Genomic DNA, 72,089 nt, shown 5'->3' on the forward strand with positions numbered 1-72,089 from the left:
GCCCATTTCTATTTCTTACACACACACACACACACACACACACACATTATAAAGATGAAATAATATCAAGACTGCTGACCATGGGGTGACATCATATCATACTTAACAGTGTCAGCAAATAGCACCTTATTTAAACCTTACACTGACCCTACCAAGTAAATAACATCTTAAAGTGGTTAAGACTGTCACGTGCCCAAGACCACACAGCTCCTAGGTGGGCAGCTGGGATCAGATTTAGAAGGTCTGGGTTCAATTCCAGTATTCTTTCTTCTATAATGGTTGCCTTTACAGGATGGGAATTATTTTATTACTAAAAAATAATGCATGCATATTATGTTTTTAAAGACCCTGTTTCCCTTATCACCAAAACCACTTGTAATCTTACCTGAGGCCAAGTGCAGTGGCTCACACCTGTAATCCCAGCACTTTGGGAGGCCAAGGCGGACAGATCACTTGAGGTCAGGAGTTTGAGTCCGGCCTGGCCAACATGGTGAAACCCTGTCTCTATTAAAACAAAAAACACAAAAATTATCCACCCATGATGGTGCACACCTGTAATGCCAGCTACTCGGGAGGCTGAGGCGGGAGAATCACTTGAACCCAGGAGGCAGAGGTTGCAGTGAGCTAAGATCACACCTTTTCACTCCAGCCTGGGCAACAGAGTGAGACTTCGTCTCAAGAAAGAAAAAAAAAAAACTTACCTGAGTATTACTGCAGAATTTGTCTATGTGTATACCAGCATCAAGATTCTTTTTTTAAAAAATCTAGATAAATGGGCCTAAATGCAGTCTTTAGTCTGCCTTGTTCTTTCAAACCTTGTACCTTAGAGATCATGCTGCCTGTGCACACAGAGACCACCCTCGATTTCTAATGGCTACCTATTCTTGCATTACAGGTATGTGCCCTGATTTATTTATAATCATCTACTAACAGACATTTCCGTTGTTCCCAGTAGTTTTAGCATCTCTTTTCTTTTCTTTTCTTTTCTTTGCTTTCTTGAGATGGAGTCTCGCTCCATCGCCCAGGCTGGAGAACAGTGGCATGATCTCTGCTCACTGCAAGCTCCACCTCCCAGGTTCACGCCATTCTCCTGCCTCAGCCTCCAGAGTAGCTGGGACTACAGGTGCCCGCCACCACACCTGGCTAAGTTTTTTTTTTTTTTTTTTGGATTTTTAGTAGAGACGGGGTTTCACCATGTTAGCCAGGATGGTCTCAATCTCTCAATCTCCTGACCTCGTGATCCACCTGCCTCGGCCTCCCAAAGTGCTGGGATTACAGGCGTGAGCCACCGTGCCCAGCTAGCATCTCAATGTTCAATTCACTTCATATATTCATTCATTAAATTTTAAATGAAATATATTCATTTGAATATTTCAAATTAAATAACCATTGCAATATGCCTGTGCCTTTGGTACATTTGTAAGTTAATTAGCACCGTGGATTCCTAGAGGTGAAACTGCCAGATGAAGAGATGCATGAATTTTAAATTTTGAAACATGATCGACTTGTTCCCCTCAGCGCCTACCCAGTTCACACTTTACTCAAACACATCTGGAGGAAGTTTACACTGCATCAACATGGGAGATGGCATCATGGGCAATTGTTGATTCAGTATTGCTGGCTTCTACAGCCCGGGCACGGGATCCCTGCCATTTGCCCACGAAATGCCAAGATTGCAGCATTTGAACTTTTAGACAATAGCCAAAGGCATTTTCCCTCAATCAATAAAACACATGGACCCAAGTAAACAAGGTCCCCCCCTCCCATCAGGAAAGGGAGGGTTTGGTGCATCCCCCACCAGCTCCTCATGGCGGAGAGTTCTCAGCTGAACACACAGGAGCTTCAGAGAGCTTTGCTGGTTTGGATTACCAGAAAAATTATGTGAGACTGTAAATAGGCCGTGTGGCTATATGAGCTGGCCATGTGATGCTTTCACTGGCTTCACAAGCAATAAATGTCGACATCAATTTAATTATTTGCTGCTTCCCCACCTGCCACCTTCCCGCAGAGGAAGGGCTATCACAGAGCGTCCTCACCTGGGCTGCAGCCCTCCGAGGGCCCTAAGTGTTGCAAGAGATGCTATCCTCAGACAGAGGATCTGAATGCTGAACTTCCAGCCGGAGAAAGAGGTAGTAGGGGTAACTCGCTGTTCCCTTGGTTACCAACCCCCCCACCCACCACTATGAACCTGCCTCAGAATTCATTGCACATTACACTAAAGTGACTGGGTGGACCCAGCACATATAGCTGCTTTCTCGTTTTCATCTTAAAATGATTCTGGGCAATGGCCATCTTTGACTTCCCTGAGTCCCATATTTCCCATCTGTCAAAGGACCTGGCACCCAGGGGTCAGTAGGGGAGCCAGGAGCTAGAATGGGGTGCCCTGAGTGCAAGGGCAGCTGTCACATGACTCTCAGCAGGCTCAGACTCAAAGTCTTGAAAACAGGCTGCAAGTTCCTCAGCAAGCTGCCCTTTGATGGTCCTCTGATCTCATCTCCTGCTACAGCTGCGCCCCCCAGACACTCTCAGCCATACTGGCCTCCTTGCAGCCCATGGAATTTTCCAGGTCTGTTCCTACCCCAGGGTCTTTGCACTGTCTCCTCACCCAATGGGACTCTTACCCCACGTTTCCACATGGCTCCCTAACTTCTTTAAATATTTTTCTCAAATGCCACCTTCTCCGAGAGGCCTTTGGGCCAACCATCCTATTTAAAGTTGTAAGGCCACCCTCACCTCCCGCCCTCCACCGCAAACTCTCTCTGTCACTTCCATGCATTCTTTTCGGCTCCATGTCACCAGCAGACAAACATCACATTTACTTTTTAAAGATTATTACCTATCTACCTATCCCCTAGAATGTAACCTCCACGGAGGGAGGATTTGCTTCTATAGTTCTGTTTTATTTTCGTTTTCATCTTCTCTACTGTATCCCCAGAGCCTAGAGCAGTGTCTGGCTCTGAGTCGGTGCCAGGGAACTGTTGGAAGGTGAGTGAACCAAGACAACATGATGTGGCTGAGACACTGTGATGCATTCATTGACACTGGTCCCCTTCCTGGACACACAGGAAAATGGCATTTCTCAGCCTCTTTTGTAGCTAGGTGGGTGCCGTGAGACTGATTTCTGACCAATGGGGTGCTGGTGGAAGTGTTCGAGGCCCCTCCCAGGCCCAGTGTAGGAAACATCCTGCAGGACCCCCCAAGTCTCTCTTTCACTTTGTCAGTCACTATGGAGGCTGCATGGTGGGGGATGGGGGGCCATGGATGAAAACAGTCTGGATCCCTGAGTCTCAGCATGGAGGCAGCAACCTAGAGAGCCCACTCACCTGAACTGGGCTTTGCACAAGACAGAAGTGAACCTTTATGGCATGAAGCTGTTGAGATTTCAGGACGTATTTGTTACTGCAGCAAAAATTAACATAGATGGAAAAATACTGGACTACAACTCAGAAAGCCCCAGTGATAAATACAGTCACTGCAAAATAACATATTTGTTCCTTAAAATCACTGCACTATGTGCAAGACTGCACATCAAAGTCACAAGGCTTATGGAGAAAGTGGGATTAGGAGAACAGCAATCAGAAACTTTAACAGTTACACGTCACATTACAAATGATAGGAATCTAATTAAATTGGTACCAATAGTTACACAATACATAAAGACCACAACAGATACAATGTTTCACCTTGAAAAAGGCAAAGTTTGCTGGGGAAGGGGGTTCAGGAAGGGCTGCAGTTTTTGAGTTATTATGAGTGGCAGAAGGAGAGTTGTATGAAATAGAAAGCTGTAACTCCGATGAGGATAGGTGCGGCCCTAACACTTGAGGTGCACTGGATGGCCAGTAGGTGTGTGTATGCATGTGTATGTGCGTGTTCCTGCATGTGTGTGTGTGCAAGTGTGTATGCATGTGTGTGCATGTGTGCATGTTCATTCATATGTGTACGTGTGTGTTCATGTGTGTGCATGTGTGCGCATGCATTGTGTGCATGTGTGCATAAGTGTGCATGTTTGTGCATGTGTGTGCACTGTGCATGTGTGCATAAGTGTGCATGTTTGTGCATGTGTGTGCGTGCACTGTGTGCATATGTGCGTATGTGTGCATGTTTGTGCATGTGTGCATGTGTGTGTGTATGTCCATCTGTGTGCATGTGCATACGTTTGCATGTCTGTGTGGATGCGTATGTGCATGTGCGTGTTCATGCATGTGTGCATGCGTGTACGTGTGTGTGTGTCTGCGTGTCCTGCATGTCCCTATGTGGCCTGGCTCAGCTGAGTGCAGTCATCCGTGTCCACTCAGTGTTTCTCGCCAACAAAATCATGTATAAGCCAGCTGAAATCCACATGATGTTCAAATTGTTCCCTAAAATATCAATCGTATTGGAACAAATTCATGTTTTTAGACAAGCATCCTAGCAGAACTGACTGTGATAGGGAGATTGTGGAATTCCTAAACTCTCAAACTCAGGGAGGGCCCAGACTCACATCTGTAGCCAGCACCAGGAACTGCACAGCTGATGGTCTGCAAAGCCTCCCCAGGGAAGATGGCACTGGAGAACATGGGGACCACGTCTGTCCCCATCACCACCTTAGCTCTGCACCTGGCCAGTGAGAACACCCAACAAATAGCCATGGAATGGAGGAAAAGAAGGATGTGTTTACTTTGATTCAGACCATGTTTGTTGAATGAATGGAATGAGTGAATGCAATAACACGGCATTGTCTACCATCTGACACATGAGGACACTGAGGCTTAGGAATTTGGAATAGGTCTCAATCCTAGGCCTGTCTGGTTCCAAGAGCTGGGTTTTGAACACCTACAGGGCAGGGCCACTCTGAATTCTGAGCAAATTCTACATCAACCTGCAGGGTCTTTGAACCAGGGACTTCATCCTTCTACCCTCAGATTCCTCACAGAAAGTCATGCCAGCACTAGACCTGTGGTCAACACTGCACCCTCTGGCCAAATCTGGCCACTGCCTGTTGTGGTGAATTTCACTGGAACTCAGTCACACCCATTCATTTACATATCCACCATTCCTGCTTTCACATTCCCAAGGCAGTCAAGTAGTTATGCAGACACCAGGACAGACACCAAGCAAAGCCTGCAACATTCACTCCCTGGACCTTTACAGAAAGACTGTCCCAGGCCGGGCACAGTGGCTCACGCCTGTAATCCCAGCACTTTGGGAGGCCAAGGCAGGCGGATCACCTGAGGTCAGGAGTCGAGACCAGCCTGGCCAACATGGTGAAACCCCATCTCTACAAACACAAAAGTTAGCCGGGCATGATGGCGGGTGCCTGTAATCCCAGCTACCCGGGAGGCTGAGATGGGAGAATCACTTGAACCCAGGAGGTGGAGGTTGCAGTGAGCCGAGGTCACGCCAGTATACTCCAGCCTGAGCTGTAGAGCAAGACTCCGTCTCAAAAAAAAAAAAAAAGACTTTGCCAACCCCTGCACTACACGGCCTCTGGGATCTGCTGGGAGTTGCCATTTTCCACACCTTCAACTGTGGAGAAGAAACCCCTAGTTCTGACCTTCTCCTACGTGAGCAGGGAGGGAGGTGTGGGCACACACCCACATGCACACACACACACTCACACACACTGGGGTCAGACATTATCTGAGTGAATCACTGAGCATGCATTCAGCTCTCCCTGCCGCCCCAGGCACTGTGCCCATATCTGGGGGCAGCCACCCTCCCAGCCTACCCTCCAGGGCCCCCTTGTCGGCCCACACCCTCCATGGGCTGAGAAGTGCAGAAGCAAAACCCTCCCTTTCCCCTTCCTCTTGGGACGCCTCGACAGCCTGTCTGTCTGGGCCACCGTGGGCTGGAGGGAAGGCTACGGGTGTGACCTACTGAGTCAAGTGCAGGCTGCCCAGACTAAACATCCTAATTAAGCTCCACAAAGGTTAAATGGCAATTAGACTGCCTGAGGAGGGCTGCGTTCAACAGAGTGGCCCTTTTACCCACAGACCCATAGTGAATGCCCCTCAAGAAAGGAGCCCCTCTTCCCCAAGGGGGATTGCTGAGAACTGCCCACCCCTTCCCCCGCAGGTGGAAACTCGGGTTTGCCGTGGTGGGTCCCATCCATGGCTTCCTGGTAAACGGTCGAGTCCCCGGTACGTGAAGTGTCGCCAGCACTAATCCTCAGGGTAGCATTCACTACCCTTTCAGGCCACATGCCTTGAGGGTCTAAGGATTGAGTGTGACACCATGAACTCAGCCTTCTCTTCCTGGCACCCCCTCGAGATCCTTTCAGCTCCTCCTTCAGAATAGATGCTGAAGCCGGGCACTTCACATGGCCCCCAACACCGTGTCTCCCCTCCCAGGGCAGCAGCCTGGTCCCCAACACACAGGGAGGTCCCTTGTGCTATAGGGCAGCCCCCGCCCTCCATGCTCAGCACCCTGAAGCAACCCATCTCCCGGGGCCACAGCACAGTCGCAAGGTCCTTCACCCGGCCCCATCCCCTGCCTCCACCTGGAAGTGCCTGTCCCCATGGCCTCCTTACTGGCCCCGCCCCGCCCACCTCTTGGCCTTTGCAGTCCCGTTTCCTCTGCCTGGGCTGCTCTTCCCTGAGACAACAGCGCGGCTCCATCTCTCACTTGCTCTAGGTCACAAACCATCATCCCAGAGCTTTCCTAAACCCACTTCCCTAAACTGTGGCACTCACCCTACCGCCCTCTTCAGCCTGGCCCTTCTTGAACATCCTATTTTCTACTTAAGCTAACAAAAAAAATGAAATTCAAAGGTGGGGAAGATTATATATATTTTTTTGAGATGGAGTCTCCTTCTGTTGCCCAGGCTGGAGTACAGCGGCGCAATCTCTGCTGACTGCAACCTCTGCCTCCCAGATTCAACCAATTCTCCTGCCTCAGCCTCCTGAGTAGCTAGGATTACAGGTGCGTGTCACCATGCCCAGCTAATTGTTTTTGTATTTTTAGTAGAGACAGGGTTTCACCATGTTGGTCAGGCTGGTCTCGAACTCCTGACCTCGTGATCCGCCCGCCTCGGCCTCCCAAAGTGCTGGGATGACAGGTGTGAGCCACCTCGCCTGGCCGGGGAAGATTTTTAAGCATTGAAAGAGCATAAAATTCCAAATAAAGGCAAGTCCATTAAAAATAATAATAATAAGCTCTTAATCCTACTTTTGTGAGTATGATTTTTTGGAATCAGGCATATGCCAGAATGGGTGGACACCAGCGGGATTCTCCTGGTCCGTGTTCCTTCCAGGCAGAAGTGAAATGAGGCCTTGGGAGGAAGTGGCTGGGGAGGCTGGTGGCCCCAGCAAGCACGAGGGAGGAGCGAGGAGACTGAGGCAGAGAAAAGAGGCCAGCCTGTGGGGTGCATTAAAGGCAGGCCCAGGGGTACACCAGACATCAGACCCACTGGGGGCCTCTGAGGGGCGTGTGGAACATGCTCCCGAATCGCCCACTGCCTTCCCCGGAAAGCTACAGAGCTGCAGGGACCTGGACGGCCCAGGGATGCAGGACAGGCATGGGCAGCACCCAGCCCCGGTCAGGACATTTCTGTGGTGAATTCTTCCACTTCTTGATAATCATTCTCAAAGACACATTTTGTTTGCAGAAGCAGGTGATTTTATTTTATTTACTTATTTATTTATGTTTTCATTTTTTTGAGGCTGAGTGTCACCTGTTGCCCAGGCTGGAGTGTAGTGGCAGGATCTCGGCTCACTGCAACTTCCACCTCCGGGGTTCAAGTGATTCTCCTGCCTCAGCCTCCCGAGTAGCTGGGATTACAGGCACCCACCACCATGCCTGACTAATTTTTGTATTTTTAGTAGAGACAGGGTTTCACCATCTTCTCCAGGCTGGTCTCAAACTCCTGGGCTCAAGTGATCTGCCACCTCAGCCTCCCAAAGTGCTGGGATTACAGGTGTGAGCCACCCCACCAGGCCAGAAACAGGTGATTTTAAAGACTCTTAACCAACTTTGACAACTATTTTATTTTATTTATTTATACTTATTTTGAGACCTGGTCTCACTCTGTCGCCCAGGCTGGAGTGCAGTGGCACAATCATGGTGCACTGTAGCCTTGACGTCCCAGGCTCAAGCCATCCTCCCATCTCAGCCTCCAGAGTAGCTACACGCATGCACCACCATGCCTGGTTACTTTTTGTGTTTTTTGTAGAGGTAAGTTTTTAGCATGTTGCCCAGGCTTGTCTCGAACTCCTGGGCTTAAGCAATCTACCTGCCATGGCTTCCCAAAGCGCCTGTAGTCCCAGCTACTCGGGAGGCTGAGGCAGGAGAATCGCTTGAACCCGTGAGGCAGAGGTTTCAGTGAGCCGAGATCGCACCACTTCACTCCAGCCTGGGTGACAGAGTGAGACTCGGTCTCAAAAATAAATGAATAAATAATCACCTGCCTCTGCTGGGATTACAGGCGTAAACCACCATGCCCAGCCAACTTGCTTTAAATGTATAAAAACTGAGAGTTTTAAAGACACTCGCTGTGCTTCATCTTCCATCACAGACAAAAGTGATGTTAAAGGGACTGGGGCTGATACAAATTGACTTTGAATTCAATTGAATTTTTCTGGATCAGATATGTCAAAAGAAAGACAGGGTCTTTTCTAGAAATGTCACATAGATAGAAGCATCGCATACCTGCCCTTTCACACCTGGCTTCTTCCACTTAGCATGCTTCTGAGGCTTGGTTGTGTTGTTACACATATCGGTAATTCATTCTTTTTCATTATTGAGTTGAATACCATTGTACACTGTAAACAGGTGACTTTTAGGGTGTGTATATCACAACTCAATAAAGCTAGTTAGAAATCAATGAGAGATAAAGCTCTTCTTTGCAGGACACGTGAGCATCCCTGATCCAAGCAGCCTGCCGTGAGCTGAGCGCCCCCAAAGACCACCATGACCTCATGAGAACAGGAGAACCCAACGCCAGTGAAGACAGACATTCAGAGGACTCCCACCAGCCAGCTTGGGTGCGCTGTCAGACACCAGGCTGCCAGCAGCCGAGGCAGGCCTGGGCTTCAGGTTTCCCCACCACCTCCCCCAGTGGAGGGGGTGACACCTGGCACTTTCATGGCAAGACCGGGCACCACAGCACAAGGCACAGCCACCCCAGCCTGGAGAAGACCAGGCGCCTGGGGGCCTGCAAGTCCCGTAGGGTCTGCTCTGCCACCCACCCCGGCCTTCACCTTCCATGTTTCTCTGCTCACTCCGTCCTGCTCCAGGATCACACCAAGCTCTGCTCGCCACAGGGCCCTCGCCCGTGCCACCTCTCTGCCTGCCGCCCCCCGCTGACTTCTTTGGCCAGTCCTACCACCGTGTCCGCCTGCTCAGGAAAGTCCTGCCTCACCTGCGGGCCAGGTCAGCCGTGTTCACAGATCTGAGCTGGGTCACGGAAGGTCCCTGTGGGACGGTGTCCAACGTCTGCCCACTGGACGGAAAGCCCTCGAGGGTGAAGAACAGGCCTGCCCTGCTCACAGCAGTGCTGTCAGCTTAGGGGGCTAAGCAGCCTGGCCCAGATCTGACCGTTAAGAGCCACACTCTGAGCTACAATACTACGTTGCCAAGTGAGGAAATCGGGGATGAAACAGCCCATCTCCATCGGACCTTACTCTCCACGGTCCTCAGTGGTCCCCTCTGGGCAGAGAGAGGACAAGGCTCCACTTCATACTGGGCCCGCCTGCGTTTTCCCACAAGGAGCAGAGATGGCGTGTGCAGAGCAAGGACGGATCACGAATGAAGGAAGGAACTGCGCACAGTCCTCCCCCATGACTGCGGCGGCCCTCGAGGCCTTTTAGGGGTTCAAGGCCCCCATGTGGGGAACACCCAGTTAGGTGCCCTCAAAGACCCTGGCCCTCCAACAGCTGGCGACCTTTCACCCGGCTGACCAGAGGGAAGACCACCAGGGAAGTGGAGGGTTGCCAGCGAGGGTCAGGCCTCAGGGGGGCGATGGCATTTCCAGGAGGGGATTCTGGGGGGTCTCGGGCAGGAAGGGAGGGAGCGGCGAGCAGGAAGTGCTGGGAGGCTGGACAGAGGAGAGCGAGGGGACGAGGGGCACAGGGGGCGCAGCTGCGGGGGGTTGCAGGGAGAAGGCGGGGTCGGAAGTGGCCGTCCATGCAGCCCGAAGGTCCCCGAAGCTTCCTTCTGTCTCCCGTGTCCTTTATTTGAGGCAAGAAACAAGGGGAGGGAGAAGGCAAGAAAAGAAAAGAGAGAAACGAAGATGACAGAGATAGGGAAGGGAACAGAAAGATGCAGGCACAGGACAGGGACAGAGACAGAGAGGCAGAGGCAGAGGCGAAAACACAAAGAGGCTGAGAAGAGCCCCTCAGAGCTAGGAGAAGCCATAAGGCCACCTGCCCTTAGAGCCGCCGAGGCTGTCACAGAAACCTTCAGACGGGCCCTAAACCCAGAGACCCTGGAAACGTTCAGAATAAGCAACGGTCGGTCAGGGCCAGAGTTATCAGAAACAGCACAACCAAACCAGGCACAGAGAGCCCCTCCGCTCTCCCTCCCTCCCCATCCCTCTCCCACTTTCCTCTGTAGCTCTCTTCCTCTCCCTCCTTCTCTCTTCCTCTCTCTCCCCGCTCCCTCTCTCTCCCTCCTTCTCTCCCCCACTCCTTTTCTTCTCTCTCTCCCTTTGTCTCACTCTCCCTCTCCCTCTGTCTCTCTCTCCCTCCCTTTCTCCCTCCTCTTCCCCCTCCCTCTCTCTCCCCCTCCCTTTCTCCCTCCTTCTCTCCCCGCCTCTCTCTCCTTCTCTCTCCCTCTCTCTCTCTCTCTCCATCTCTCTCTCTCTCCTTACATCTCTCTCGCTCTCCCTTTCTCTCTCCCTCTCCCTCCTTCTTTCTTCTTCTCTCATGAATCTCTCCCTTTCTACCTCTCTCCGCTCTCCCTCTCTCTCTCCTCCTCTCTCTCCCTATCTCTCCCTTTGTCTCCCCTTCTCTCTCTCCCTCTTTCCCCATCTCTCCCCCCTCTCCCTCTCTCTCTCCCTCTGTCTCTCCCTCTGTCTCTGTGTCTCTCCCTTTCCCTCCCTCTCCCTCTTCCTCCCCACTCCCACCCCCCTTCCCCCCATTGGTCTCCTGGGTGAGGAGGGGGGCTGATGGAATGCTGTTTCAGGGGAGAGGGTTCCGAGGGTGGAAGGAGGGCACCCACAGCAGGTTCGATGGCAGAGGCCTCTACTTGTTAGGGCTCCCTGGGCCTCACAGCACAGCCCTAATTACGGTTTCGTGTGTCATGCTATTTTGATTCATGTTTCCTGTCTGGAAAACAGACTGGAGTGTTGGGCCCTGGGCCAGGACAGGGGCCGGGAGGGCAGGGGCAGGAACCTGCCCGGTCACTGACCAGAGCCCACTGCAGGAAACGGGAACTTTCCAGGGAGGCAGAGCTACAGCCCCTGCCCCACCCCCACAAACAGCCTGAATGCACACAGGGAGGGGGACACTGCTGACCTCTGGCTTGGAGCTGAGTTCAAATCCTGCCTTGCTCAGCCGCCCCTTCCAGCTGTGCAGCCTCAGCCCCTCATCCTCCCTACTGGCCTTGCTGGTCTCATCTGTAAATGGGAAGGCACAGCATTGCCGTGGGGTGCACGTGCAAAGTCCCTAAGGAAGCCTGGCACATGAGTGGCTTGTTTTGTTGTCACCTGTATTCCATTTGTCACTTCAGGGCAGGCATGAGGCTGGAAAGCAGGAGGAGGAGGCACGGCAGGTGCACAGAGTGTCGGCTCAGTGCCCACTGTTCTCGTCTATAAGTGGCTTTGCACCAACACCTCCTTCATGGAGTCCTCAGGTAGAGTCAATGGGTCCATCCATGTGCAGAGCTCAGAAGAGTGCCTGGCACAGAACAGGTGCCACCAATGTGAGCTCCTGCCATCATCACCACAGCCCTCACCTTCATCACCATCGGAGGCCTGTGAAGCTCTGTGTTGGCCCCCACGGAGTTTCCAGAGCCTCCAGGGCGGACATCACATGCATATGATGGGCACCTGCAGCAAGGGGCCACAGAGGTCTCCCCACCAACACGAGTCCTTTCTCAGAGAGTCCCCAAGATTGCGGCACAGCAGCGGGAAGACAGCACCACCCTTCTCTTCCCAAAGAAGCCAAGAGCATCCGAGCCAGGATAAGCCCTCGGAGAACATGTGTGGGGGCCACAGCCATCTTCCTCTGATCAGTAACAGACAAGCCCCGAGCTCCTTCAAATGCCAGACAGATTCAGGGGGCAAAGACAGGCAGCCCCTGCCTCCAAGGGCTCACCATCTACCTGAGGGTGCCGTGCCAACAGCACAAGGTCATACCAGGTGTATTACTCATGGCCAAGAAATGGGACAAAGGTTGCACCCCCGCAACACAGAGACCAGGAGGAAGGAAAATGCACCGGGGGCTGTGCCCACAGCTGGGAAGGACAGTAAATCAGCGCTGGCAATAATTTGAAGAAGAATCACATGTGTGTTGTTAAGTGAAGCAACCAAGGTGCAAGATCGTAGATATAGACACACATATATGGACATGCACACATGTGTACATGCGCATACATAAACATGCATGTACATGCACATATAGTACACACTTGTGTACATATTCATATACATGCACGCATATATATAAACATGCATGTAAATGTGCTTGTGTGTGCATGCACACATACCTGAGCACACACATATACATGCACACATATGCATATATACATACAGTATACCCATATATGCATACATACAGACATATACATATGCACACATACATGCACACACAGATGCAGGCACACACAGATGCAGTCACCCACATACACATAGACACATATATGTGTATTCATATATGTAATCATAGATACATAGATACATAGGGTATAAGAAAGGGAAGAAAAGAATCTGCTTTTATGAAACAGCCAAATGTCTATCAACAGATGAATGGATAAACAAAATATGGCAGATTCAGACCACATAATATTATTTACCATAACAAGGAAGGAAGGAGGCCGGGTGGTGTGGTGGCTCACACCTGTAATCCCAGCACTTTGCGAGGCTGAGGTGGGCGCATCACCTGAGGCCAGGAGTTCGAGACCAGCCTGGTCAACATGGTGAAATCCCTTCTCTACTAAAAACACAAAATTACCCGGGTATGGTGGCTACTTGGGAGGCTGAGGCAGGAGAATTGCTTAAACCGCGGAGGTGGAGGATGCAGTGAGCTGAGATCACGCCACTGCACTCCAGCTTGGGTGACAAGAGAGAAACTCAGAAAAAAAAAAAAAAGGAAGGAAGGGCTGACACACATTACAACCTGGAGGAGCCCTGAAAACACGACGCAGAGTGGAAGAGCCAGTCACAAAGGCCATGCAGTGCAGCTTCCATTCCTATGGAATATCCATCAAAGGCAAATCCATAGAGAGAGGAAGCAGCTTGGTGTTTGCAGGGGGCCAGGGATTCACTGTCAATGGGCGGGGGGATCATACTTGGTCGGGGGTTAAGGATGCTCTCAAGCTGATTTGGGGTGATGGTTGCACCACTTGGTAAAATTACTAAAAATCTTTGAGTTCCACACCTGAAATGAGTGAACTTTTTTTTTTTTTTTTTTTTTTTTTTTGAGACAGAGTCTCACTCTGTTGCCCAGGCTGGAGTGCAATGGTGCAATCTCAGCTCACCGCAACCTCCACCTCCTGGGTTCAAGCGATTCTCCTGCCTCAGCTTCCCGAGTAGCTGGGATTACAGGCGCCTGCCACCACACCTGGCTAATTTTTGTATTTTTATTAGAGACAGGGTTTCATCATGCTGGCCAGGCTGGTCTCAAACTCCTGACCTCAGGCGATCCGCCCACCTCGGCCTCCCAAAGTGCTGGGATTACAGGTGTGAGCCACCACGTCCGGCCTGAAATGAGTGAACTTTATGATGAGTAAAATATCCCGCAATCAAGTTGTTCTTAAAGAGACTCTGCTTCCTCCCCACATGTGCTGCGTGGGCTCAGGAAGGGCTCCAGAGAAGCGGATCCCATGGAGGCTGCTGCCTTGTGGAGGGGGCGGGGTCCGGGTGGACCTATGGGAACTGAAACGGAGCGTCTCAGCAGCCCATCCCGGCTTGACTTTCAAACTATGGGAACATTTGCCCATTCAGATTCACCAATTGTAGGTAAGAACGAAATAATGTCCATCTGAGGGGGGGGGGGGTCACATCCTACGCCTGTAGCCATCCCAGAACCCAGGACAGAGCGACGCTCCCCCAGTGCTAACCCAGGAGTGGACCCCAGTTCTCCTGAGCCCTTCCAGTGCATATCATGGTGAGACCGGGTGGTGAAGCAAGGGGAACTGGTTGGTGCTTTATCTTCCCTTGCTCTAGGAGGGTAAGGACCGCTGCCTTCAGTGGCTGCCCTCCGATTTGCTGACAGCCTCTAGGCACAGCAGTTGCAGCCACGAGCCTGGGTGGGAGGGCTTGAAACATCTTCACTCACTGAGCCCTCCTCGTCACCATCCCCATGTTAAAGAAGAAAAAGCTGAAGTGGTGGAGCAGAGATCCAAACCAAACACCAGCAACCTGCCCGATGATTTACAGTTCCAGGTGCCTCTGAAGGGAGCCCAGAGCTTTCTGGGCCTGAAGAGTTCGAAGGCACCAGGTAATTCCTGACTTAGGCCTCCTGCCGCACACTCTGCTCCGAGCACAGAAGTGGCCGCAGGCCCTTTACTCGTCTGCCCCTCTGGAGGAGCCAGAGAGAAACTGGGAGCCCCAGTGGGAAGCCCTTCTGCCCCAGTTCACCAGTGCCTCCCAGTCTAAACAAAACCACAGCCCTAGAAGTCCCCAGCCCCTTTAATTAGACTCCCACTGTTCTGCCCAGGAGGACCTCAGACTTAAGTGTACAATGTGTTAACCTCCTTGGCTAGTCTTGAGCCAACAGTTTGAGAATATTTCACTAGAAAAAAACAATAGCCTTACAGTCCAAGCGTGGGAGTCAGACACAAAGAAGAAACAGATTCTTTTTTTTATTATTGGGATAAAATTCAGATACTATAAAAGTCACTCTTTTAAAGTATGCAATTCAGTGGTTTCTACCATATTTACAAAATTGTGCAACCATCAGCACTATCAGATTCCAGGACATTTCTATCACCCCAAAAGAAACCCCATGCCCATTAGCAGTCTCTCCCTATTCCCTCTCCTCCCGGCTCCTGCTTTCTGCTGTCTTTGTGGATTTGCCTATTTTGGAAAATTCACAGACATGGACTCATGCAGTATATGGCTGATATTGTTTGGACATTTGTCCCCACCCATATCTCATGTTGAATTGTAATCCCCAGTATTGGAGATGGGGCCTGGTGGAAGGTAACTGGATCATGGAGGTGGACTTCTCATGAATGGTTTAGCACCATCCCCTCGGTGCAGGTCTTGAGATAGTGAGTGAGTTCTCGTGAGATCTGGCCATTTAAAAGTGTGGCACCTGGCTCTCTCTCTTGCTCCTGCTCCAGACATGTGACGTGTCTGCTCCCCCTTCACCTGCCACTGTAATTGTAAGTTCCCTGAGGCCTCCCCAGAAGCCAAGCAGATGCCAGCACCACACTTCCGGTACAGCCTGCAGAACTGTGAGCCAATTCAACCTCTTTTCTTTATAAATTACCCAGTCTCAGGTATTTCTTTATAGCAATCCAAGGATAGTCTAATACAGTGGTCTTTCGTGACTGGCTTCTTCCACTTAGCCTGATGTTTTCAAGGTTCATCGATGTTGTAGCACTTCATTCCTTTGCATGTCTGAGTATCAGTCCACTGTGTGGATAGGCCACATTTTCCTGACTCATCAGTTGCTGGAGTGGTGGGCTTCAGCTGAGCCTTGGGGTGGGGGTGGGAAGGTTCTAGGAAGGAGGCACCAGGCAAAACTCCAAGGTGGGTACAGGCGTGGCCCCCAGACCACGGGAGACTGTATGAGGGAGGGCTCTCAGGCCGCCAACACTGAGCGCCCTCTGCCAGCTGCACCACCTGGTGTCCATCCATGATGACAGCTGCTTGGCCATAACACCTGCCCAACAAAGCACTGAGACACAGGGCAGGTCCAGGTAAACTCGCCTCAGTGTGTCCACTTGTCGCCGAGGTGTCCACTTGAAGGGACACCAGAGCGCTCATGAGCTTTTTCTCTCGAATATCTACAAGAATATTCTGGGTAGTAAAAATCCAACCCAAAGATTAGCCCAATGCAGAAAGGTAACCCCTGGAAACGACCTTTCATGCCCTCATTCACTCAAATCTTTATGGTCATGTGCTACATGTTGAAGATGCAGCAGTGGGCAAGAGACAGCAGCCTCTACTGTTGCAGGGCTCACAGTTTGATGGGGGAGCCAGATGTTAGACAAATAAAAACTCATGCTGCAAACCACAATGGGAGCTGTTAAAGAATGACAAGAGGTAAAGACAGAAAGCACTGAGGAAGGGGAAGACCTGCCTTGGATTGGATGGTCGGGAAAGGCGAATTTGGGCCAAAACATGGGGGATGAAAATGAGCCAACGACGGAAAGGGCCAGGAGTGTTCCAGGCAGAAGGAATGTGTGTGTGTGGAGGTGTTGGGAGGGGGTCTCAGATGGGAAAGAGTTGCACTGAGACACTGATGGGCAAGGCAGGGGAGGCACAAATGAAGTGAAAGCCAGAAGCGCCATCGTGGGGCATTTTCCCTTGGAGATCTGAAGGGGGAGGGGCCATGGGTGCAGGAAAGGTGGGGAGAGGGGTCCAGGGTCCCTAGAGTTGGATAATTCCCTTTCTAACATGTTAAACTCTTTATTTGGATTACTATTCATAAAATGAAACGACATACCTTTCAAAAATATAACTTGAGCCAGGCGGGTGTAGTGGATCCCGTCTGTAATCCCAGCATTTTGGGGGGCTGGGGTGGATAGATTGATTGAGCCCAGGAGTTTGAGCCTGGGAAATATGGTAAAACCCTGTCTCTACAAAAAGAAAATACAAATATTAGCTAAGTATGGTGGTGTGTGCCTGTAGTCCCAGCTATTCGGGAGGCTGAGGTGGGAGGATTGTTTGAGCCTGGGAGGCTGAGGCTGCAGTGAGCCATAATTGCACCACTGCACTCCAGCGTGAGAGACAGAGTGAGACCCTGTCTCAAATATATGTGTGTGTGTGTGTGTGTGTGTGTGTGTGTGTAAAAAATTTGAGCCAATGCTGGGAATAAAACCTTATATGATAAAGGCTGGAGAGCAATGCAACTTGGATAATAATGTTAATATTAAATAATGATGTAAAGCATTATATTTGTTAGTAACATACAAAATCAACTGCCCAAGTCCAAAAGGACTTCCAGGGTGCACTATTTATCCCCATGGCTCCCTGCATGGGGCTAGCTTGGAAATGCCATTCGTGCACTGTTGACTACATTCGTCCATCCATCGCTTCATTCATTCAACAAGCCCATGAAACCACAGGGACAAATTCATGGGTAAATATAGCAATGATATAACTAAGTGCTGGACTGGCCTGAACAAGCCGTTGGATTTAAGGAATCTGCAGAGCACAATGACTGGATGAATTTTGGAATCAGGCAGACCTGGATTCAAACTTCATCAAATGCTCCCTGTGCAATGAACCAGCTGCCTGGTATCCCCGGGCTCCCGTTAATGGGTCCATAAAAACCTACCCCACAAGGGTGTCCCATTGTTAAAGCAGCCAGTTCCAGAAAGCAGCTGGCACAGTCCCTGGCACGCTGTAAGAACAGACTGTGGCCACTATTGTTGCTGTAAAATAACGATATTTTTGCTTAAAAAAGAACGAGAGCAAACAGACCAAAATGTTAACAAAATTTACCTCTAAGTGTTAGAATCACATGATTTTTACCTTCTTAAAGATAATGTTCTGAATTGCCCACATTTTCTACTATCAACATGTAATTTTTACGGAATGCGAAGGAGCGAGTTGAGAGTTTTTTAGATGGAATCCATTGCATCTGACAGTCCTGACCTCCGCTGCTTGGCCGGAAAGCGCGCAGCAAAGGACCGCAGGAGTCAACCTCGGCTCCTCCCAGGCCCCAGGGAAAGCAGTTCACAATGCTGCCAACACCCAAAGTGAGGCCTCTTTCTTTCCACGACTCCTCAAATCCCGCCCTAGTGAGCCGCGGGGGGTCTGCTGGGGCAGCTTGAAGGTCAAGACCAAAATCCCACCTAGAGAGAAAGTCCGGCTGTGGTTGGCACCTGGCGGCCCACCTAGGAGGGACGGTGGACCTGGAGGCCACAGAGCCGAGGCCCACCGTCCTGACCAGCCAGGAGGCGTGGGCACCCGCCTCTCACCACGGGGCTCCCTCCGTGTTGAAAATGTCCCCAGCACACTGGGACGCCCAGGACGACCTCCCAGGAGGGCCAGGGTCGAGGACGCTGTGCGATGATCCAAGGGCAGAGCGCTGTTTCCTTGTGTTTTATGAGCCTCGCAATCCCTCCTCCCCTCTAAGCCGGTGCAAAGATCCTTATTTAAACTATAAATTGAATTAAAACTCACATTTAATATGCAGTTATGGTGCGGTTAATGGTTTTATGGGCCACGCTGTTGCCTTCCTATTGCTTACAATGTTGTCCTTTACGTTTGCCAAAACCAGGCTGCTCGAATGACCAAGCGGACGCCAAGTTATTAACAATTATTACCTTTTACAGTCATTTTTGGCCCTGGCATGCTTTTTTGGTGGTCTCATAATTTCAAAACAGAGACCTTTGAAATCTTACCCCGAGACCAAACCGGCCTGCGGACGGCACTTCCTCTCTCCCAGCCGAGTCCGGCCCATTTCCCATTGTGAGCTGTTTTTCCGCCCACACACCCCCAGCAGGAGTTCCAGCCTATGCCACAGGCTGGCTTCCCGGAGGATGGAGCCCTCCCAGAGACAGAGGCCCCTTCTCAGGGGCACACAGGACAGCATGAGCCATACTGTTAGTGGGGGTGGACGACCTCAGGGGACTGACCTTCCCAAGGTCACCCAGGCCGAGAGCCAAGGGCACACCATGGCCCTGTCACAAAACCACAGCCCTGCCGCCCTACACCAGCCACGACCCTCACGGAGCTTTCCTCAACCTTGCACATCTGGTCATGACTGTTAGCCACATTATTATACCTTATGCATGTGTGATCTGGACACAGGGTAGAGTTCACACGTGTGTGCATGTATGTGTGTGTAAATGTGTGCGTGTATGTGTGTACATGTGTGCATGTGTGTGGAGGGGTGTATGTGTATGTACATGTGTGCGTGTGTGGGGGTGTGTGTGTACATGTGTGGGGGTGTGTGTACATATGTGCATGTGTGGGTGTGGTGTATTGTGTGTACATGTGTGCGTGTGTGGGGGTGTATTGTGTGTGGGGGTGTATGTGTGTGTACATGTGTGCATGTGTGGATGTGGGTGTATTGTGTGTACATGTGTGTGGGTGTATGTGTGTGTACATGTGGGTGTGGTGTGTGTACATGTGTGCATAAGTGTGGTGTATGCGTGTCTACGTGTGTGGGGGGTGTAGGTGTATTGTGTGTACGTGTGTGGGTGTACGTGTGTGTACATGTGTGGATGTATGTGTGTGTGGGTGTATGTATGCATGTGTATACGTGTGCATGTGTGTGTACATGTGCGTGTGTGGGTGTATTGTGTGTACATGTGTGCGTGTGTGGGTGTATGTGTGTACGTGTGTGTATTGTGTATGGGTGTATGTGTACATGTGTGCACATGTATGTGTGTACATGTTTGCACGTGTGGGTGGGTGTATGTGTGTACGTGTGTGCGTGTGTGCATATGTACATGTGTGCATGTGGGGGTGTGTGTACGTGTGTGTTGTGGGTGTGTGTACATGTGTGCGTGTGTGGGTGTGTATGTACATGTGTGCATGGGGGGGTAGGGGTGTAGTGTGTACATGGGTGCGTGTGTGGGTGTGTACATATGTGCGTGTGTGGGTGTGTGTAGATGTGTGCTTGTGTGGGTGTATGTATGTGTACGTGTGTGGGTGTGGGTGTATGTACGTGTGGGTGTATTGTGTACGCGTGTGGGTGTATGTGTTTACGTGTGTATTGTGTGTACGTGTGCGTGTGGGTGTATTGTGTGTACATGTGTGCGTGTGTGAGTGTATTGTGTATACGTGTGTGTATTGTGTATGTGTGTAGGTGTATGTGTACATGTGTGCGTGTGTGGGTGTGGGTGTGTGTACATGTGTGCATGGGGGTGTGGGTGTGTGTGTACATGTGTGCGTGGGGGGGTGTGGGTGTGTGTGTACATGTGTGCATGGGGGTATGGGTGTATGTGTACATGTGTGCATGGGGGTATGGGTGTATGTGTGTGTACATGTGTGCATGGGGTGTGGGTGTGTGTACATGTTTGCATGTAGGTGTGTGTACATGTGTGCATATGTGTGTACATGTGTATGTGTATGTACATGTGTGCATGTGTGGGTGTGTGTGTACATGTGTGCCTGTGGGTGTGTGGGGGTGTACATGTGTGCCTGTGGGGGGGGGTGTGTGTGTGTGTCCATGTGTGCATGTGGGGGAGTGTATGTGTGTGTACATGTGTGCATGTGTGGGTACATGTGTGCATGCATGTGAGGGTGTGTGTACATGTGTGCATGTGTATGTGTATGTGTGCATGTGTGTGGGTGTATGTGTACATGTGTGCATGTGTAGACAGCTGACAGAGCCCATCATATGACCTCCAAGTTCTCAAAGCAACTTTTATTAAATACATCTTCCTTAATGGATTCTGCGTGCTTTAAATATATACAAATATGTATATTTATTATACATATTTATATGTATATAACTTTTAGATATATAATATATACATATTTGTAAGGTATTACATAAATAAATATTATACAAAAACTCCAATGGGAAAAAAAAATACAGTCCATATCATTCTTCCTTTTGTGTCCCACATCCTCCAAAATTGAACCGTTAGTTCTGAATTTTGAACCGAGGAGTGTGGGCAGGAGGCACCAGCTTCCCTAAGCAGAAAGCAGGCAGTAAATCACAAGGACGGGGTCTGAATGTTGTTGTTTACACCCCCTCAATATCTCAGTGGGAAAACTATAGGTGTTTAGAAGCCCAAGGGTATGTCCCAACCCAGTGGGACCAGACATTGCTTCTCATTTCCAGCCTCACAGCTCTGCCCACATGTGAGGTCCACAGTGAGCTGCTCACCAGCACCCACATTAGTGGCAGGCACCTGTCAAAACACCTCAGTCTGTCAAGGGATGAGTCAAATGTCCACAGCAGCATGACTCCTAATAGCCTCACAGTGGAACAAGCCCCATGTCCAGCTGATGAACAGATAAATAAAATGAGGTCTCTCCACACAATGGAATATGATTCAGACATGAAAGGAAATGAAGTTCTGGCACAGGCTGCATCATGGATGAACCTTGAAGCCATGATGCTGAGTGAAAGAAGCCAGTCACCAAAAGCCGCATCGTGTGTGAGTCCATTTCTCTAAACATCCAGGACAGGTTAATCCACAAGCACAGAAAGCAGAGAGGTGGCTGTCCAGTCTGGGGAGAGCGGGAAGTAGGAAGCGACTGCTCACCAGGTGCAGGGATTCTCTTTGTGATGATGAAAATGCTTGGGAATTACGGTGGTGCTGATGGTACAACTCTGTGAATATGCTAAAAACCGCTGAATTATACACTTTAGATGGGTACACTATATGGTAGGTGAATTTTATTTCAATAAGGCTTTTTAAAAAAATAGTTGGCTGCTGCACCCCAAGCATCTCGAGCCCCTGCTGAAGTCCCCACAATTCCAGTGCCTGGGTGGCCCCGGGCTTGGCCGAGGTTTCTTGGGTGGCCATTACCCTACCACAGGCACATCGGATTCCTGGAGAGACAACCCAAAGTACAAGGGGTTTCTGCAGAATGACACCAGCTGGGTATTAATTTCTTAGGGTTCCTCAGGAGAATCGCCTCTGCTTGGATTCTGCTCTGCAGTGCAGTTGCTCCTCTGCAATGCAACTTGTTTTCTTTGGTTCCAGACTGGCCACCCCATGAGCTGAAGCTGTAGGCCTTTGGGACAAAGCTGGAAGCTGCTGTTGAGCTGTAACACAGCAGTGGAAATGCAGGCTTTGGAGCTGTGTTTGGAAAGTAGGTGTGTGGATGGCTTTAACTCTGTGTTTTTAAGGATTAGTGAGACCTTTTCTTCTGCATTAGCCCAGCACCTGAATGGCTGTACTGAGAAAAGTCAGCTTCATTCTATAGAAGATAGCCTAAAAGAAAGGGCTGTGGCCAATTAAAATGGACACAAAGTCTTTGCTCCTCCTCCCTTTGAGAGGCAGAGTCTAATTCTTCTCCTCTTCAATCTAGGCCACCCTTGTGACTTGGTTGGCCAATGAACTGTGGCAGTGATGAGTTGGGATATCCAAGGACCGATCCTAGGCAGGCTTCCACCTTCAGTGTTTTCTGTGAACACACTGAAGGAACCTTGAGCTGATACGTAAGAAGTTTGCCTACTCTGAGACCACCCTGCAGAGGCCATCTGTAGGTGACAGCAGCTGAGCCAGTCTTCCAACTCTCTTTGCCAAGGTGCCAGACATGAGAGTAAAGCAGCCTTGGGACTCTCAGAATAATAACCCATCTGTCAGCTGAATATCACCAAGTGACTTCCATCCATGCAACAGAGAGCAGAAGAACCACCCAGCTGAGCCCTGTCCAATTCCTGACCCACAAAATCAAGATACAGAATTAAATGTTTTACTCCTAATTCCCGCTACCCAAATTCCTGTCACCGTGTTACCTTGCATTGGAAATTCTCAATGTGAGTGATACTGCTGCCTAGAGGGTGTTTTGGAAACTAAGGGCATTATTGGTTGAAATATTGCTGGAGTGTTACTGGCATTTACAGAAGCAGGTGCAGCAAGGGCCACTTGGCATCCCGCAATGGGCAAGACAGCCTCACGCAACCAAGAATTTGACCCACACCCTGTGCAACTTGTGACATTCACAGAGATGAACGTTCATTGAGTAATTATCTAAGCCTGGGACATAGCTCTTTTTACATACAGATGCAAAGCATTTTTTAATAATTTTAACATACTCTGAATATTTCAAATACGTAACTACCACATAAATCAAAGGAAGACTACAACTTGCTTGGCTCATAACCTCATTAAAAATTGTTCAGAAGATTACAATGAAAGTTGGCAAGCCCTTGTGGTATCTGAGTCACCCACATGCACTCGAGGAGCTGCTTCTGAAGCTACCACCCTCTTGGCAAGTCTGCGAGTCCATATGCAAATATACTTATTTAATCCCTATCTTAAAATCTTAAATATCAATAGACAGGCCTGACAATATGCCATCAAGTAGTATCTTCTTTAAAGTCCAAATTCACTCATGATAGGTAGAAGCAGCTGACTACTTGGTTAAGACTTCTAGCGTAGGTGACCGTGAGCCCTTACATATTAAAATACATATTTTAAATACACAAGATCCTTTTATTTCTTTTTCATATGAGTTAAAGCATTGTTTTTGAAATTCCATTTGTAGGTACATGATGTTATACGAATTCCATTTCAGAATAAAAAGGAACTGTTATAAAATAGTTGCATTCAAAGGGATCCTTGGGCCAGGTGCAGTGGCTCACACCTGTAATCCCCACACTTTGGGAGGCCGAGGCGGGTGAATCACGAGGTCAGGAGATCGAGACCATCCTGGCTAACATGGTGAAACCCCGTCTCTACTAAAAATACAAAAAAATTAGCCAGGCGTGGTGGTGGTCACCTGTAGTCCCAGCTACTCGGGAGGCTGAGGCAGAAGAATGGCGTGAACCCAGGAAGCGGAGCTTGCAGTGAGCTGATACAGCACCACTGCACTCCGGCCTGGGTGACAGAACGAGACTCCATCTCAAAAAAAAAGAAGGGATTCTTGGGTTTGACAAGGTTGAAAACCATGGTGCTACATGGGTTTGGGTCCCTGGTGCCATCCAGGGAAGGGTGGAAGTTTCTTGAAAAAATCATAAGGCCCTGTAGATGCTGTAATCCTGTATGCACAGAGTAAAATCAATTGACAAAATATGTCTTTGACTTGCCCGGAGCACACTTTGGCTGTCATCCTTACTGCCTAACTGCTGTGTGACCCAGAGCAAATCAGGCCCCTCTCCGAGCTCTGGCTTTCTTGTCTGTACTAAGAACACCTTCCAGGGGACTCAAAATCCCTAACAAAAAGCAATCATGCTCTTTCCTTGGGGAACCCCCGGAAGATGGTATTTTGGCCCCTGTTGATGACAGGTCCTTCCATACAAAAGCCAGAGTGAGAAAAGGTCTGGGCACAGGGAGGGAAAAGAGAAAGCTTCCATCTTCATCCTTAGAATCAAAAAGCACCATTTCCCATTCACCCATGTTAAAGACAGAGAAAAAGAAAAAAAAAAAAAATTCTACAGCACATGAATGCCTCAGAAGACACATCGCAAGGCCGCTTCTGGAGAGAAAAAGTGGGGGAAAAAATCGGGCTTTTCAGCCTGCGAATAAAAAGTGTCCTTTAGCAGGCGATAATTATATACAGGAAGGCAATTAAAGTTTTAATAATTTAATTACCTTCCTGCAAACCCATCAAGGGAAAATGTGGAGTGAAAACATTGTTGAGGGCCAGCAGCCACGATGAGGGGATCAAAGGCTGCGAGACAGCTCAGCTCTGAAGCAGTTGACACATTAATTTTTACGGGCTGACCACCGTTATTAATAGAAGAAACTAGATGGAACTATTTTTCCACGGTGGGGGGGACCACATCGTCATTTGATTCCTGATGTTACAGCAAACACAGTTTTGGCTTCTCCCTGGAAATGAATCTTGTTTTCTTTGACCTTCACTTGGCTTGAGGCAGGGCCAACTTCCAAGACTGAGCCTCACAGAGTGGGCTCCCCGCTCAGGGCTGCCGTTCAGAACATCAACAAGAAACCCGGACAGGAGATCAAAGGGAGCCTGGCTGGAAACCACGGGACCGGGCGGGCACGGCCAGGCACTGGAAGGCAAGAGCACCTTGTAGCTGCCCGCCTGTTGATGGGGCTGGCCCAGGCCCCCCAGCCTCAGCCACCCTCTCACCCCATCGGGACTACGCCTAAGCAAGGGCCACCTGAACTGGCATTTACGTCACATCCATCCATTACTTCGTCATTGTTGTTTTATTGTAAAATGCACATAACATAAAATTTACCATTTTAACCCCAGTAAAGTCCACAATTCATCGGTATTAAGCACAGTCACAGTGTTGTGCAGCCATCACCTCTATCTCGTTCCAGAGCTTTTCATCACCCCAAAAGGAAACTTCATCTCCATGAGCAGTCACTCCCCACGCCCCTTCCCTAGCCCCTGGCAACCACTCATCCACTTTTTGTCTCTAGGACCTCCCTCTTCTGGGCATTTCATATCAGTGGGATTGTATCATATGTGGCCCTTTGTGACTGATTTATCTCAGTCATTACTTTTCAAACTGATATAAGTGCATATATATATATAAATATACACACATACATATATACACACACACACACACACACATATAGAGAGAGAGAGAGAGAGAAAGATGGAGTCTCAATCTGTCACCCAGGCTGGAGTGCAGTGGCACAGTCACGGCTCACTGCAGCCCAACCTCCCAGGCTCAACCAATCCTCCCACTTCAGCCTCCCAAGTGGTTGGGACCACAGGCGGGTGCCAGCATGCCCAGCTAAATTTTTTTATTTTTTGTAGTGAAGGGGTCTCACTAGTATATGTTGCCCAGGCTAGTCTCAAACTCCTGGGCTCAAGCGATCCTCCTGCCTTGGCCTTCCAACCTAAACGCCACCAGGCCCAGCCTAAATGCATCTTAAAAGGAAACTTCATGTTACCATCAACAATAGAAGCCATCTATCACTTACCATAAATAGAAATCAACTATAAAAAATTAATACACTGAAAACAAGTTCTCATCACCCGTTGCTCAGTTCAGGGAACATTTGTTGAGCTCTTCCCATGCCCCAGTCACTGAGTTCATCATTGCCATGGGAAGCTGGGACTCAGCCCTGCTGGGAGATTCCGACGAACTTTTCGAGCTGTACCTGAGTTGTCCTCTAAAGCAGCCATCCCCAGTCTTTTTGGCACCAGGGATCGGTTTCATGGAAGACAGTTTTTCCATGGATGGTTGGGGGAGATGGTTTCAGGATGAAACTGTTCCACCTTAGACCACCAGGCATTAGATTCTTGAAGGAACACACAACCTAGACCCATGCATGTGCAGTTCACAGTAGGGTTTGCCCTCCTATGAGAAGCTAATGCCACTGCTTATCTGACAGGAGGCCAAGCTCAGGCAGTAATTTTAGCTTGCCTGCTGCTCATCTCCTGCTGTGCGGCCTGGTTCCTAACAGGTCATGGACCAGTATTGTCCTCGGCCTGGGGGACTGGGGACCCCTGCTCTAAGGGACAGGAGGCAGGAATGGACTCCCATCCCCTAATGGGTCTAGGGATACCTCCTGGGGAATCCACCTTCCCCACCCTTCTGGCTGCAGCTTGGAGATTACTGAGGCCTGCAGGGTCCTGGGAAGGGATGCAGTTGGCATACACGGGAACTGTCCACAGAAATAAGAAGTGGGATGGCAGGATGTAGCAGAAAGCACTCACACGGTCTGCAACATGGAAATCATTTTATGTCAGTTCGTAAATTTCTGATTCATTCCATTTTACAGCCACATAATATATCATTGTGTGACTAAACCAACAATGATTTAATATATTTTTTATTGATAGATCCTTGGGGTGCTTCTATCTTTTTGCTATCACCAACAATGCTGAAATTGAAATAGTTATAATCATTCCATCTGTGTATGAGTATAATCTTAATATAAATATCTAGAACTGAAATTGTGGGTCAAAAGATATGTGACTGTACATCGCAATAGGTATTTCCAAAGTGTTTTCTTTAAAGATGCTGTCAGCTTATCCTTACCAACAATTTATGAAAATGCCCATTTCTGCATCACCAATATGGTGAGTTATTCAATTTTGGCCAATCTGATAGGTGAGAAATGCATATACTTCACTGTGGCTTTAATTTGCATTTGAGATTTGTGTTTAATTTGCATATTCCAATCTCCATTTTGCAGATGAGAAAACAGACTTAGAGAGGTTAAGGAACTTGTCCATGGTCACAGCCAGCAAGTGCAAAGCCAGGATTTGAACCCAGATCTACCTGGCTCTGTGTCCTGGGCTTGTCCCCCTCCTTTCCTGCTGGATCTCACAGCACGTGATATATCCTGTCACTTGTGGATGTGGCTCACCCCACAAATGGAGTGGAACCTCCTGGCTGGGAGGCTCTATCGCACTTGGTGCCTGGCTCAAGGTATAGAAAATGAACACCCCCAACACATTTCTGGCGACATTGCTGGATTGGATTTTCATACCCACAAAGCCACAGTGCAGCCTGAGATCAAGGAAGCCACAAAAGGAAAGAGAAACCCCTCAGGACAAAATGGCCAGAGTCATTGTCACAGAGAGACCTTCATGACCTCATGGCTTCTGTTGACTTCCCTGAACCCCACTTTTCAGCAGGATGGTCATGGCTAGGCTGAGAGATGATTCATGCCAGTGCCTCAGGGGCATCTCCAGAACAGGGAATAGCTGGAGATAAGGAGAGTCAGGACCTGGATAGAAAGACCTGGGAAAAACCACACACTCTGGGCAGGTGGGTTTCACATCCCACAGGTTCCGGCAAAAGCAAGACTGAATTTTTTTCAGGGTGTTGTGTATTTAATAATGTTTTGCAAGTGCTTATAAAGTCCCCAACTAACAAAGGATTCAGAAGACATTCTGAGGAGGCTTTGCACAGCCCTAGGATGATGGAAAGGGCAGAGGCAACCAGGTATGCACGGTGCAAGTGAGGGACTCAGAGCACCCCCTTCCCCACCATGTGCTTTGCAGCACCTTGCAAAGATCAGCCTTGTGGTTCCAGTTTATCCATGAGAAAATGAGGTTTCAGAATGGCAATGTGGCCTGCTTGAGGTCCTATGGTCAGAATGGCAGATCCTGGGGTGGCTCTAAATAAATTTAGTGTTCAACAAGTACTTCTCGAAGGCCCCCTTTCTGCCGGTCATGCTGCTAGGACCAATGCTGCAGCTGTAAGAGAGACAAGTGGATGGGGAATACGAGTGGGTGGGGCTCGCTGTCCCCCTTGTCCCCCTCAGTGCTCTCTCAGGGACCTCCCTGGCCACTTCCCAGCACCCCTCTCCAAGGCTGGAGGGTCCACAAGGGCTTGCTACTCCTGAGCACTGGCCAGGTCCTGAACCCCATTCCTGCTAGAGCCTCATTTTGCCCCCTCTCCAGCTGCAGAGAGCATCTCACATGTCCTGGAATGCAGCTCCACACTCCATGCTGGGTAGCAGGGGGCTCAGAGGCTGCCAAGACCTCCTCAGCCGTCCTGCTCCCTCGCAGACCCAGCCTCACAGAGCGAGGTCGTACCTGCAGCCAGGAGGCCGGGCGCCGGGCCTGACAGCCTTCTGGGCTCAGCAGGTGCAGGGTGTGGGCCTGCAGCCTGAATTCCAAGAGTTTGGACACAGTGAATCCTGAGCTTGGACACAGTGAGTCAGCCTCTGCCCTGACCCCAAGCCTGCTGGGCAGGTCTACGCCCAGTCCAACCAGGCCTGGAAGGAGAGACCCCACAGCACCATGTCTGGGCCCCTACATGATCTTGTGTCTCCTGCATGATCACAAAAATAATCTAGAATGTCCAAGCTTGGCTTCAGCCATCCTTTTTATAGCCTGTAAGGGAGGCTGCCATTCAAATCTGCCTCTGTGAGGCATAGGCAGGGGAGAGTAGCCAGGAAGAGCCCCATTCTTCCTCAGAGCCCTGCCAACAAGACAGAGGAGCCAAGACAGCCACCAGCATGAGGTGGGGCATTAGCTGAGCAAAATCCACTGAGTCCAGGGGCTCCTCATCAGCCAAGCACCTCTCTTCCCCCTCCTCCAACCCACGACCCTTCCTTTGTGGAACGGCCCCTCCTCCCTTGTGGTGGGGTTGCCAATCATAGGACTCCACTCTCTGGCCATTGTGATTGGCCAAAGAACAGCATGTGACTCAAGCTAGACCAATCATGTGATTCCCTGAGATTTTTCTATGTGGATCTAGGGGAAAAAGAACTCCTGTGGGATAGCTGTCCTGAGAGAAGGGAACCAATACACAAAAACAGAAAGGGAAGACAGAGACAGGGTCCTGATAGGGCTGCAGTCTCCAGCTCTGGGCACCTCTAAGCCACCTCCCCACCTGCCCTTCCCATGAGCTGAGGCAGTGCCCTGCTTCCCTTATGCTGTCTTGAAGAAATTCTGACCATGTGCATTTCTTGAGCACTTATAAGATGTCAAGCACTGTCCTGGGTGCTGCACGTGGATTAATGCATTCGACCCCGCAGAAGCCCTAATGTGAGGAAACACTATTTATGTCCCCATTTTATAGCTTATAAAACAAAGCATGCAGAGTTTGCATTCATCAGGGTTCTCCAGAGAAACAGAACCAATATATACGTATTATAAGGATTGGCTCATGCCACGAAGGAGGCTGGGGAGTCCCGCAATCTGCGCAATCTGCTGTCTGCAGGCTGGAGGTCCAGGAAAGCCTGGTGGTGGTGCTGTAGTTGGAAGTCAGTCCAGTTGTAGTTGGTCCAGGTGGTGTGGTGGGAAGGCCTGAGAGCTGGAGAGCCAAGGGCATAGATTCCAGTCCAGATCTGAAGATCTGAGAACCAGGAGTGCTGAGGCAGGAGATGGATGTCCCGGTTCAAGCAGCCAGGCAGACAGCAAACCCCACTCTCCCCTGCCTTTTTGTTCTATTCAGGCCCTCAATGGATTGAATGGCACCCAACTACACTGGGGAGGGCCACCTGCTTTCCTCAGTCCACCAATTCAAATGTTGGCCTCTTCCAGTAACCCCCTCACAGACACATCTGGAAATCATGTTTAAGTAGCTACCTGGGCATACCTTCGCCCAGTCAAGTTGACATTAAATTAATCAGCACAAAGGTGAACAGCTCACACCAGGGCACAAAGCTCACAAGAACAAGTAGGCAGGCCAGGTGCAGTGGCTCACGCCTATAATCCCAGCACTTTGGAAAGCCAAGGCGGGCAGATCACTCGAGGCCAGGAGTTTGAGACCAGCCTGACCCACATGGTGAAACCCTGTCTCTACTAGAAATATAAAAAGTAGCCAGGACTGGTGGCACATGCCTGTAATCCCAGTTGCTTCAGAGGCTGACACATGAGAATCACCTGAACCTGGGAGACAGAGGTTGCAGTGACCCAAGATTGTGCCATTGCACTCCAGCTTGGGAGACAAAGTGAGACTGTCTCAAAGAAAAAGAAGAAAAAGAACCAGTGAGCAGAGCCAGGGTTTGAAGCCAGGCCTCTCTGCTGCCTTGGTGTTCTGCAGTTCAGGAGAGCCTCGAAGGTGGGAGCCACTACTGCCAGCCCACAGCCAGAGCCACCTCTTCCTGAGCCTGGATGTAAAGTGTGGCCACATGACCTGCTCTGGCGAAGCAAATGGGAATGGAAGTGACATGTGCCCCCTGGGCAGAAGCATCCTGTGGCTGGAACCTCTGCTCTTTAGCTCTCCCTTGCCCAGCCCAGAGGAAGTGCGTGCTGACATGGATGTGCCCCTAGATCAAAGCCACCTGGACGCTGAGCACATTTATAGGCAGCAGCTGTCCTGGGGCGCATTTGTTGACTATATCTCTGTGATACAGTCACAGATATATATATATATCTGCCCACAGTTGACCATATCTCTGTGAGAAATCAGCATTGGCTGCACTGTGACACTGACATGTGGGACTATTTCTCACTGCCACAGAGCCCAGCCCATTCTGACCAATGAAGCTGTTTGTGTGACTTGCAAATGAAGAGTCTTGCCTGAGCCCCTCGGACCAGCATGAACTCTCATTGCTTTTCAATCAACTGAATGCCTCATCCTGTTTGCTTTTGCCGATTACATTGGTCTAGTAAGACAGGCTTCCTCCTGGCCACTCAGGGTGCTCGGCGGAGTCTGTACTGCAGGACCCATAGGAGAGCATCCCCAGAGTTTTACCTCTCCCAGCCCATTGGCAACAGATGCGGTGACAGTGATGCCTGGAGACAAAGCCTGGATCACAGGCTCAATCTTTGACAGATCGCAGCCCCTCGGGAAGCCCACGGGCTGTTCAGTGGGTGCTATTTCTGCTTGAAAATTACTTCTCAAAACCTTGCAGTAAAAATGACCAAAGATGACCACGGGGCAGTGCAGGGGGCACCTCGAAACTGATGAGATAAAATACAGGGGTATCTGACCATGTGGGACCCACAAACACCACAGAGTATCTAATAATTTCAACAAGGGATAGTCTCTAAAAACAACAACACCAACACCCAGGCTGGGTGTGGGGGCTCACACCTGTAGTCCCATTGGGCGGCTGAGGCAGGAGAATCACTTGACCCCAGGAGGTCAAGGCTGCAGTGAGCAGTGATTGCACCACTGCATGCCAGCCTCAGCAAGAAAGCAAGACCTGCTTCAAAAACAAATGACAACAACAACAAAAAAATACCCACACCAACAACAAAACACCCACAACAACAAAAAAACCCACACCAACAACAAAAAAACACACACAACAACAAAACACCCACACCACCACCAACAAAACACCCACACCACCAACAAAAAAACACCCACCACAACAACAAAAAACACCCACAACAACAAAAAAACCCCACAACAAAAAAACACCCACAACAACAAAAAAACTGACAACAAAAACATCCACAACAACAAAAAAACACCCACAAGAACAACAAAAGAACACCCACAACAACAAAAAAACCCATAACAACAACAAAAAAACACCCACAACAACAAAAAAACCCAGAACAACAACAACAAAACACCCACACCATTTTGGTTGCATCGTGAGGGATTCTCAGGCACTAGGTCTCGCCCTCAGACTCCCGCTATTGAATGTTCATTCTTGGGCTCATTTTCAGTAATAAACAGTCTCAGAGCTCCAGAGCAGCCCACCCAGCCTTCCCAGCATCAACACGCATCTTCCTAAACAACGCTGTTGGTCAGTAGTAAAATACTTACTAAGTGCACACTACGTATTGGGCACTGTGCTCAGCCCCAGGGACCCGTCAGCGAATGGAGACCCAGACCTCAACTCCCAGTCTCATGAGGGAACAGACACAAAAGGCACATCTGCAAATGGCCAGGACAGGCCTTGGGCAGCCCTGCTCAGGACTGGAACTGTGGCCCTCAGGAGCACTGCCCAGGCGGAGGTCCTTGAGCCAGAACGATCAGCCAAAGAGAAGTTTGAGCTGCAACTTAAATGAGAAAGGCAGTGTTGAGGATGCACTTACCACAGCCAGAGCTGAGACAGAGAAGAAGACTCGGAGGGGACACTAGAGCCATCTGTGATTGAGGGGCAGTCCCATCCACTCTACATCCCCTCCATCCCTCAGTGCTGGGTCTGGGCTAGGACAGACATGGAAGAAGGCCATCAGGTGTGGCTACTAAGAGTTCAGGTGCTGGGTCAGACACACACAGGTGCCACTCTGACCTGCCATCTCTCCGCGCAGTGTTCTCAGCCAAGACACCTCCCCTAACCACAGTCTCCTCACCTGTAAAGTGGAGAGAATGATCACGTTTGTCCCTAGATCTTTGCTCTCCTGAGCATTTACCCCAGAGAAGTTCAAACTGAGGTTCACGCAAAATCTGTACACAAATGTTCATACCAACTCTGCTTGTAATAGCCGAGAGGTAGAACATGCCCAGTTGCCCTTCAACAGGTGAAGGCATGAACTGTGGTTCATCTGCACTGTGGGGCGCTACTCGGCAAGAAAAAGGAACAAAAGAAAAAAGAAGGAGCTAATGACACACAGGACAACTTGGGAGGACCTCCAGGAAACTATGATAAATGAAAAAAGACAATCTCAAAAGGTTACTCTATGATTCCATCTATGTAACATTTTTGAAATGTTACATAAAACATTTCATAACATTTAAAGTGTTACATAACATTTTAGAAATAGAACACAGATACGTGGTTGCCAGGGGTCAGGGAGAGGGGTGAGAGATGGGATGGGAGGAAGGTGGGTTGTTCCCCTCTTTGTGTCCATGTGCATTCAATGTTTAGCCCCTACTTATAAGTGAGAATATGCAGTATTTGGTTTTCTGTTCCTGCACTGATTTGCTTAGGATAGTGGCCTCCAGCTCCATCCATATTGCTGCAAAGGACATGATCTCGTTCTTTTTTTTATGGCTGTGTCCTATTCCGTGGTGTGTACGTACCACATTTTCTTTATCCAGTCTACCATTCACAGGCATTTAGGCTGATTCTATCTCTTTGCTATTGACTACACCCATTTTAAGGAGGTGGAGACTGAAGCCACACAGCTCATAAGCAGCAGTGTCCAGCTGGACCTGAGCTCTCCGATCCCAAAGCCTGTACATTTTTCAGGAGCCTCATAAGGCTGAGCCACATCACACTGGCAGCCCACACTCTGGAATGAGTCAGTCCCCAGGGAGCAGAACAGCATCCGTCTTAACTGTTTGTGGAGGTGAGGCCAGATGAATTTCTCATGCTACTTTTTTTTTCTTTTTCTTTTTCCTCTTTTTTTTTTTTTTTGAGACGAAGTCTTGCTCTGTTGCCATCTCAGCTCACTGCAACCTCTGCCTCCTGGGTTGCAATGATTCTTCTGTCTCAGCCTCCCAAGTAGCTGGGATTACAGGCTCATGTCACCACATCCAACTAATTTTTGTTTTTTTTGGTAGAGATGCGGTTTCACCATGTTGGCCAGGCTGGTCTCAAACTCCTGACCTCATGATCCACCCGCCTCGGCCTCCCAAAGTGCTGGGATTATAGGCGTGAGCCACCGGGCCCGGCTCTCATGCTACTTTTAAAAGCTCCTGGCCCCTCAAAACCCATCAGAACCACCCTACCACCAACTTCTGACCTCCCAGCTCCTGCCCCTGCCTGTGTTCCGGTCCCTCACGCCCCGTTGCTGGCACTGCCATACCCCTAGTGACTTTTATTCTCCAAGCACACTCAGTTTCATGTAAAACCATGGAGTGTAACAGGCACTCCACTCTGTGTTTTATCCTCGCTTCCTTCTTTGGGGAAACTGCCCCTCCCAGCTCCAGCCTTGGGGCACCCACACACCTCAGCACATGATTGGCCCAAAGGGTAGGCATGTGATCTAGGCCAGTCCAATGAGAGTCAGCCCTGGGATTTTCCGTCATAGAACAGGACAGACATTCTCTGTCCCTTCCTTGTTTTGACGCATTAAGTTGGTTAAGATTTTCCTGGATTTTTTTGTATGCTGAGTAATTTTGATTTGTATCCTGGAATTTGGGAGAAATGTGAGGAAAATGCTGCAAGGATGAGAGCTCAGAGTGTTCTCTGGCCATAGGCACCCCACCTTAAGAAGAAAGCCTCAATGCAACGGAGGGAACAGAACGACAATTCAGAGAGAGGTGGAGACCTGTGATGAAGGGGAGAGATGGGGACACGACAGCATTTGCGTTTCCGGATTTAGACTTCCCTGGGACCAGCCATTCCTACATTTTCCCCGGTTCGGTTAAGTGAGTAAATGAACATTGTTTTACTTCAGCTTTGAATTTAGCAGCTTCCACTTGCAGCCACAGCTGTCTCAACTAAACCAGTGAAGAAGCCATCAGAAGGGCCTGGGATGGAGGATGAGGTGGAGTCAACACTCTCCACCCTCTTCTCCACTGAATGCAGCCGGGATGTCCGACAAGAATGCATGGAGCAGCTGTGTGAGGACTCTGAACTGTAGACCCAGCAGGCAGACTAGAAAAAATAATTCAGTTTCACTCAACTAGAGGTGAGTCTCCCATTATTTCCCCCAGTATCCCCAGCCTAGACTCAAAGTGACCTGAAACTGAACACGGGTACCAGGCTCAGAGAAAGAGCGCTTCAACAGAGGGAAGGGAGACAATTAGAGAAATCTCATTTTTCTTTTGATTTTCTTCTGTTCTGTTGCACCCCAGTTCTCCAACAACTCTGTGGCTTTACTAATGACAGTGATTACAGCATGGCCCATGGGCCCCTGAAACTCACAGTGGGCAGAACCTTCCTCTCTGGTAAGAAAAATCTGTGTTTCCAGGAGATCAGAGTGCACCCCAGGTGTTCTCTCTCTCTCTCTCTCTCTCTCTGTACTCCCACCTCCCAGTCCCAGACTTGGCCACAGTTATGAGAAGTATGTGGCAAAGCAGAGTAACTGACAGCTCAGCTTTCTGACTGGACGACCCCAAAAGGAAGCCCCAGGGAGCCTGAAAAACGCTGGGGAGATTGCAGAGAGGTTAGAGACCAGGAAACAGAGAGTTTAAAGTTGTTCATGAATCTTGGGCTCACCCTTAAACTACACAGGCACGCATTTGACCCTACACAGCAGACCCAAGACATTGAGAACTGAACTTGAGGATAAACCATCGCCAGGCCCAGGCCTGGCCACTGGGTGGTGCACGCACAGGACAGCTCTGAAGAGCACTGCCCTGCTTTGACGACTGAGTGGCCACTGGGAGCACAGCTCGCAGAGGCTGCTCGGAACTTGTTGCCTGAATCCAACCACCTTGATTGACCAATGAAACCAAACTATCAGCATCCTCCATGGCATTTAAACAAGACCTAGAGTCTCATAATATAGGATGCAAAATTCCAGGATACAGATCAAAATTACTCATCATATGAAAATACAGGAAAATCTTAACTTGTACAAGTAAGGATAAGGAACAGATCCCAACACCAAGATGACACCGGTGTTAGAATGATCAGAAAAAGCCAGGCATGGTGGCTCCCACCTGTAATCCCAGCACTTTGGGAGGCCGAGGTGGGCAGATCACTTGAGGTCAGGAGTATGAGACCAGCCTGGCCAATATGGTGAAACTCTGTCTCTACTAGAAATACAAAAATTAGACAGACATGGTGGCAGGTGCCTGTAATCCCAGCTACTCGGGAGGCTGAGGCAGGAGAATAGTTTGAACCCAGGAGGCGGAGATTGCAGTGAGCCGAGATCACACCACTGCACTCCAGCCTGGGCAACAGAGTGAGACTCCGTCTCGGAAAAAAAATAAATAAATAATAATAATAATAATAAGAAGAAGAAGAAGAAGAAGAAGGATCAGAAAAGACTTCGAAGCAGTTATTATAGAAATACTCCAAGAAGTAAGAGCAAACACTGGTAAAGCAAATGGAAAGACAGAAAGTGTAAGTAAAGAAAGAGAAGATATACAGAAAAACCAAACTGAACTGTTAGAACTAAACAATATGATAACCAAAATTTTAAAAGTCACCGGATGGACTCAATAACAAAATCAAGATAACAGAGCAATGAGTCATTAAATGTGAGGATAAATTAGAAATCGTCCAACCTGAATAACAAAGGGAAAAAGAAGCAAAATTTTAAAACCAGAAAAAAACAAATGAACAGAGACTGAAGCACCTGTACCAGATGCCTGATGTCCACATCATGGGAAATCTAGATGGAGAAAAGAAAGAACGCAGGGTAGAAAAACATCAGAGGAAAGAAATGTCTCTAATTTGTCAAAAAGCAAAACCTCCAAATTCAAAAAGTTCAGCGAATCCCATAAAAGGATATACTCAAAGAAACCCATGCCTAGACACATCAGAGTCAAAATGCTGAAAGCAAAGACCAAGAAACAAACTTGAAAGCAGCCAAAGTAAAACAATGTCTCAGGAAAATAATGAAGCAAAAATTGATAGGACCAAAAGAAGAAACAGACAAATGATCAATTGTAGTTGGAGACTTCAATCTTATTCTCTAGGTAATTGAGAGAACAAATAGGAAGTCAGCAAAGATAAAAATGAACAGAATGGCACCATCAAGCAACTGGATGTCATTTACATTTACACCACACCAACAACAGCAAAAAAGGAAGAAAAAGAAAAACCTTCTCTTTGAGTACACATAGAACATTCACAAAGGCTGGGCATGGTAGCCCACACCTGTAATTCCAGTACTTTTTTTCTTTTGAGACAAAGGAGATAAGGTCTTGTTCTGTCACTCAGGCTGGAGTGCAGTGGCGCAATCTCGGCTCACTGCAGCCTCGACCTCTGGGCTGAAGCAATCCTCCTGCCTCAGCCTCCCAAGTAGCTGGGACTACAAGCACACACCTACACATCTGGCAAGTTTTAAAATGTTTTGTAGAGATAGGGGCCTCAGGATTACAGGTGTGAACTACCACACCCAGCCTAATCTCAGTACTTTAGGAGGCCAAGGCAAGAGGATCACTTGAGGCCAGGAGTTTGAGACCATCCTGGGCAATATAGGGAGATCCTGTCTCTACAAAAAATTTAAAAGTTAGCCTGGTGTGGTAGTGCTTGCTTGTGGTCCCAGCTACTCAGGGGGCTGAAGCAGGAGGGTAGCTTAAGCCCAGGAGATTGAGGCTGCAGTGAGCTATGATTGCACCACTGCATTCCAGCCTCGGCAACAGAGCAAGACTTTGTCTCTAAAAAAAAAACAAACAAACAAACAAAAAAATTACAAAGCTGTTTTCTGGTTCATAACACAAAACCTCAACTAATTTAATTTAAAAGAATTAAAGTAATTTAAAAGAATTACAATTGTAATAATACAAAGTATGGTCTCTGATAATAATGAAATTAAAACAGAAGTCAGTTACAGAAAAATAACAAAAAAAATTCTAAAACCTTGGAAACTAAACAAAACACTTCTAAATTATTCATGGGTCAAACAGAAACTCTGGATGGAAGTTAGAAAATATTTTTAATTGAATGAGGGCAAAACTACAAGATATAAAATTTGTGGAATTCAGCTAAAGCAAGTGCTGGCAGACAAATTTATATGATCAAATGCTTACATTAAAAAAGAAGAAAGGACTTAGCCTGATCATCTGAGCTTCCACCTTTAGAAATTATAAAAAGCAGAGCAAAATCAGCCAGGGCGAGCCGAAGGAAATCAATAAGAAAAGCAGAAACCAATAAGATTGAAAAGAGAAGAATAATAGAGAAAAATCAATGAAACAAAAAGCTGACTCAAAATAATTAATAAAATTCTAGCAAGAGTGGCAAGGAAAAATAGAAGTATATATTATCAGTATTAGAAATTCAAGAAAGTTTTCAATGAGACCCTCAGATACTAAAGGGGTAATAAGGGAATACTACTGTGCTAGTCCATTCTTGCATTGCTATGAAAGAAATATGTGAGACTGGGTAATTTATAAAGAAAAGAAGTTTAGGCCAGGTGCAGTGGCTCACACCTATAATCCCAGCACTTTGGAAGGCTGAGACGGGAGGATTGCCTGAGCTCAAGAGTTCAAGACCAGCCTGGCCAACATGGTGAAACCCCGTCTCTATTAAAAATACAAAAATTAGCCGGGCATGGTGGCGGGCACCTGTAGTCCCAGCTACTCAGGAGGCTGAGGCAGGAGAATCACTTGAGCCTGGGAAGCGGAGGTTGCAGTGAGCCGAGCTTGCACTGCTGCACTCTAGCCTGGGTGACAGAGCAAGACTCTGTCTCAAAAAAAAAAAAAAAAAAAAAATAGTTGCCCAGGAAAGAAGTGGGGGGAGGGTGAGAGAGAAGACAAAAGGGCACCAGGACACTTTGGAGGTGATGGCATGTTCACTGTCTGAACTGCTGTGATGGCTTCATAGGTGACTACATATGTCAAAGCACCAAACTGCATGATCTAAATATGTGCAGTTCATTATATGTCCATTATATGCAAAGACGTTTTTAAAAACTCAACAGGAAGAAAAATAACCCAATTCAAAATGGACAAGAGACTTTAACAGCTGCTTCATCAAGGAAGATACATGGATGATGAGTCAGAACATAAGAAGTCTCCCTCATTAGATGTCAAGGAATTGCAAATTAAGACCATGATGACACCCCATCGCACACTCACTAAAACAGTTAAAACGAAACATGCAACAACGCTAAGTGCCAGTGAAGAAAGGAAGAAACAGGAACAGTCATATGCTGCTCACGGTGTAAAATGGCGCAGCCACATTAGAAAAGTTGGGCAGTTTTTTTAAAGTGAAATACATACCTACCATAGGACCCGGCAATCTCGCTCCGAGGTATTTACCCAAGAGAAATAAAGACAAATGTTCACACACAAACCTGCACACAAATGTTTGTAGCAGCTTTATTCAAAATCACCCCACACTGGAAGGAACCCAAATGTCCTTCAACTGGTGAATGGATAAACAGAATGTCATACGTCCATACAATGAAATATTACTCCGAAAGAGAAGAAGGATGAATCAGTGATACACACAATGACCTAGATGGATCAGAGGCCTTATGCTGAGGGGAAGCACTGAGACTCAAAAGGTTCCATACCCTTAGGGTTCCATTCATAAGGCATTCTGGAAGAGACAAAATTCTTGTGATGAAGAACTGATTAGTGGGCGCCAAGAGTGAGTGATGAGGGGAGGGTGGAACTTCACAGGGATGGCCCGAGGGAGTTTTTGCAGTGATAAAACCGCTTTGTGTCCTGACTGTGATGAGGGCTGCACAAATCTACACATGTGTTAACATGTACAACAAAAAGAAAGTCAATGTTCCTGTCATTTTTAAAACAAACAAAACAAAGTAAGCAGAAGAGAGTGATTAGCATCACAGCTCCCCGGCCCTCTGGCCCTCACCCTAAACCCAGTGCTGATGAACAGAAATGTCCCCCAAACCATGGGAGTCAGGCCCAGCAGAGTGTAAAATGACTCTGCTGCACTGGCTGATGTCTGGGGAAAGGGGAGAGCTCCTCCCCTTGCAAACTGGAGAAAATTCGCATATTGGCTGGAAGTTGCATAACTATAATTCTCTTGCTCAGACAATTGGATCCTGAACCTCCAAATGAGGTAATAATTATACAGCCTGAGGAATCTGAACAGCATGGAGGAGAAACGCCAGCAAAAGCCAGCAGAGGAGAAGTTCTACCAGGACTGGGAAACGTGAAGCTGACCGGAGGTCTTGCGGCTGCTTTGTTTCAGAAGACTGCAAGTTCTCGGCCAGGGCACTGTTGAACCCTGCGGTGGTGGGGGTAGGGGTGGATGTCTGCTGCAAAGGGCAGACGTTGTGGATAAAATTCCCCACGTTGTTTCTGCCAGGCACCTCTGCCATCACCAGATGGTTCTTGACCCTGCAGAGCTGCCACACTGGTGGCAGGACAGTTTGCCCTCCTGGCCCCAGGGCCTAGATGCAGCAGCTCCTCCAGTCACTATGACAACCAAAACCATCCTGTGCATTTCCAAACAGCCCTTGGGTGGTACCACCCCCAATTAGTGACTGCTCAAGAGGTCAGGAAAAGAGAGTGACGCTTAAGTCAGAAGCAACTGCTTCCTCCATCCTGATGTGGAAGGGCATCACCAAAGTCCTGGGGGACACTGTAAATGTACTAAACCCACCAAATTGAACGCTTTAAAATGGCTAATTTTGTACACTTATATGAATGTCGCCTCAATTTTTAAAATACCTCCTCAGCAATTACATTTAGGAAATACCAACAAGGACAGAGAAAGACACAAACCAGGGGTCCCATCCTGCATGCTAGAAGGATGCATAAGCCCTGCAGGAACTTACATCCCCCGGCAAAAAGGGAATGAGAAAGGGTGCAGAAAAAACATTGATCCCCACCCAAAAAAGAGACAGAATTTTAAACCAGATATGACTGAGTTCCTTGGAACAGAAAGATTTGGTCTCACAGCTCTGAGTGAAAATGGAACCTCAAGAGTTCAGTTTAATTATTTACAAGTAAGGAAAAACACATTTGTGCACACCTGACTTAGAAACTGTGAGTCAAGGTGAAAGGCTCAGAGCAGATTGAATTTTGTTATAGGGATATAAAGAAATGTGACATTTTTTGTCAGTTAGAATGGCGATCATTAAAAAGTCAGGAAACAACAGATGCTGGAGAGGATGTGGAGAAATAGGAACGCTTTTACACTGTTGGTGGGAGTGTAAATTAGTTCAACCATTGTGGAAGACAGTGTGGCGATTCCTCAAGGATCTAGAACTAGAAATACCATTTGACCCAGCAATCCCATTACTGGGTATATGCCCAAAGGATTATAAATCTATAAAGACACATGCACACGTATGTTTATTGCAGCACTGTTCACAATAGCAAAGACTTGGAACCAACCCAAATGCCCATCAGTGATAGACTGGATAAAGAAAATGTGGCACATATACACCATGGAATACTATGTAGCCATAAAAAAGGATGAGTTCATGTCCTTTGCAGGGACATGGATGAAGCTGGAAATCATCATTCTCAGCAAACTAACACAAGAACAGAAAAGGAAGCACTGCATGTTCTCACTCATAAGTGGGAGTTGAACAATGAGAACACATGGACATGGGAGGGCAGGGTTCATCACACACCGGGGCCTGTCGGGGGGTGGGGGCTTGGGGCATTAGGAGAAATACCTAATGTAGGTGACGGGTTTATGGGTGCAGCAAACCACCGTGGCACCTGTCTACCTATGTAACAAACCTGCACGTTCTGCACATGTACCCCAGAACTTAAAGTAAAATTAAATAAAATAAAATTAAAAAATAAATTAAATAAATAAAATAAAATAAAATAAAATAAAATAAATTGTGAGTCAATATCTGTACTGCAAGCCTGGTTTCATTTCCATCGTATGAACAAGTCTTGGGAAAGCTAAACCACTTGTGCAGGAGTTACAGTTAATACCTCATACATGAACCTGGGCAGCCTAATCCCAGAGCCCCAGCTCATACCTCATTCCTTCTACCACCTCCCAGGTGAAGAGAGTTCACCTGAGCAAAGGAGCAGAGAATTAAAATAGATGTATGTTTGTAGAAATATGCAAAACTTGCATCGTGGAGATGATGATAGTGATGATGGTGATGGTGGTGACAGTGATGATGGTGATGATGATGATGGTATGATCATGGTGATGATGGTGGTGATGGTGATGACAATGGTGATGATGGTGATGATGGTGGTGTCACTGATGGTGATGATGGTGGTGATGGTGATGGTGATGATGGTGGCATCAGTAATGGTGGTGATGATAGTGATGGTGATGATAATGGTGATGATGGTGATGATGATGGCGATAATAGTGATGATGGTAATGGTGATGATGGTGATGATGGTGGTGATGTTAGTGATGGTGATGGTGATGATGGTAATGGTGGTGATGGTGATAATGGTGGTGGTGATGGTGGTGATGATGCTGGTGATGGTGGTGATGGTGATGGTGATTATGATGGTGATGGTGATGATGGTGGTGATGGTGGTGATGGTAATGATAATGGTGATGATGGTGATGATTGCGGTGATGTTAGTGATGGTGATGTGGGTGATGGTAATGGTGGTGATGGTGATAACAGTGATGACAGTGATGGTGGTGATGATGGTGATGGTGATAATGGTGGTGATGGTGATGATGATGGTGCTGATGGTGATGGTGGTGATGGCAATGATGGTGACTATTTCAGTCTTCTCAGGCTGTCACAACAAAATACCATAGACTGAGTGGCTTAAACGACAGAAATTTATTTCTCACAGTTCTTGAGGCTGGGAAGTTCAAGATCACAGTGCCAACATGGTTAGGTTCTGGTGAAGGCTGTCTTCCTGACTTGTAGATGGCTACATCTCCCTGTGTCTTCACATGGCGAGGAGAAAGAAAAAGAGAGAGGGAGAGGGAGAGAGAAGGAGAGGCGGGGAAGGGCAGAGAGAGAGAGAGAGACAGCACACGTACACTCTGGTGTTTCTTCCTATACTGACATTAAACCCATCATGGAGGCTCCACCCTCATGACCTCATCTAAACTTAATTACCTGTCAAAGGCCCCATCTCCAAATGCCATCATGTTGGACATTAGGGCTTCAACATGCAAATTTGGGGTGGGGGCACATTCAGTCCATAATAGTGATGATGATGATGATGATGATTATAGAGATGGTGACAATATGCATGGCACAGGGTGGCCTTAATGATTTATTCAGGAAAAGTATTAAAAATGCTTGTACAATTCTTGGCACTAATAAGCCCTCAGTGAATGCCAGCTATGATGACTGTTGTTTTCGCAATAAGATTCTGGTTTTAAATCTGACTAAGCAATTTTATGTATATTTATAAGCATCTCTCAATATGTGACTTGTATTAACTGAGACCCTTTAGTTTGTAAATAGCTGATTTATGCCAACTGGGGAAATTAACTGCTTCTCTTAACTAGAAGGTCTAGCTTCCATTAACATAGACTAAGAGGCTCAAACAATGTCTCCAAATCTTGGTCTCTCTCTGTCCCTCTGATGGTTTTCTCTGAGCCAGTGTCATTTTAAGTAGGCTCTCCCTGGGGGTGGTAAGGAGCTTCTGGCATCCTCAAGTTCAAATCCTCACAGTTCAGCAATCCCAAGACAAAGAGAATTTCTCTTTCTCAGGGCTACAGCAAAAGACTCCTCAAGGGCTCTCAGTAGAGTCATTTGGGATAAATAACATCTCTGGACCAATTGCAACGGTCAGAAAGGGTGGAGTATTCTGGAACTCCTGGCTTCAAGGGATGTTCCAGACTTGGCTTCCTAAAAGGCTAGGATTACAGGTGTGAGCCACTGCACCCAGCCTAGGATGGAGTGTTCTCATGGCTGATACTGGGTCACGTGCCCACCCCAAACCAGGTGGACTGGAAGTGGAGGGAACATGATTCTTTGAAGGGAAACTCAGGTGCTAGTAACAGAAGACATGAGTGCTGAGAGGGCACAATCAACAGCTGAGCACTGCATGTTCATGGCTTGGACAAGCCTGCTCAATAGGGAAAACATCTAATTACCTGTCGACTGTTTGCCATACACCAAGCAAGGGTGTTGTGCTCTTCAGCCTATCCCCTGCAGAAGACCCAAGTAGAACTGAAGAAACTGGGCTTCTTACCCAGCCCCTAGGAGAGGCTTAGGCCACCACAGAATTGGATGAGAGAAGACACCCCCTTCCTTGGTTCTTCCATTACAGCAATGAACTCACAATGAAGGGGAGGAACTGCCCAGTTGGGCAGCGCGATGGGAAGGAGCCCACCCACGACTGTGGATGTTTAACCGAAGCCTTCCTGTAGGACAGCAGGAAAGACTGGGTGGCCTGAGGGCAAGGTATGCTGGGTGGGTCTCCTTACTCAGAAAGGCCAGCGCCAGCAAACCACCGGGTCAAAGTTTGTCCCCTGAGAGCCCTTGGTTTGAGTTCATTCTTCTCAAGTGATATCATGAGGCATCTTTCTTCTGGAGGAGGAAAGAAAGTATTTCCCCCAGGAATGCACAATCGAAAGGTTGCTTCTGAGATTAGGCAGATCATAGGAGCTGCAGAATTGAAAGTGGAGTGTGAATGAATGTGTGTGAGTGTGTTGTAGAAGAAGAAAGAATTAAGTGTGGACTTTTAGCATGAAATACTGTTCTTCACATCAGTTTCATTAATTTATATAGTGGATAAATTGTATGCTTACTCAGTAATCCATAGACTCAGCACATTGGATTATTAATCTACCTTACTTTGAGTGTATTTGTGAGAATGTGTATGTATGTGAGTGTGAGAGAGGGTGTGTGTATGTATGTGTGTGTGATATTATATGAGTAGGGAGAGGGAGAGTGTAGGGAGACTTCAGGTCATCCTAGAAACGAATCCTCTAAAACTAATTATGGTAATAGCTAGTGTTCACTGAGCATGTCCTATGCGCTAGGCATGCAGTGAGTGCTCTCCAAATCTTGTCTCCTTTGATCTCAGGGCAGCCAAATGAAGTGAGGGATGGACTATTGTTGTTATTTATTTCAGATGACAGTACTGCTGCTCAGAAAAGGTGACCAAAGTGGCCAACATTGCAATCTGGACCTGGGACTCAAACCCAAATCTGTCTGATTCCTAAACTGAAATCTTCCCACCAGATTCTGCGGCCTCCCACTACCTGAAAAATGGTTTTTCTCTGTCTCCTCACCTAGGAATGGAAATATCACTGAAACTAAAGAAAACGACCCTCCAGTCCAGTGAGTGCAAACTGGGGACTTCAGCTGGATTCACCCCTCAGGTGGCTTCTGTTTGGCCACCACCTTGTTTGGTAAAAATTTGGATTTAATTATCTTCCGGCAGCTTGTCATAGTCTCACCCTTCCACATTTCCATGTACCCCCGAATTCCAATCAGGTATGTTATCTGCCTGGCTACTATAGGTGTTAGAGTTCATGACCAAATGCTAGTCCTAATTCTCAGGTGGCTCTTTGTAAAAGTGAACTGTGACTTCTGCCCTCCTTGATATAGCTCTGCTTTCTGTACATAGATGTTGTCTTTCCCATTATGATGAGGATCATGGTGGTGGTGGTGATAGTGTGACAATGGCAAAACGATGATGATTTTGGTGATGGTGGTGAAAATGATCATGATTATGATGATAGTAGGGTTGGTGATGATGATGGTGACATTAATGATGGTGAGGAGAAGGAGGATGGGGGAATGGTGATGGTAAGGAGGATGATGGTGATAATGGTGACAGTGATGATGGTAAATGATGATCAGGATGGGAGCTCCAGTGGTGCAGTCGGTTCTGCATGCAGTACTTATTTGATGATAAGGATGGTGGCGATAACAGTAAAGATTATGGTAAAGATGGTGATAATGAGGGTGAGGATGTCAGTGATGGTGATGGTGATGGTGATGATGATGATGATGGTGAAGGTGATGGTGGTGATAGTGAAAATGATGACGGTGTTGATGGTGATGTGGTGATGACAGTGATGGTGAGGTGATGATGATGGTGATGGTGCTAATAAGGATTATTGTGGTGATGGTGATGTTGTGTCAGGGCTTAATCACAGAAGTGGAAGCACTGAGAAATACAGAAGAAGGGACTTGTTATAGGTACTAAATGTCACTCATTCATGGGAGCTGGTTAAACTCCCAAGACTTCCATGGAGGGCTGTGGCTGGTGCTGGGCCTGAAGTTCAGCAGGGCAGACGGTCAAGAGGATGGATGTGAAATGAGGGAGAGCAAAGACAAGTCGGCCCCACATCTGCTTCTCACAGCCTCCCATTTTGCTGATCCAGGTCTCCCACATGAAAAGCTGGTGCCTTTCACCCCATTCCTAGATTCTGAAACCTGACGTGGGAAATCCAGGTTGCTGGAGAAGCCACAAACAACTGCCACCCCACACCAGCCAGGTGAGAGAGAAGATCGGTGACAATGTGCGTAAGCTGCAACAACACTTTCCCTGTAGCCACCTTTGGGGCATAAAGAAGGGTCTCCTGTAGCCCCCACTGACCTGGATCCACAGACACAAAAATCTGGGAAATGTAGTTCCAGCTGGCGTAACTATGATGGCAACAGAAATAACAATAATGACAGACATATGCATTTAGGATCTATACCAAGCGCCTCCCATGTATCATTTCATTTAACTCCAATTTCATCCACATAGCTCTGATGGGCTTGTGTGGTTTTCAACTCCATTTTACAAAGCAGTGGTTAAGTGACTTGCCCCAGTTCCCTCAGCTGGAGAATGTCTGAGCTGGGATTCCACCCTGCACACATCTCCACTGTGTAACCCGAAGCTGCTCATCATGTCTGGCCCAAACCAAAGACAACTCTTGGTTATGGTTTTATGTCAGTATAAAGACATGTTTTGAAATTTTAAAACAATTCATGGGACCTTCTTTAGCACCTTCACAGAGCGCTCAAGGTCCTAGGGTACAGTATGGGATGTGTTGATCTAGAATAAAATTGTTCAGACATGAAGGTGTACCACCGAGGTCCTCAGCTGCAGGGAATGTGGTCAGTTAGCCATCTGCCCCTTTTGGGGGCCTATGCCAGCTTCAGAGAGCCACTTAGCCAAAGCCACACCCTTCCTGGGGCAGCCACATCTCATGTCTAAAAGGCGGGAGTGTAAGCACCTTGGCATTTAGTCTAAGGCAGATGCTCTGATGGACAGATAGTTCTTGCTCCAGGCACCCCACCAGACTGGCCAAGGTTCTATCAGATTACGTCAAAGTCTGACTTCTCCCTCTGCCCAATCCTGTTTGTTCTCCCTTTCTTTCACGGGTATTGATCCAAAGAAAAACTTGTACCCCAAACTGTCTTAGAATCGATTCCCAGAGAGCCCAACCTGTGACAGATACAGTGAAGAATTTTGTCCTTTTTCCCCTCAGTTATATAGTCTCGAGGTGGGTGGATCATGGGTACATTTGTTAGACATTCTCCCAAACCCACCTCTGATACCCTCAGTTCTCTGAGTCAGGGCTGTGGGTTGACAATGGAGACGGACAGGAAGAAGGAAGAAAGGAGGGAAGGAAGAGGGAAAAAAGGAGGAGAGAAGAGGAAGGGAGAAAGGGAAAGAGAAGGGAAGAAGCCAGCACCTCCCCAGACCCCACAGTTCCCTCCTGACTGAACACACTACAGGCAATCAATGTATCACTCCTTTTCCCAGCTGAAAAGAAAAATGTCTTAAAGACCAGAAGAAGATCAGGAACACGGAGGTCTTTAATGCGGAGCCTGGCACCCAGGCCCTGTGTGGCAGCAGCAGCTGCTCTTGCCCCATCGTGAGGGATTTTCCAGGCTTATTTCCATTGTTTGATGAAAGCATGTCAGGCCATAACTCTTACATGTACACAACCTCACTCTTCAACCCATACCTTTGTGCAGGTGTTAGGAGAGAGCTCAACCTCCCGTCTTAGGGCCTGACTTCTGGTTTGCTGCTGGGTCAACAAATCCCACTGTGCTTGGTAACAAGGAGACCCTCATCCCTCTCACCAGGTTCATCTTTCCATTGACAGTTCAGCAGAAAAGGCCTTTGGGTTCGACGGCCACCCTCTGAGCTCTCCGCAGCAGGAGGAAAACGTCAGAGAGCCCTTAAGGCCCTGTTTCCTCACCAGAAGGAAGGTGGCTGACACAGCCATGATCACCCCCAATCTGGAGGCTCAGACTAGAGTGGCCCCAAACCCCTGGGGACAAGGCTAGAAAGTGGACGTGGCCACACAGACAGGTAAGGGTCACCTGAGAGGTGAGGTGCAGTCTCGAAGGTGCTGGGCCACACACCCAAATTCCAAGGACAGAGACATCCACATGGATGTCCCACAGATAATCAGGAGGCCTCATGCCCTCTCCCCGGGCAGGGGTGGCAGCTCCTCCGACTTGCCTCTCAGCTCACAGAAGCTGAATCTACCAAGGACATGCATGGCACACGGGCGTGTACACACACACGTCTGACTCACACCTCATCCTCCCTTTCGCTTCAGCTGGGGAAGGAGGTGGAAAGGTGACGTTCAAGACTGGAGGGTAATTTGCCCAAGAATGCAGCGAGCAAACATCTTAAAACACCATGGAGAGCCTCTGAAAACTGATTAGAACCATTTGTGTGGCCAACAAGAATGAGGGCCGCCGACAACTGGAAGCCGGGGACAATATCTGCTCTGTTCTGGCGCATAGCAGATGCCAGCGCGGCTTCTGACTTTATAGCTTTTTCTTGGCCTGTGCGGATGAAGGAGGCTGATTGAAACCGGGCCGGCGCTGGATGGGGAACAGCCTCCCCAAATGTGGCACAGGACCTTGCAGCCAGGCTGTCCTCCTCGCCGGCTCTGGCTCCGCTGGTCACGCACGACAGGCGGGCGGATCTCTCACTCTCTCCTGGGCTCGACGCCGGGCCCCCAGGCCAGGCTGAGAAGCAGAGCCTCGCGGCATCTGTCAGCCTCCAGGGAGCTCACACAGGCCCCAGAAACGGGAGAAAGACACGCGGGTCTCCCACAGCCCCTCCCGAAGCGGGGTCTTGGGAGGGGCCATCCAGGCCGGGGCTAAGCTGCGCGCACTCGCTGTGTGGTCTGCCCTGGGCCCCAGACTTTCCGCCCGTCCACTTCACCGGCGGTGACTCAGGCTTGGGTAAGAAAACACCCGGTTTCCCAGCAGACTGGGACCAAGGGGCCCGGAACCCAGGCGCGGTGTCCCTGGTGCCCACTGAGGGGCTGGCATTTAAGGCGCCTGCCGGCCCCTCGCCCTTTCCTGGGGCCTTTCGGAGAATCCGCGCAGCGCCCGCTTCCCTGCCAGGGGGTGAGGCCCACGGGAGGAAGCTGGAATGCGGACTGGAAAATGAAAATGCCCTGTTAATGAGCAGCCAGAAAAGACGGGAAACGCCAGAGTTTCCAGGAAGGGGCTTTGGAGAGCGGGCGCTCGGGCCCTGGGCCTCAGTGGCCGTGTGCAGAAAATGAGGGCCGATCCCGGTGGCTGAGGCCGGCCCAGGCCACCCAAGGTGTGAGTGGCACAGCTGGGCTCGGACCTCTGACCCCAATTCAGGGCTCCTTCCTCTATGGCGAGCCCACCACCCGCGCAGAGTCCCTGACAGCTTCCCCAAGCCAGGCGGCGGCCCTAGAGAGGCTCCTCTGCTCCCCTAAGGTGAGTGCTCCAGGCAGGCACCATCCCACCTGCTTTTCACTCAGCCACCTGAGGCGGAGCTGACCCTCCAGCATGGATCCCACCGCAGAGCAGAGCACAGATCTGATCCTAACACGGATCTGACCCCCAGCACGGACCTGATTCCCAGAACGGACCTGATCCCTAGCACGGATCTGACCCCCAACACGGACCTGACCCCCAGCACGGACCTGATCCCCAGCACAGATCTGACCCCCAACGCGGACCTGACCCCCCAGCACGGATCTGACCCCCAGCACGGACCTGACCCCCAGCACGGATCTGACCCCCAGCACGGACCTGACCCCCAGCACGGATCTGACCCCCAGCACGGATCTGACCTCCAGGTGTGGACCTAACCCCCAGTATGGACCTGACCCCAGAGCGCAGACCTGACCCCCAGCACGAGTCTGACCCCAGATCATGGACATGCCCCACCCCCGGGCGCGGATTTGACCCCCAAGCGGATCTGACCCAGAGCACAGACCTGACCCCCGAGCTCGGGCCTGATCCCAAGCTTAGATCTGACCCTGAGCATGGACCTGACCCCAGAGCGTGGATCTGACCCACAGCACGCACCTGACCCCTGAGGATGGATCTGACCCTGAGCTCGGATCTGACCCCCAGTCAGAGTGAAGATCTGACCCCCAGTAGGGATCTGACTCCTCAGCACATCCAATTAAGGCTCTGAAAGCTGTGCGGCCCCTTCCTTCCTCCCACAGTGTGTTACATGTTATGTTTCATGCTCAAGGAAGGGTGTGTATGTGTGTCTTTGTGAGAGAGACAGAGATAAAGTTATGTGTGAGAGTGTGCATGAATGTGTGTATGAGTGTGAGAGTGAAGGTGTGAGACTGAGAATGGAATGTGTGTGTGTGTGACAGGGAGTGTGCAAGTGTATGACAGTGACTCTGGACGAATGTGTGCATGCAGACATGTGTTTTGAGGCTGAATGTGTTTTGAGAGTGTGAGTGCATATGTATGTGAGAATATGTGAGTGCATATGACTGCATATGTGTGATTTTGCATGACTGCATGTGTGTGTAAATGTGAGACTGTGCGTGTGAATGTGTGAGTGCATGTGTGTGTGAATGTGAGCTTGTGCGTGTATGAATTCATGTGAGCGCATGTGTGTGAGTGTATGTGAAGACTGCATAAGTGTGTGAGTGCATGTGTGAATTTGTGTGCGCATGTGTGTGAATGTATGTGTGAGTGCATGTGTGTGAATTTGTGTGTGCGTGTGTGTGTGTATGTGTGAGTGCATGTATGTATGTGTAAATGTGAGTGTATGTGCATGTGAAGAATGCATAAGTATGTGTGAGTGCATGTGTGTATGTGTAAATGTGAGTGTATGTGCATGTGAAGAATGCATAAGTATGTGTGAGCGCAGGTGTGTGTGAGAGGGTGAGTGTGAGAGCATATGTGTGTGTGTATGTGTGTCTGTGAGTGAGTGCATGTGTGTGACAGAGTGTATGTGTGAAGAGTGCATGAGTGTGTGAGCACACGTGTGTGAGTGCACGTGTGTGAGGGTGTGTGAGAGCATGTGTGAGTGTATGTGTGAATGTGAGTGCATGTGTATGAGAGTATGTGTGAAGAGTGCATAAGTGTGTGTGAGTGAGTGCATGTGTGTGTGAGAGGGTGAGTGTGTGAGAGCATGTGTATGTGTGATATTTACTGAGCCCCACACCCACTCCCATCCCAGACGGCCACACGCCGCTGTGCTGGGCACTAACAATACAGAGGCCACCAGGTTGTAACTCCCGCCCCAAAGAAGCGACGATCCAGCCGAGGATGCTGAACGCACCTCTAGAATGCAGTGCAATAGAGCACAGACCCATAGTTCCTCGAGGACCGGGACAGAATGTCCTCTCCCTCCTGAAGCTCAGTGCTGAGCACATGACTGATGCTAACATGCATGGTTGGTGGTTGGTGGCTTGTTGTTGGTGGCTGGTTGTTGATGAGCTGATTGATTGGTTGGTTGGTTGGTTGGGTGGGTGGATCATTGTTCATTAGTTGGTTGGTTAGTGATGTTAGTTGGCGGAAAACAAAAACCAGATAAGCCACCACGGTACTCTAAACAGAACATGGACTTTGGGGTCAGAGAGCATGAATCCCACTCCTAACTCTGCCTTTTCCAAGCTCTGTGGTCATGAGAAAGCCCCTTCGCACTGACATTTCCACGCCATAGGTTCCTCATCTGTAAAACAGGGACAATGGTAGCTACTTTGCAGTTAACACACATATAGTGACTAGGACGTTAAGGGCACTCAGCAAATGGCAGACACCGTCACTATTATTCAACATGGAAATGAAGGATTAGATTCTGGAGTGTGTAAGACATCCTTCCTGCAACCCCCAACATGATATCACTCGAGATTCAGCGCACCGTCTCCACATAGGCCCATGAGAAAAAAATAGGAATCACAACCATTGCATAATATGAGCCAGCCTATAACTTACAAAGTGCACAGAACTCTTGAAGGAATTTCAAAGCCCATGGAGCTCAAAGCCCCCTTCCTCTGGCCATTTGGGATTAATGACTAGCCCGAAACACACATATCTCATAGAGAGAAGGTTTGCAAAAGGTCACCAGCTCATGACTTAGAAGCATCCAAAACACTTTGCAGTTTGCAAAGCACTTTCACATATATTATGTCATGTGGCCCTCAGTGTACTCCTAAAAGGTAGACAGGACTCAGTCTCCCCATTTACAGATGAGGAAACTGAGGCTCAGAGAAGCAAAGTTACTCAAATAAGTCACACAGCAGAGTACAAGATACAAGCTGTCTTTCCAATACTGAGACACATGGTCAATGTCTTAAAGCACAAATGGGCTGGGCATGGTGGCTCATGCCTGTAATCCCAGCACTTTGGGAAGCCAAGGTGGGAGGATCTCTTGAGCCCAGGAGTTCAAGACCAGCCCTGGTAACACAGCAAGACCCCATCACTACAAAGAGAAAAAAAAAATTCAGTCAGGCATAGTGATGAGTGCCTGTTATCCCAGCTACTTGGGAAGCTGAGATGGGAGGATCACCTAAGCCTGGGAGGTCGAGGTTGCAGTGAGCCATGACTGCACCACTGCACTCCTGCCTAGGTGACACAGTGAGACTCTGTCTCAAAAAAACAAACAAACAAAAAAAAAACCACAAAACAAAAAACCCTAACAATCTGGAAATTGTTCAGATCAACAAAAAAGCACTAAAGGATACTTGGAGATGTGGCAAAGTAGGAATTCCATTATAAAGTAATAAAAATTAAATTCCTAGTTCATCTCATAGAAAAACAGTAAACTCCAGATACATTAAATAACTAAATATGAAAGGCAAAAAAAAATTAAAATGTGGAGGAAAACACAGGAAATGCCTTTATAAATTTTGAGAAAGATTTCTTAAACAAGAGGTAAAGACAATATCATAAAGGAAAAAACAATACATTTGGAGATTGAGGAGGGTTATGAGGCTGAGTCCCAATAAAGGACTCAATAGTGGCATTTCAGCAGTAAGCAGAGAAAACATCCAGGAGTGGCTGAATTCCTTCAAATCATCCTAGAATGCAATAATATATTCTGTCAAAGTCTTCAGCCTATCAAGAAACACTTATTATCACCATCATCATCACCATCATCATAACCATTACCATAATATAATCTTCACCATCATCATCACCATTGTCACCATCATCATCACCATCACTACCACCACCATCATTATCCACCATCATCCATCATCAACTTCACCACCATCACCATCACCACCACCACCATCATCATCCATTATCATCATCACCCTCAACAGCATCATCGTCATCCATTATCATCATCACCATCACCACCATCATCATCCATCATCATCATCACCACCATCACCATCACCATCACCACCATCATCATCACCATCCATTATCATCATCACCGTCACCATCATCGCCATCCTCACACCTCCACCAACACAACCATCATCACCATCCATTATCATCATCACCATCACCACCACCATCATCCATCATCACCACCACCATCACCATCACCATCACCACCACCATCATCATCATCCATTATCACCCTCACCATCATCATCGCCATCCTCACCACCTCCACCACCACAACCATCATCACCATCCATTATCATCATCACCATCACCACCATCATCATCCATCATCATCATCACCACCATCACCATCACCATCACCACCACCATCATCATCATCATCATCCATTATCATCACCCTCACCATCATCATCGCCATCCTCACCACCTCCACCACCACAACCATCATCACCATCCATTATCATCATCACCATCATCACCACCACCATCATCCATCATCATCACCACCACCATCACCATCACCACCACCACCATCATCACCATCCATTATCATCATCACCGTCACCATCATCGCCATCCTCACACCTCCACCAACACAATCATCATCACCATCCATTATCATCATCATCATCACCACCATCACCATCACCATCACCACCACCATCATCATCATCATCCATTATCATCACCCTCACCATCATCATCGCCATCACCACCTCCACCACAACCATTATCACCATCCATTATCATCATCACCATCATCACCCTCACCATCATCATCACTATCAGCATCATCATTATTTCTAGAAATAGTAGCAACTAACATGTACTGAGCACTTACCATGCACATTTAATCTTATGCACTTTGTCTACATTCACTCATTTATTTCTTACAAGAACCCTCCTAGGCATAGGTAGAATCATTGTTCCCATTTGGTAGAAGCTGAGATCTACAGAGGTTATAAGACCCGCCTCTGGTCCCACCGCTGGAAAATCACGGGTTTGACACCAGGACTGGTGCACACCCACACCCTCTGTCCTCTTTAGGTGCTGGCTTATGCCTGGCATGCTGAGTTCTCTGCCAAATGACTTCAGATCTGCCACCTTAAAGTCCACCCTTTTCACATGTGGGCCCAAATACATTCATCTATACATTTCACAAAAGTTCGTTAAGACCTACTAGATCCTAGGGGTTGTTCAAGACCCCAGAGACCTGGAGTTTGATTTCACATGGCTCATTTAATCGCGTTCTGATGGCAAATACCAGGACAAACTTTTTTTAAGTTTAGAAATGCAAACATGTATTAAATATTTTCTAAGAGGTCCATCATATAAGCATCAATGTGAGGACATTGAGCCTAATGGAAAGTGAAAGATCCATGCTGGAGAAAGTAGGAGTACATAAACCCCACCCCCACCCCAGGTTTGCTGGAGAAAATTGTTTTTGCAGGTGGAAAATGACTGCATTTCAATCAGGATCAAATTCCAAGGGCTTTGCCAGTGCCCACAAGTGCCCACATGGTGTAGAGCTCTGGCTTGGCCAACTTCCTACTCAATAACCTATTTCTACAGGTCTTCGGATATTAAAAAATATATAATACAAGATAAACTCAGCTGAAACCCAAATGAATGGATTCATTCCCATTTTAATGTCGTCTGAGGGTGTTTTATAGCCTGCACTGTGTATCTTTCACACATCTATTTTTAAATACTGCAAACTTAATAACCACGATAAAATATATAAAACCCTTTATGAAATTCCATCTACAAAATTACAGCAAAATCTAGGAGGTAAAAATGTGCAGTCGTTGCTGTTAGACAGTGATGGAGGGAGCGTGAAATGTACTAAGTCAGTCCTCTTTTGAACAAGCTGCATGAATTAATATCTGGGTCTTCTTCCTTACGGTTGCTCCAGTTGTAAACCCATCTTCTTCATGAAATGCAGGAACTTACAAATGAGTGTAAGTCAATCTACAAAAATTCCAAGGACCAGCTCATGTTCTTAAAACCACACTTCTGTAAGAAAGGCCTTAGGCCACCTTTAAAAAAAAAACCAGCTAACACCTAATGCAAGCCAGGTACTGTTCTAACTGATTTATATACAGTAACTCATTTAAGACTCAGCACAGACCTGTTAGGTCGGTGCTGTCATTGTCATTCAATGTCAGATGTGGCCACTGAGGCCCAGAGAGGTTAAGCAAGTTGCCCAAAGACACACAGCAATAGGTGGCAGAGCCAGACTTTGAACCCTAGCCAACTATCTCTGCACTCTGCTCTTAACCATCCTGCTCCCCTGCCTCTTGGGAATGCCTCTGTTATAATAGCAAGGCTGTACTGGACTGTAGGGACTTTGTTACCAGACATAGAGACAATATTATGGCCCCAGTTTCCCCATTAGAATACAATTCCCTCCCTCCGGATGAAGCAGGCAGTGACTCCATCCAATAATTGTGCTACAACCAGCCCATAAAGAACTTTGGTGTGAATTCAAGAAAGATTTTCCTTCTTCAATCTGTCAGAAAAATGGCCACAATATACTTTTTGTTGGAACAAGTCACTTGACTACCATCTGCCAGAAAAGTGTCATAATAAGCATTTCTATCTATATCTGTGATGAGAATGGAGCCCTTGGGGTTGTGCAGTGCACAACCTGAATAATTATACACAATGGCCCTACCCTCCATCCTCAGCCAAGTCAAAACACATGCAGTTTGGACAGTGTCTGTGCAAAACTAGATGACAAAATGACAGTCGAGCAAGGGGCTAAGAGTGTGGTCCCTGGAGTCACACCTCCTACAGTCATTGTCAGGATTCAGCAGGGTAACACAATTCAGTGTTTCTAGAAAGTGCTCAGCAAATGTCAGTTATTGCTCTCATCAGTCCATTCAAACACCCTCTTCCTCTTTCTCCCCCTCAGTGCCACCAGGCAGCATTAGAGAGGATGGACATATTAGAGAGGCTGGACATTTCTTTCCCAGGGGAGGGGGAGGATGTCGCAACCTAGCTCATCAGTTCCTAAAAGACCCTGCTCTCTGCCGAGGTTCCCATTCAAGTTTTCTTACTCATTTTATTAAAACTTCATTCAAATGTCACATCCCCTCTGCCCATTCAGGGGAATGCTGGGTTACTGGTGCATAAAATGACTTGACATCTGCACTGCGTATCTTTTACACACCTATTTTTAAATACTGCAAACTTAATGACCATGATAGAATATATAAAACCCTTTATGAAACCCTTTGACACTTTTCCTCCCTATATACAGTTGGGCATATACATGATCCCACTGATCTTCCAGGCAACCTGCTGTCCTAGGTGCTCTTGTGCCCACTGCACAGATAAGAAATCTGAGGCTCAGACTGGTAAGAAGCCTTGCCCAAAGTCACACATCCTTTAAGAAGCAGAGCTGACAATTTCAACTCTGATGTGTTTGAACTTCACAGCAATCGTTCCTAACCAAAGTGGGTAATTTAGCCAAAATAAAACCATTTTGTAAACTTCACAGGTAAAGCCGACAGCAGCCAAGTCATAGACCCTGAAACATGCAGCAGATGAAGACAGCGGCCCTCATTGGACAAAAACCACATCTGCTTCCCTTTGAAAGAAATGACAAACAGAATAGCTCCTCACCATTCACAGCAACAGAGCCTAGAACTTAAGATGCTCCAAACGTTTTAACACCTTCTCAACTCAACGCACCAATGGAAGGGTCACCATGTATAAAGAAAAACATGTTCTTCCATTTAATGTTTGCCCTTTCAGTAGGACCCCATCACCTTTTTTAAGTAACGGCTTTATTAAGATATAATCTACACCATGCTAGGCCTGTTTGTGGCTATTATCTCATTTAATCCATATCATCATTCCATTGCACTAATTTGAAAACCAAAGCTCAGAGAAGTAAACGTTCTCAGAGCCACACAGTTGCTCCACGGTAGAGGCAGGATTTGAACCTGGATCTGTCCAAGTCCAACCCCAAAGACACTTCCACTACTCCATGTTTCTCGTGCAGTAGATGGCAGCTGCCCTTTATCATTTTATTATGGTATGTTTTAGAGACAGCAAGAGCCTGTACTTTTGTTTGGCTTACAGAAACTCAAATGCATGCAATGTATCACTTCACCCATGCATATCCCTGGGTTGAAAATATGCCCACATCTATGGAACACCTAAGAACAAGCATTACACAAATAAACCTTTTCCCTAAATTTCCCTGTGATTCTTGGAGCTACTGAGACAACACTCCAATATTTCTGTAATTTTTTAAGCCCACAAAGAAAAGTTAGTGTATAACAAAGGCCTTGGTGGTTTTCAGCTGCATCCTAAGCCTCCTCTCATTAAATTTCTTAATAGACTGGCCTCATATCAGAGCCCAGGAGATGATGGTCCACCTAGGAACAGGGGTTCTAATAGTTAACTCTGAAACTGGAAGCAAGCCAGTGACAAGGAGTTGAAACTAAAGAAGACAGGAGACCTCCGTAAATGTCCTTCCAGCACAGACCTGAGGTTCTCAGCAACTGTGGGTAACGCACAAACCATTATTAAAACCAATAAAATACCATTATTTTACAAAAAATTAAATTCAATGCCTTGAAGCCAATTATTTATTCTATAATAAATTAAAGCTAATAACATACTATTAAAACCAAAAAAATCCTTACCTTTGGTGTAATGACAAGACAGGTGGAATACGGTCTAGAGAGACCATCCCAAGGGACAAGGTCATGGAAGGAACCTTGAACACAGCAAAAGTGGAATCCAGAGACGACAAAAAAGGTCTCCACTTAAGTTTGATGGATTAAAAGTGGAGAACTGTGTTAAGAAGGACTCTGAGGCTAGGCCGGGCACGGTGGCTCACGCCTGTAATCCCAGCACTTTGGGAGGCCAAGGCGGGCAGATCACGAGGTCAGGAGATCGAAACCATGCTGGCTAACACGGTGAAATACTAAAAATACAAAAAAAAATGAGTCTGGCATGGTGGCAGGTGCCTGTAGTCCCAGCTACTCGGGAGGCTGAGGCAGGAGAATGGCGTGAACCTGGGAGGCGGAGCTTGCAGTGAGCCGAGACTGCGCCACTGCACTCCAGCCTGGGAGACAGAGCGAGACTCCATATCAATAAATAAATAAATAAATAAAAGAAGGACTCTGAGGCTAAATCTAAGGTCAGTGGGACAGAGTTCTGAGATCAGTCAGCCATGTCTGCTGTGGTTAAAGGTTGGGGAACTTGGATTATACAGACGAGGTCAACTCTCCCACAAGAACAGCATATGATCATCCCCCCCCAGAACTGTGAGGTTATTTTCCTTATAAAAATCTCCAAAAAGTGAGACCTTCAGTAACATATTCCAGGCATTAGCCATTCCCAACAGGAAATGTTCTCTAAACAGGTTTAGTTCTTGTGGACTTTCCAGGAAAAGTCCAAATTCCATCCTTCCCAACTCCAGACCTGGGACCCTAATGGAACAGGAGGTTTCCATTTTCTCAGGCCTCTGACATTTCCAAACAGGACACAAAGATGAGCAGTCTTTAAAGAATGTTTCACGTTCATACAAAAAGGCAGACTTTCCCATCTGCCTGGAGGCTGCTTTTGAACCACAGCCATGGGAATCGCAGAGTGCCTTTGGACATTCCGATGAGCTGCCCTGACAGACCGGCTTCGCCCCAGTGAGGGAGGAGTGCCAGAGTCGCTTTGCAGAGGCCGCAGCCCCCCCAGTAGCTCTGCTCCCCTCTCGGCCACCCCCAGGGCCTCCTGCTCTGCCTGGAGGTGGTGCGGCCTCAAAGGCCCACATCTGCTGCCCTGGCCCTGGAGATGTGTGTTCCCCATTGCCAAGGCCTGCGGTGCCAGCCCCACGTCGCAAGCCGGATTGTGGTGGTCTGCCTGTGTTTGTTGAAACTGGGCTGGGAGAAAGGGCCTCACCGTCAAGATTCCCTGGAATGTGCACCCGAGTGCTAAGGAGACGGCTCAGTCAGCAAGCTCAGGAAATGGAGCCGAAGGCTGGGCCGGGGCCCAGATCTGGGCCAGCACGCAGGCTGCCTGGAACAGGCCGTCAGGGAGGGAGAGCCAAGGGACTGCCAGGACAGAGGTTGTTTTTGTGTTGACGTCGTCCTACTCTCTCTCAGTTTGCAGCTTGGGGCTTTCATTACCTTGACCAAGTAGAAAATCAAGTCAAAAGAGTTGATTTTCCTATTTGACACCTAGGGCTTTTTCCAAAAGGAAAACTGAATGGTGCAGAATTTCTGGAGGCTGGTAGCATATTCTCTTTTGTTCCCAAAGTGCAATGTCTAAACCCCTGTCTTAAAATAACAATAGCAACACGAGTAGGAATGAAAGACGTTCCCATTACTTGAGCAGCTACTATACAGAGAGACTGCCCTGCAGGTGATATTCAAAATACTCAACAACCACAGGCAGTAGCAGATCAGAACTTACTGGAACTGGTCTCAGCAGCCCTCTCCCCAGCTATGCCAGGCGTTACCCTCTTAGTTGCTGGATTATGAGGACATCTGGAGGGCAGATACTGGGGGATGGCTGCTGCAAAAGGAAGGCCCAGGGCCTCAGGGCAGAGGTTATTTTCAAACAAGTGTGGCAAAATCCAATCTTTCAGCCACACTCATGGTACGATGCCTTGCATCTGAGTGTCTGCCCCAGGGTAAAGCACCTGGGCAAGGTGATCACCAAACACCCCCAAATGACTCCACCCACCCTGTACATAGGAGCCCCTGGCCACCCATCGAAAGCTGAGCTTGCACCCCTGCCCTTGACCCTGGGCTGGGCCTGCTTGGCCAATGGAACACAGAGGAAGCGACCTTTGGGTCTTCCACGGCAGGTATTAAAAGGACCTGGCAGTGTTGCTTCCTCTCTCTTGGAGAGTCAGGCAAGAAATCCAGGTCATCCCATTAAAGGCAACAGCCACATGGATTATCCCTAGAGAGAAAGGCCACTCCTGCCACAGCCACAGCCACCACCTCACAGCAATCTCATGAGAGACCCCGAGACAGACAGTGGAAGAACCACCAGCCAAGCCCCACTGGCTCACAGAATCACAAGACACAATTAAAGGTTGTCGTTATAAGCCTTTGTGTTTTGGGATGGCTTGTCACCCAGCACAGAGGGCCAGACAGCACCTGACATATGTCCCCTTCTTTATCATCACAACTGTGAGGCGGACATCATGATACCCATTTTACAGACCCCAAATAACGATGTTGTCCAAAACCACACTAAATACTCAAGACCAGCCTAACCAGTACCCTGGACCCCTAAAACATCCTAATTTACAGACAAACCCACAAGTTCCCTCAGACCCTCACTGTCAGACCCCCCACTCTTTATCAGATCTTCAGAAAGCACCGGCTGTGTCTCAGGATTTCTGCGTGTGGTCTTGTCAACCTTCTCCTTCTGCCTATTAGGGCTTCTTGGACCCATGTGAGCTGGCCCCGAATTGTCAGAAGAACTGAGGAACCCACTGCTGTTGCCCAGTGTAGCCTCTGCTATCAATGCCTCCAGCCCTTGGGGAGCGTCACTCTGCTCACCCCCCTGGGCCTCCTCCCAGCAAAGCTCTTCCTGCCCCCACCATGTGCCAATTCTGGGCACGTTCAGCTCCTGGGAGGCTTCTCAAGATGACATTGCCGTTTCTGGACCTCCACCCAGCCCAAGTGGAAGAGCAGCCATGCAGTCAGCCGAGCCCATTCTTCACGCCTTACAGATGCACTCCACACTCTGCAGGCCTCTGAGAAACCAAGGCATTGTATAATACAGGAGCTTTATTCCTGTCAGTGCTAATGGAATTGGGGTGGGGGAAATGCTCATTTTTTTCTGCTGCGAAGTACTTTTCCATATTTCTCTGTCTTTGTTATGAAATCTCCCCAGTGATATTAGCTAATTATTCAAAATAAAATTTCCCACTCCAACTGAATTCCTCCCACCAGAGGGTCAAGTGTTTTTATTCCTGCTGTGCAGTGGTTGGTCGCTGGCCCAGCTCTCTCCTCGGCCCTCATCAGGGTGATGGATGCCCAGCGTGAACAATGACAGGCCGGAGACAAGGAGGGGAGCGTGCACGCCCCCATCCATCCTGTTTCTGCTGGCTCCATTCCCCTGCCTCCCTGTCCTTGCCCTTCAAGACTCTGCTCAGCTTCCCCTTCTTCCAGGAAGCCCTCGGGGAGCTCTCTCCCATCTCCATCCAATGAAGATACCTTAAGATACCACTCATATAACCCTAACCTCCTGTCTCTAATCTAATCTTTCTAAGTTTTGTTTTCTCAGCTATTTCCTAGCTCCAAAATCCCATACCTCGTGTTTTTCTTGTAGACAATATCAGCGTCATCACAACTCAGTGCCTGCCCTGTGTTCAGACACTTGGCCCTGTGCTTCATGTGGGTTGCCTCATTTCATAAGAGATACGACGATGTCCCCAGTCTGCAGAAGATGAGGCTCCAAAAAGGTGAGCCACAAGGTGTAGCTGGGTTGTGAGCTCAGGCAGCCCAAGTTCAGAGCCTGTGTCACTAACTATATTAGTAATTAACCTATGGCCTCAATTGAGCATCACAAATGAGAAGGAGAAACAGTGAAAGAGCACATGTGATTGCAAATGGGCAATAAAGAAAAAGATAATGGTTTGGTGGTAACACTGAACACTGGACAAGATATACAAAGACAGACCCTCTACTGCACTGCTTGTGGTGGTCACCATTTATACAAACATCCTAGTATTTGCTTGGATGGCATAGTACAGGTATCCTAAAATTAGCCCAAAGGTTTTACTCAATAATTCCTGCTGCGAAATAGCCCCTAAGGAAATGAGCACAATGTGGATAAAGATTTATACACAAGGCTGTTCTTGCAGCGTAACTTCCAATAGCAAATACTTGGAAACAATCTCAATGAACAGCAATAGGTATGACATGTGGAAATCTGGCTGGTGTTTACTTTCTTCTTTCCCTTTCTGTATTTTCCAAATTCCTTCAAAATGCATGTACTTCTTACATGATCAGAAGAAAACTCAACCATATTTTTAAGGCTGGGCAGGGACATAGCCCATTTCATTAGCATCAGAGAGGACAATTTTATGGAGGACATTCTAGCAGCACATGTTCCAACAGAACAATTCCCCTTCTAAGACCACATTTGACACAAATCCTCACAAAAATGCACCAAGGTATATGTGCAAGGACATTCACTGAAGCACAACTTGTAATAGCAAAAGGCTCAAATCAATCTAAAAGTTTACTCAAAGGGAATGGTGAAACAAATCATGGTATATCCATACAAAGGCATACAGTGAAGTTAAAAAGAAAGAAATGCAGCTAGAACATGAAGGATTGGCCATGACATCGCTCAGAGAAAAAGCCACATTGCAGATCCATGTGTGTAGTATAATCCCATTTGTATAAAAAAGTATAAAGATATGTGATTGTTTATACAGACATTAGAAAGTCTAGAAGGATTTACATCAAACTCTTAGACAGTGGTTACCTGAAAGGGAAACTAACTGGAAGAATCAGACACTTTAATGTTTTACTTTGCTTTTATATTGTTTGACTCATTTCCAAGAGCGGTACTGCTTTAGGCAAGTAAACAAATCCTTTATTTACTTTTTCTTATGGAAAAATTCAAATACATGCAACCATACAAACAGCAATGTAACAAACCCCAGTGTACCTCTCCCCAGCTTCCAGCCTTGCCAGTGATCAACTCCTGTCCAATCCTGTTTCACCCCTACCCTATCCACCCAGATTACAACGCCACTGTCACACTAAACATAACAGTAGTTTCTCGATGCTATCAAATATCTAGGCAGTGTTCTAATTTCCAATCCCTCGTAACATTATGAATTATTTTTAACAGTTCAAATCAGAATCCAAATAAAGGCCCCAAGTTATAATAGCTTGATATGACTTTTAAGTCTTTTTCTTACATGGATTATTCTCTCTCTCTCTCTCTCTCTCTCTCTCTCTCTCTGTGTGTGTGTGTGTGTGTGTGTGTATCTGTGTATACATATATATATACATATATACACATATATACATATATACATATATACATATATATATACACACACACACATATATATACACACTATATATATATATATATTTGCAGAGAGACAGAAGTGTTAAAGAAACAAGGACATTTGTCCAACAGAGTCTCCCATAGTCTAAGTGCAGCTGGCTGCATCATCATAGTGTCATTTAACTTGTGCTTCTGTCCTTCATGTTTCCTGAAAATTGGTGGTTGGATCAGGAGGCCCAGTTAGGTTCAGGGCTGAGGTTTTGGGCAAGGCTGCTTCATGAGCCATGGTGTGCTTTGCCATCAAGAGTCTCTGGTCTCTTGTGTCGTGATGCTAGCAGTGTTGATGCTCCATGCTAAGCCACTGGTTTTTTCTGGAGATGTGTTAAACATCTGTTCAGCATGAAACCAGGGTCTCTTCACTGAGCAAAGGCTGACACAGCAGGTGCATGTGGTGCTGTAATCACCTTGGTGGCCACTCTTATCAACTTGAGTTCTTTGCTCTTAAGTCCCTTCAGCTTGATGAGACAGCCCCCAGGCGTGTGGGGTGGCACATACACGACATCGTCAGTGTGCCTCTTGCTAATCACTAGACCTATCTGAGCCTCCATAACACAGAACAACACCTTCTCCTTGCACTTACCCTATGAAAGTGCTTTGGAAACTGAAGCCTGAAGCACAGTGGGGAAGTGTGGAAGGAAGGTCTTATTTACACAGGTGTTTCACTCCTCACACTGAGGCAACCCAGTTGAATGGATAAGCTTGCAGACCCTCAAGCAAAATGGGAGACCACCTGGGCTCTAATGGGGGCTTCCTCGCTTTCTGGTTGTATAATCCAGGGCAAGTTATTCACCCTCTCTGTGCCTCAGTTTCCCTGATGTTAAATGGCAATAACAAGATCAGCGACGTCACAGAGGGGTAACAAGAATCGGATTAGGTAATGTGCATAAATTGCTTAGGACAAGACCAGCACATCACGCACTGGCTTCCATTACATGACCTTTGATGGTTTCACCTGCAAATGAATCCCAGTGAGCACAAGAAGGACTAGCAACCATGCAACTTCTTGCATGGTGATTTAAGAAGTGCTTTGTTCTGGAATCAGCCATCATGGCGGTCCTGCTTCCTAGCTTTGCTGCCTTAGACAAGTTACTTCACCTCTCCCAGCCTCAGCTTTTGCATGGGTAAAGTGACTAAGCCTCAGGGAGATACTGCAAAGACTGAACACCCTAAAGCATGTTATGCTAACAGCTAACATTTACGGGAGGAGCACTTTGCTCCACTCTGTTCTGTGCTTCCTCTGCATTTAATGTCAAAACACCCTACGAGGACAGCTTTATTGTTACCCCACCTAAGGTTGCCAGCACTACGCCAAGGAGGCAGGACTCTACCCAGTCCACAAACCTTTATCTGCAAACTCTGGGGCCAGATGTGTTTCAGAGTTTAGAGTGTGGGGACTTTAGAAGTCAATAACATATACCTTAACACCTCACCAGAGCCTGGAGAAGCACCTGTAATCAAGCGCATTAATAGTTCTTCACGAAAACATATGAACATCCCTCACTAACTGGGACAAACAAAGATCTAAATAGATTCATATCAGCTCAGGTCAAGTTTTGCCACCTAATTAGTTTGAGACAAACCTACAAAAACTGTTTTGCTGTACTGATCTTTTGAGATTTGGGCACTGCAGATGAAAGCATGTGGACCAGCAGTGTAAGCATCAGAGAGACTACACATGGGGTGCAGGGGGCAACAGGGTGACTCACCCATCAGGATCTGTTGACATCTGGCCTTTCTCACAAATGGGAATCCTGGGACCCCAAGCTGGGATAATCCTTTGGACTGTGGGCACGGCTGGGCAGTAATGGAGTTCAGGAAGGCTGAGGCAAGGATGGGGACACGTTGTTTACCACCCTTGGCCCCTTCATCCATGCCCTCATTGTCAGCTGGAGGTGCTGTCGGCTCCAGGAACCCTGAAGCTCCCTGTGGTCCAGGGAGGAGCAAGACTATGTTAGGCACATGCAGTGGCTTCTCCTGTCTTGTCACCCAGCATCTAGGCATGACCCCACCTCTTGATATAAACCACTCCTCTCTCCCTTCTCCAAGTCCGTTTTCTTGTAGGGGCCGCCATATTCGCCTATGACTCTGCCTCCATGGATCACAGCTGATTGGTCCAGTGGACACATGACCCACATGATCCAATCAGAGTCTTCCTCTGAGATTTTTCACAGGGTTGGGAACAGGAGCCCTCCCTCCCATCCAAGGCCAGCAGAAGCCGGCAGATGCGTGGTTCCGGTGCAGTCACTTCTGCCCCCATGTGGAAGAAGCTGTTTTGGAGACAGAACTGAGTTGGCGAGCAGAGAGAAATGGGTGTGAGAGAGACAGAGGTTTTTCAGCTCTCTAATTGAACTGTCACAGAGACCCAGGTCCACTCCTGCCCTCTCCACGGTCTGGAATTCTATCGAGCTGGATTGGAAATAGGGTGTGAGGGAAGAAAAGGTCCTAGCAGCTGGCTGCAAGCCGCTCTCTCACTTGTAAATGAGAGCGGTGCTGGAAAGCAAGCTCTTGCTTCTGTATTTGTTCAGGCGATGGGGGGGGAGCACCTCCTACCCCAAACCCACCCAACACCTATTGAGAAACACTGACCCCATTGCACAGTTTGGATTTACACGGACTCTGTATAACACCTTGTAAAGAAAGCCACTGGTGCAGAAGATTAAAGAACGCCATTAAGTAAGTTGTTTTATTTCTTCTGAGACCGAAGGAAGGCTGAAAAAGTGCAAGGACATGTTGCTGAGTTATTTACTCTGTTACCAGGGACTGTGCATCGCCTCCCAAAAGCACCCCAGCTGGGTCACCACGGTCGTTTATAAGGTGTGAATGTGGAGGGGGAGCCAGCGCCATCCTGGGGAGAAACTTGGAGCAGTTACGTGGATCTAAATGGAAAGTTAGTGCCAATAAAAGCTCCTGGGGCCGGCCTGGCATTCTGGCCCTGGCAGGACCCCGAAGGAGGTCTGCACAGCTCCATGAGTGCCCAGAAGTCCCTGGGTGGAATGCCTGTCAAGACCCTGCCCATTTGAGCTGCTGTGTCCCTTTATGAAGTTCTGCAAATCCTTTTCTGGAGCTCAGGGTGAATGGAGCCCCTTTCGCTCCCAGCTGCCTAGGAGCATGGGAGGGGTGAGGGTTTCGCACCGGGGCTGAAGACAGCTCGTGCTACACATGAGGCTGTCTGGGTCTCTGGCCTCCTTCTGGCCTGCTCCCTGAGCAGCTGGCTTTAGGGAGCACAGGGGTCTTGGAAAAGCCCCCTAGGGTTGTAGGGGACAGATTCGGACTTGAATTGGCTTGGGCCAAGGAGAAGGCTTTGCTGTAAGGGGACCCAGAAAGCTCACGAGACCCTCAGGCAGACAGAGGCCTTCAGGAAGTGAGGCAGGCACGGTCTGTCTGTCTGTCTGCCACCCTCTGCTTAACCACTCACCTCTGTGTCCCGTGTTCTTGGGTGTGTATCTCCTGCATCTCTCCCACTCCAGACCCTCTTTCTGGGGTTGTGAGTACACACAGTGGAATATGAACGCCCCACAGCCCCCAAATGATGTGCCACCATTCAGGTCACTCTCAGAGAGCAGTGTCTCTGAATCCCAAATTTCTAAGTGAGAGAATTTGTTGGCCAACCTAGAGTCAAATATCTATCCCTAGCCTGACTAATAATGGCCAAGGGGGTCACACAAAATGTCACTGTCTGCTCCTTTTCTCCTTGTGGAGCCACTGCTCATCCTGTCAGTTGACGAATACACTGAGCACCTACAACATGCCAGGCAGGGTGCTAGAGGGGGACCTGAGGCCTGGAAGGAGGAAGGAAGGAGGCCTGGCCTTTGCCCTTGGGATGTTGCTATCCCAGTGAGAGGGGCAGATACAGAGGCAGTAATCACAGATGAAATCCCAGCCTCTGGAAGCCCCATGAGAGAAAGGTGCCTGACGCCAAGAACTTGTAGTGCAGACGGGGGTGGGATGACCTGGGAGTTTAAATCAAAACACTGCATAGACATTAACCAGGCAGGTGAAGGAGAAAGAGCCTCCAGGCAGAGGACGGAGCACAGACCAAGGCCCTGCCCTTGACCCTAGGCTGGGCCTGCTTGGCCAACAGAATGCGGTACACGGGGTGGGGAAGGCCAGTGGGCAGCAGCCCCTGGATGGGCAAGGCAGGTGTGGGGGCAGCCGGGGAGATTGGGTTGGGGCGGAGGGTTGGCAGTGCTGTGAAGACCACGGGAAGAAAGTTAGCCCTTACCACAGCAGCCACAGGCAGCCACTGGGAGGCTGCAGAAGAGAAGCAACTCAGGCATGCAGAGGCCTCCAGGAGCCGCCGGTTTTCAGGTCCCCCGGAAGGCAAACCCAACTGGGTCCATCGAGTTCAGCTTCACTCCCCATGCCTCCATGCTCAGTGCTCTCCACACAGGAACTCCACCCAGGATCTGAGACCTGCCTTGCCCTGTGGTCCCGCCTCTGGCTCTCCCATTTTAGGTCTGGGCAGCTTGCGCCATAGAGAAGTGTCTCATGCTTAGCCACCTCCCCAACTGGATGCTAACATCCCCTGCATCCTACAGGGAAACACGGGGCCTGACTTGGCACAGGGACCATACACAGAGGCCGGCGAGCTCCAGGTAAACCTGTGCCACCCCCCTCCCTCTGCCTGGGGAGAGATCCGCATCCTTAAGTCTTCAGAGGAAGACCACGTGAGGATGATGGCAATGACGGTACACTTGGCGGGTACTGCCACACTGCGCATTGGCAAGGACTGGCCGGGCCTCACCCCGAGCATCAGGGCTGTCATCTTGCCCATCTCAGTGACAAAGAAGCAAAGGTGCAGAGGGGAGGAGCCTCAGCACAGCCACGTGGCCAGGGGCAGTGCAGCTAGTTCTGAACTTACAACCAGCCTCCTGAGCCCTCATTTTAACCACATCAGCCTATGGCCCCCCGACGGACACCCCGAAAATGCAGCACAGTTAGGTCAGGCTGTGAGTCTGTGCATTGTGCTCTGGCTCAACATCCAATCAAGTCCAAACTTGTGGCTGTGGCCCAAAGAAGCCTGAATGACCCAGCTGTGCTCACCCTGCCCTGGCCACAGGGTCTCTCCCCCAGGTCCCCTGGGGACGCCCTGTACCCCTGCCACCCTCCCGCTTAACACTTACAGAACACTCACATTTTCTACAAGTATTGGGGGAACCTAATTCCCCAGATGGCACAATGGAGCTCACTCTGCCTCTGCTCAGAGAAGGACCCCAACCTCAGAGCGGGGCAGCCACAGACCTGAGCCTCAGCCCCTCCCACACCTCCGGCTGCACCTGGGCAGGTGAGGCACCCCCAGGTGCTGGACAGGCAAGTGCTGGGACTCTGGATCTAGCACTCTGAAGGAAGTGGGTGGGTCAGGGGGCTTCCAAAGGCTGTTTGAGAAGCCTGTCCCTTGGCAGGAGAGGTGTGGGCACTGGTGTCCAGTTACCCCTCCCTTGAGGGAAGCCCCTCTTCTTGGAAGGGAGGCACCTAACTTGAAAGACACTGACAGAAACGAACATGAGTTTTGTGTGGGTAGCAACGCAAATGAACCTGGTTGGGAGAAAAAACAACCCCAGAGGTTATTGTTTTTTGTTTTTGTTTTTGTTTTGAGATGGAGTCTCGTTCTTGTTACCCAGGCTGGAATGCAGTAGTGCGATCTCTGCTCATTGCAACCTCCGCCTCCCTGGTTCAAGTGATTCTCCTGCCTCGGCCTCCTGTGTAGCTGGGATTATAGGCATCCGCCACCACGCCCAGCTAATTTTTGTATTTTTAGTAGAGACAGGGTTTCACCATGTTGGCCAGGCTGGTCTTGAACTCCTGACCTCAGGTGATCTGCCTGCCTCGGCCTCCCAAAGTGCTGGGATTACAGGCATGAGCCACCGTGCCCGGCCAGAGGTTATTGTTTATTGCCCCATATAACATTAACTAGCTTTGTAGCTAATCTTATCACAGTATTCCAAAAGCCTTTCCCAATGGACTCTATAAACCCCTGTTCCTAAATGCACCTTGCCATCTTACTGTTTCCAGTCCTGCCATCATATCATCTCCCTGACCAATGAGTTAGTCCATCAGTCTCCGGCACGTTTTTATTCTCTAATTGTGTGGAGTCATGCTTTAAATTGTAATACCATACTTTAACAAATATCATCATGGATGGCTTCCTAAGGAAGGTCTACATTCAGCTGGGCTGGGACAGACGGCTTAGACACCTGAGTAGGGCGTGTATGCCAGGCAGGGGCAGGACTCCAGTCTCCACCAGCAGAGCCACACCCATGCCAATCATTCCGTTCCACTTGGCTGGTGCTGGTCGTAGTCAGCTCGAATTGCCACAACAAAATACCATGGCTTGGGTGACTTCAACAGGAATTATTTCTCATAGTTCTGGAGACTGTGAAGTCCAAGATCAAGGCGCCAGCAGATCTGGCTCCTGATGAGGGCTTTCTGCCTGACCTGCAGAAAGCTACCTTCTCCCTGTGACCTACCAGACAGACAAAGAGTAAGTGTTGGTCTCACCCTTGTGATATAAGGAAACTAATCCCATGATTAGCGTATCTTATAAGGTCCTACCCTCATAATCTCATCTAAGCCTAATCGCCTCCCAAAGGCCCCAGCTCCTAATAGCATCGCACTGGGGGTCAGGGCTTCAACGCAGGAATTTGGGGCTCATAACAGTGCCTGCATTTTGAATGTTGGATGGAAAGATAGATTCACAGGAATGGATAAGGTGGGTTATTTTTTTTTGGTTTTGGTTTTGGTTTTTGTGAGATAAAGTCTCGCTCTGTCACCCAGGCTAGAATGCAGTGGTGTGATCCCTGCTAACTGCAACATCCACCTCCCAGGTTCAAGCAATTCTCCTGCCTCAGCCTCCCGAGTAGCTGGGATTACAGGCACACACCACCATGCCTGGCTAATTATTTTGTATTTTTAGTAGAAATGAAGGTTCACCATGTTGGCCAGCCTGGTCTCGAACTCCTGACCTCAAGTGATCCACCTGCCTTGGCCTCCCAAAGTGCTGAGATTGCAGGCGAGAGCACGGTGCCGGGCCTGGATAAGGTGTTTTTAAGGAAAGGGGATGAATTTATCTGGCTTCAATGGGAGAAACCACATAGTTGGAGATTAGGCTGGAAGAATTTGTGAGGAATAAATAAATTAAAGAACCTCTAAACAGTGGAATATTCTGTATTCCAGAAGGAGTAGCTTTGTCTGTGCTGATACAGAGAAAGCTCTAAGAGATATTAAATATATTTTATAACCAACAATACTCAGGATCCGTTGTTAACATTTTTTAAAAGTATTGAAAAAATGGTACAGGTAGAATGATACTATTTATGTATTAAACTATGTAAGTACAGATGTAAACATAAATATGATTTTATACATCAGAAATTTTCTAGACAGAACAATGGAAAATTGCCCCGAACCTGGCCTGGGAAAGAACCGATGTCATTCACAACTTCCTTCTGGGAAGAAATGGGTGTTTCTATGAAATGCATTAAGTTGATTTTCAGATAAACTTCAAGTCAACCCTCGGTCAAGAATAAATGATTATTAACCAGTTATTCTTTTTTCTTGTGTCCAGGCTGAGATTTCAGAAGTGAGGGAGCCTTTTAGTCTTCATTTTATGTGGTTTCATAATCTTTTAAGTTTTGCCATTGCCAGTATTATTTTAACAAATGTATTTGAGGATCAAACACGTATCACGTCCAGGTTGTGGAGAAGCTTAAATGCCATGCGAAGAATCTGAAATTATCATGCAAGGAGGAGGGTTTTCCTCCTTCCATACATGGAAGGTTTTGAGCCAGGAAATTCCTGAGCAAAAGTGTCATTGTTTACCTGGAACGAGTGACTTCCCTCCCGCCCTCCTTGCCTGCCTGTGTTCTCCTAAGCTTCTCCTAAAATGAGGTTTGGAAACTGCGGTTCTTTCAACTGAACACTCAGGATAGATTTAAACAGAAAATGACTGTGAAGAAAAATTATAAAACAGTTTGAAGTGGGCAAAAAAAAGGTTATTGGATATCATTGGAATGATTTCTCAATTAATATCAATTAATTTTATTAATTTTATTGATTCCAATAATATTCAATCAAGTATCAAAGGATTCTTCAATCAATTAATTTTGTTGATTCCAATGATATCGAATGAAGTATCAGTGGATACTTCAATCAGTTAATTGTATTGATTCCAATGATACAAATTGGAATGCTGAGAATTGTCTAGCAAGCCCTGTGGGGTCATCTGGTTCTGCAGAGCTGTACGCTGCTGGAGCAGGCTGGTCAGCCACTCTGGACATTATAGAACACAGAGAGTAACACGCATGAGTCTCACCCCTAGGAATCCAAATTACTTCTGCCCTATGGAGATACAATTAATTCACTCTGTAGAAAACTTGGTTCCAAGCATTACATCTTCAGCCCTAGAGGCATAAACTAGGTGCGTGCCTATTCAGGAATTCATTTTGGTTCTTCCTGATTTCCTCATGCCTGTGCTTCATATCCTTTGAGTCAGCTTTCATGTCTCAATCACTTATAAATGATGTATGTAAAATCTCTTAAATGTGTCCATTTTATACTTGCGTAAGAGCCTTGATTTTACCTTTTGAAATTCATATCGTTTAGCAGGCCAAACCAGACCAGAAGAAATGAGGCAATAGCTCTGTTCCACAGTTATCGTCTATGGAGAGAGGAATTCAAGATGACCAGAATTTAGGGTCTGACTAGTTTATGATCCAGCGTGTCAGGAAGCCAGTACTGGGAAAGACAGATGTGATCTGGAAACAGTTCAGGAGTCAGTTGGGCATGGAGTGGCAGGGGACTGCTCCAGATGTGGCAGAATGGGGTGGGGTGGGGTGCGGATGGAGGAAGAGCTGTGAACAAGAGAAAATCT

General features: G+C 48.1%; 1 long non-coding RNA gene across 1 annotated transcript; it reads left to right on the plus strand.

Moving 5' to 3' along the window:
• The first annotated feature begins 44,754 nt into the window (after positions 1 to 44,754).
• Positions 44,755 to 57,733, plus strand: LOC112129398 (uncharacterized). The gene is made up of 3 exons (XR_008514746.1): positions 44,755 to 44,926; positions 46,021 to 46,092; positions 56,658 to 57,733. It is a non-coding gene; the product is annotated as an uncharacterized LOC112129398 (long non-coding RNA).
• The last annotated feature ends 14,356 nt before the right edge of the window (positions 57,734 to 72,089 follow it).

The sequence above is a fragment of the Pongo abelii genome, chromosome 18, assembly GCF_028885655.2.
Source record: "Pongo abelii isolate AG06213 chromosome 18, NHGRI_mPonAbe1-v2.0_pri, whole genome shotgun sequence".
Lineage (NCBI taxonomy): Eukaryota > Metazoa > Chordata > Mammalia > Primates > Hominidae > Pongo > Pongo abelii.